Genomic DNA, 60,948 nt, shown 5'->3' on the forward strand with positions numbered 1-60,948 from the left:
CCCTATGCCTTTGCAGCTGCGCAGTTACAGGGGCACAGAGGGGCATCTTCATCTATGTAATCACACCTTCGCACATTTTTGCAGCTTCATATCTTTGCAAAGGTTGGGGACTCAGTACCCAAGGGCTGGGGGGGGGGTCTTGGGGAAGGACCAACAGCGCTCCAGCCACCATTTTGGAGCGATGGCTAGGCACACAGCGCTCACACTTGTGAGCGCGAACCATCGCGATAGTCTCGGGCTGGGGAACTGACAAAATGATGGTGCGGAAATGTAGGGGTGTACGAAACCCCACTTACCTTTCTCCGCTGGGGTCCATGGGGGGGGGAGGTGATTCAGTCCTCACCCTGGAATTTTCGACGGAGGGGAGGCGATCTGGTCCTCCCCGCCGGAATCCTGCCCGGCCAGCTCCGCTCTTTGGCCAGTCCGCGGAGCCACCGGCTGGGCCAATCCACAGCAGGGCCTCCATCCGTTGCTGGGCTGCTGTGGATGCAAATGGCGTCCTGCGCAGGGGACGCCATTTGCATCCCTACGCTAGGCCGTGATAGGCTACGTATATATTTACGCAGCCTATCACGGCTAAAGCAGGGACGCAAATGGTGTAGGGCCGCAGCATTTGCGGCCGCAGCAGCCCAGCAGCAGATGCACCGGACAGCTGACACAAGGTAGGTCCGTTCCGGGGGGATTTTGGGGGTGGTGGTAGGGTAGTCTGTTCCGCCACGGACTCCAGGGGGCTGGATTCTTTAGAGACTGGCCTCACTGAGTCCGTGGCAGATTTCTCCGCCATCCCTACGGAAATGAAGGAGCACAGAACACCCACTTTTTACCTAAAAAGGGACAGAAAGACACAGCAGAGCCCCTCGAATACAAAACAGCCACTGAAGCATCACACCCCCACACACACGGGACTGCACAGCTGCGCATTTCAGTACGATGGCAAAAAAAAGAGGGGATAGCGTGTCTGTAAGGGAAGCACGCGGTACGTCGTGAGTGTATCGCAGGGCATGCTGACTCGAAGCCACGTTGCTGCGCAGTTGTGACAGGGTGGCGGGTCAACGAGGTGCCATATAGATGCGGCCCTGGCAAGGCAAGCTGGAATTCTCTGAGGGAGACATTCTGCTCCCTTGCCCAGAATCGTCAGTACATTTTCTTTTTCCTTTTTTACAGCTCACTCATTTCTAGAAGAGCAGGGCAAGGCTCAAGCGCAGTGGGAAGGAGAGAAACGAAAAGTTCATTTTCATATAAATGGCCCTCATTTAAAAGGTTTCCAGGCAATTTTAGATAAGCATCTGCCGCTGCTTCCTCTTGGCCCATGAACTAACTGAAGTGTTTGCCATTTTTCATTCATGCCTGTTGAGTCAAGTGGGAACAAACTCAAACAGAGGGTCCATCCGAGTGTACCAAAGAAAAACAAACAGGTGCCAGAGATAAGGTGAGGTTTGCTACCAGCAAGATAAGGCAGACTGAAAAACACCTGTTTGCAGGACATCGGTTGTAGAAGTGATGCAAAAGGAAGAGGAACCCACATGCTACCCCACTGCTCAGGGGCTGTGCTTTTTCCTTTTTTTTTTCTTTTTTGCAAAAGCCCAGAACCAGACATACAGGAAAAAACTGGGCACCCCCCCCCCCCCGCAAATCTATTATCATTATTATTATTGATATTTTTATACTATCCCATAGCAGAAGCTCTCTGGGTGGTTTATAAAGATTAAAAACATTAAAAATTCAATATGCAAAATTTAAAACCATGCAAAACATACAACAGGCAGTATACACAGAGACAGCATATATCTAAAAACAACTTTGAGTGATCAGCTGAACCATAAAATGAATCCAGGATCAATTAAAACTCATCACATGCTGCCAAATGCCTGGGAATAAAGTTTTGGCTTGGCACTGAAAAGATAGCAACGTTGGCACCAGGCTGGCCCACAATTGGGGGGCCACAACTGAGAAGGCCCTCTCCCTTGTTGTCGTCTTCCAAGCCTCCCTCGGAGTAGGCACCTGGAGGAAGGCCTCAGATGTTGAGCATAGCGTGGCGGTAGGTTTGTGTATATACATTGAATAAATAATTTTAAAACAAACTTTTAAAACAATCCTCCTAGATTGGTCACTTTGTGTTCCTAGCCAATCAGAGTTCATATAGTGAAAAGGATGATGTCAGTGAGGGCAAACTAAGCCAGTTCGAGGCAATGGTTTTTAAATACGTGAACATTTTTATCCCACTTGGCAGCAATCTTGCAAAGTCACCCAAAAAGGAGGTGGGGTAGCTTTTGATCCCGACAATAAATGATCCCAGTATTCAGTGAGGAGTGCTAACAAACTTGGAAAACCATGCTCTTAAAATGTTAAAGATTCGCTACATTCATAAATGGCTCGGTTGGTACAAATGATCCCAATCAACCTAGCTGAACAATATACCCATAAATAGCCAAGGTAATGTATTGGATCCAATCCAGACAGTCGTAGGAAACAGATTTCCATCCTTGCCATGGCATTCCAACTCTTTCAAACGCCTTTCTTCCCATAATTGCCCTATAAAGAATGCAAAGAAGGTTTGGAAGAGAAAGGGAAATGCCGCTCAACGTGGGAGGTCTGGGCCCCATTCATCTGTAAATACCCACACAATCTTTTTCTTTCTTTCTTTAAAGTTCTCCTGTGTTAATTTTTAATATCATATTTTCTCTTCTGGAAATGAAAAAAGGAACACCCACAGAGATCACTGAATCTTAGAATTAGTGTGAAGCAGAGTCTCTCTCTCTCTCTCTCTCTCTCTGTATGTGTGTGTATATACACATGTGAGATCATTTCCATGTTGTATCATTATAACATCAGTTTGATCATAATGGAGGAACCCATGAAGCTGCATTATACTAGGCGTTTTGGTTCAGCTAGACCAGGAGTGCCTACTCAGGGTGGTAACAGCTATCTAAGGTCTTAGGCAACAACTCTTTCTCAATCCTACTACCCAAGAATTGTTCATCACACCAGGGATTGAAGCTGTCACCTTATGCACGAAAAGACCACGTTCTGCCAGTGAACTATAGACCCTTGTGTGCAAACTCTATTGCAGTAAGTCTTCACATCAATTGTACGGAGGACAAGTAGTTTAACTGGCTTTCTTGTTGTGATCCACTGCATTTTTCATTTTATGATTACCATGTAGAAGGGTGTACGAAAAGCTTATGCTTAAAAACTCAAGTCCATCCGCACTCAAATGAATGGATGAAGATAAAACATTGCTACACTGCAATAAACCCAACTAAACAAAACATTTGGTTAGGGAACAACCTTCCTTCCAGTGCATAACTCTTTCAAATTTGCATATAGGCCAGTGTTCTTGGCTACATTTAGTGATGCTGAGGAAGTTTGCAAAGCACGGGCTTTTAATTCAAATTTTCTGCGCAGAAATTTTGATTAAGCATTGGGCACCCTTACCCTGAAACTCTTATGCTCATTATAATTAATTGTGAGACTATTTCAAGCTGAAGTCCCACTTTTGTGCCTGTGCTGTCACCATTAAATCCGACCAGAGCAGCGATGGCTGTAACTGCCATTGATGCATGCTCAGAGACCTCATCCAGAAAATTAGAAACATTGGAGGTAACTTCCAGGCAAAAATGGGTATGATCAAAAACAAAGATGGCAAGGACCTAACAGAAGCAGAAGAGAGCAAGAAAAGGTGGGAAGAATATACGGAAGATCTGTATAGGAAGGATAATAATATCGGAGATAGATTATCTCAGATAGATTATCTGAGCTAGAGCCAGACATCCTGAACAGTGAGGTTGAATGGGACTTAAGAAGCATTGCTAATAACAAGGCAGCAGGAGATGATGGTATCCCAGCTGAACTGTTTAAAATCTTGCAAGATGATGCTGTCAAGGTGATGCATGCCATATGCCAGCAAATTTGGAAAACACAAGAATGGCCAACAGATTGGAAAAAATCAACTTATATCCCCATACCAAAAAAGGGAAGCACCAATGAATCTTCAAACTATCGAACAGTGGCACTTATTTCACATGCCAGTAAGGTGATGCTCAAGATCTTGCAAGGTAGACTCCAGTAATTCATGGAACGAGAAATGCCAGATGTACAAGCTGGGTTTTGAAAAGGCAGAGGAACTAGAGACCAAATTGCCAATATCCGCTGGATAATGGAGAAAGCCAGGGAACTTCAGAAAAACATCTATTTCTGTTTTATTGACTATTCTAAAGCCTTTGACTGTGTGGATCATCACAAATTGTGGCAAGTTCTTGGTGGGATGGGGATACCAAGTCATCTTGTCTGCGTCCTGAGGAATCTGTATAACGACCAAGTAGCAACAGTAAGAACAGACCACGGAACAACGGACTGGTTTAAGATTGGGAAAGGAGTACGGCAGAGTTGTATACTCTCACCCTACCTATTCAACCTGTACTCAGAACACATCATGCGACGTCCTGGGCTTGATGAAGCCAAGGCTGGAGTTAAAATCACTGGGAGAAACATTAACAATCTCCGATATGCAGATGATACCACTTTGATGGCTGAAAGCGAGGAGGAGCTGAGGAACCTCATGACGAAGGTGAAAGAAGAAAGTGCAAAAGCTGGGTTGCAGTTAAACCTCAGAAAAACCAAGATTATGGCAACCAGCTTGATTGATAACTGGCAAACAGAGGGAGAAAACGTGGAGGCAGTGACAGACTTTGTCTTTCTAGGCACAAAGATTACTGCAGACGCTGACTGCAGCCAGGAAATCAGAAGACGTTTACTTCTTGGGAGGACAGCAATGACAAATCTTGATAAAATAGTTAAGAGCAGAGACATCACACTGAAAACAAAGGTCCGCATAGTTAAAGCAATGGTCTTCCCCGTAGTAACCTATGGCTGCGAGAGCTGGACCATAAGGAAGGCTGAGCGAAGGAAGATAGATGCTTTTGAACTGTGGTGCTGGAGGAAAATTCTGAGAGTGCCTTGGACTGCAAGAAGATCAAACCAGTCCATACTCCAGGAAATAAAGCCAGACTGCTACTTGAGGGAATGATATTAAAGGCAAAACTGAAGTACTTTGGCCACATAATGAGCAGACAGGTACGGGTGCACGAAAGTCACTTACCTGGTCTCGCAGCTTGCTTCACGGTGGGGGGGAGGCGCTTCGCTGCTCCCTCCGAAGTTCAGGCCGGGGGGGGGGGAGGCTTCCCGCCTCGCCCGGCCGAAATTCAGGCCGGGGAGAAGCGCCCCGTCTCCCCGGCCGCGAACTTCAAAAGAAAAAAAAAACGCCCCTGTGATAGGCTATGTAACGATTAACGTAGCCTATCATGGCTAGATCTGCAAAGTCAGCCGTGATAGGCTACGTTAATCGTCACGTAGCCTATCACGGGTGACTTTGAAAAAAAAAAAAGTACGTACGCAAATGGCAGCCCCCATAGGGAGCCGCCATTCGCGTTCCTTATTTGGTCCCTGTAGTCTACGTAAAGATTTACGAAGACTACGGAGAAAAAAAGGGAATACTATTTGCGTTGCCCTTATTTTCGCCGTAGTCTATGTAAATCTTTACGTAGACTACAGGGACCAAATAAGGAACGTGAATGGCGGCTCCCTATGGGGGCCGCCATTAGCCGTACGCGTTTTTTTTTTTAAGTCACCCGTGATAGGCTACGTGACAATTAACGTAGCCTATCACAGCTGACTTTGCAAATCTAGCCATGATAGGCTACGTTAATCGTTACGTAGCCTATCATAGGGGCGGTTTTTTTTTTTTACTTTGCTTGTAATGGCAGCGGCGGCAGCCGGTCGAAAGACTGGCTGCCGCCCCCGCCCCTGACGAAGACCTGCCAAACCGCTGCCGGGACCCGCCGCCGGGAGGGACATTCGTGAAAGGTAAGTCCCATCCTGGGGGGAGGGGGGCGGGGGGCGGAGAATTTCTCCCCGAACAACCTTCGGAGGACCGAATGCGTTGGCGCTCAGCCCCCCGAAGTTTCAGGGAGAAATTCTCCCCCATCCCTACAGACAGGACACCCTGGAGAAGATGCTGATGCTAGGGAAAGCGGAAGGCAAAAGGAAGAGGGGCCGACCAAGGGCAAGATGGACGGATGATATTCTGGAGGTGACGGACTCGACCTTGGGGGAGCTGGGGGTGGCGACGGCCGACAGGAAGCTCTGGCGTGGGCTGGTCCATGAAGTCACAAAGAGTCAGAAGCGACTGAACAAATAAACAAGAACAACAACAAAAAGGTGTGTTTATTTCCCTAATATACACATTTTGGGATGCATTTCTGGTTTAGAGAACTTCATTGCAAAATCCAAAGAAGTGCAACTACCAAAGGAAAACAGTGTTCCGGTTTGCATACTGATTCAAGAAGTGCAAATTTGGTAGGGATGTACGAATCCCATTCACCCGTCCATTCCGGGGCACTGGCAGTGGGGGGGAGGTGCTCCATCCCTCCCCCCAGAATCCTCCCTGGCTGGCTCCGCTCCATGGCAACTCCGCGGAGCCACCAGCTGAGGCTGGCCACAGCCAGAATTCCGACCGTGGCCGGGCTGCTGCGGCCGGGCTGCTGCGGCCGCTACACCGGCCGCCATTTGGATGGCTGCCAAGCCATCCAAGGCTACGTAAGTATTTACATAGCCTATCATGGCAAAAGGCAGCCATGCAAATGGAGCCCGCTACGCCATTTGCGTGGCTTTCTTTTGCCATGATAGGCTACGTAAATACTTATGTAGCCTATCATGGCAAAGAGCAGGGGTGCAAACGGCGTAGCGGCCGCCATTTGAACCATGGACTCTTCATGACCTCGTGGACCATAGCATGCCAGGCCTTCCTGTCCTCCGCTCTCTCCCGGAGCGTGCTCAAGCTCATGTTCATTGCATTGGTGATGCTATCTAGCCATTTCATCCTCTGCCGTCCCCTTCTCCTTTTGCCTTCAATCTTTCCCAGCATCAGGGTCTTTTCCAGGGAGTTTTCTCCTATGGGGGTTATAGTGTAGCATTAATATACACGTGGAAAGAAAGTGGTAATCCCACTTTTAAGAAACAGTGGGAAAGCAATACCTCAGCTGTGCAGAAACCCATGTGTGGATCATACCCTGGGAACTGGCAATTCCATGGCCAAGATGATCTATTGGGCTACAGAGGCGCAAGAAGCAAACAAAGAAATCGGCACTCTAGAAGCCTAGGAGGAAAGGGGTTACTGTCTCTGAAGTCTGTGCTCTGAAACCTGAGCAAGGGCACCAACTCTTCCCTTGCCATCTTTTATGATCTTTCCTCAGCTGCAGTGAGGCAGACATTAAACAGTCCTCCAGAGCTGGTTTGGAAATTATTTTCAAATGGATCTGGAGAATAATATAAAATTGCACATGAAACACTCAAATTAAAATCCTATTATAATGAAACCAAACGGGAAAGCCCGGGGGGGAACGTAACAACACGCTTGTGGGAAACACACTCTTTTGAGTTAAGACGATGATCCCCGGGGAGAAAGGCATCTGGTACGAACATCTGAGCTCAAAGTCTTCCCACCTGTCCTTGGCAGAGAATCAAAAAGCTCTTTTACTTTTTGCCAGGCTCTCAAGGAACCTCTCAGGCAGAGGACCCTGTAAAACAGCCACTAAGTGACTTTCCACCCGTAACCCAGAGGCGTGGATTCTCGCAAATCGCCCGCTGGCTGGTGTGAAGACAGTGACTCGGACAATGGGTTCAGCCATCAAGGTTCCGTGTTCCAGCCAGAAGAACCACCCTGTGGAACAATTTCATTTCCTGTTCAATAAACAGGAAAGGGATCTAAGTAGAGCAAAGGCAGTTGGGAGGCAGAATTCAGGCTGTTGGGCAAATTTGCAATGGAGTCAAATGAGTTCGTATTTCTAGGAATCCAACCTGCAGCGGGCCGGCTTTTTCTGAGTCACACGGACTTGCGGACCAGTTTTTCACTTCGGGGGGCGGGGAGGAGAATTGCATTAATTCACAGTGGCACTAATGCAGGTAGAACGAAATTCTGGTTGTTTTAAAAAAAGTCCAATTCTGTCAGTGAACAGATGACAGAAAGAAAGATGCCTGACAATCGGCGAAATAGAGATGGATCAGATGTAACAAAATCTGTACATCCCAAGGCAGAATTGCCATGCAGGAAGAGTGGGCTGAAGTAGAGTTACTGAGCAGAAGTGGGCATGTTTACTTATTTCACACATACCTTTCCCTTCCTTCAGGAAGTCTACACAGGTTGCTCAGCCGCCTTCCATCAGGGCACCAATCAGGTCCAGACTGCCATAGCTTCACCAACTCATCACTGAATCCTTATTCCAGAAGAGGCCTGTTGTCATAGAAGCATAGAATCATAGGATAGTAGGGTTGGAAGTGGCCTGTAAGACCATGGAGTCCAACCCCTTGCTCAGTGCAGGAATCAAAGTCAGAGCATCCCTGACGGATGGCTGTCCAGCTTCATCTTGAATGCCTCCAGGGTGGGAGAGCCCACCACCTCCCTAGGGAATTGGTTCCATTGTCGTATTGCTCTAACAGTCAGGAAGTTTTTCCTGATGTTCAGCCGGAATCTGGCTTCCTGTGACTTGAGCCCAAGATTCTGTGTCCTGCACTCTGGGATGATTGAGAAGAGATCCTGGCATTCCTCTCTAGGACAACCTTTCCAGTACTCGAAGAGAGCTATCACCTCTCGCCTCAGTCTTCTCTTCTCAAGGCTAAACATGCCCAGTTCTTTCAGTCTCTCTTCATAGGGCTTTGTTTCCAGTCCCCTGATCATCTTTGTTGCCCTCCTCTGAACCCTCTCCAGTTTGTCTGCATCCTGTGCCCAGAACTGGACACAGTACTCAAGATGAGACCTAACCAGTACTGAGTAGAGAGGAACTAGTACTTCACGTGCTTTGGAAGCCGTACTTCAACTAATGCAGCCCCAAATAGCATTTGCCTGTTTTGCAGCCACATCACATTGTCGGCTCATATTCAGCTTGTGATCGACAACAACTCCAAGATCCTTCTTCGCTTGTAGTCTTGTTGAGCCACGTATCCCCCATCTTGTAACTGTGCATTTGGTTTCTTTTTCCTAGGTGCAGAATTTGGTATTTATCCCTATTAAATTTCATTCTGTTGTTTTCTGCCCTGCGCTCCAGCCTATCAAGATCACTTTAAATTCTGTTTCTGTCTGCCAGGGTATTAGCTAGGGATGGGGGAGAAATCATCCATGGACCCCAGTGAGGCCAGATTCAAAAGAATCCAGCCTCTGGAGTCCGTATAGGATCAGAAGACTTACCTCCGCCTCTTGGAGGAATCCTTGCCGGCCGGATCCTCCCTGCCGGCTGGCTCCAGAGCTCCAGGCGATACGGCCATCATTGCCATATCACTGGCTGTGCTGATTGACTGTGGACACAAATGGCATCCACTATGCCATTTAAATGGCTGCATTTAGCTTAAACTAAGACCTTTACAGCCACAAATGAATTGCTGCGGAGTGGAGCCAGCCAACCAGGATTCCGGGGGGGGGGGCAGATTGCCTCCCCCCCTGCGGACCCCCCCCCCGTACCCAGAGGTAAGCGTTCCGCCCATCCCTAGTATTAGCTATCACGCCCAATTTTGTGTCATCTTGTGTTACATAAATTGAGCCTCCGTATTCTGTAATAGAAGCTCCAAAAACCAGATGCTGGTGAGAAACAACAAGGGAGGGAGCGGGTGTTGCCTTCATTCATTATTCATTACATTTCTTCATTGAACTGTCAATGTCCTCCACCAGAAACATGGACATAAGTCTTGTTTTGCTGGATTAGACCAAAGCACATGTGGATCGACATTCTGCTTTCAATAGCAGCCAGCCACTGGAAGCTAACAACTGAACGCCGTCTCTTCTTGTCCCACCACCACTACCGCAGTGGCTGGTATTCAGAGGTATACTGTGTAAGTGAGAGTCTCACTAACTGATAACATAAATACCAACATGAATTTGGTCTGGGGACCAAATCCTATGAGGAAAGGATGCTTCTAGTTGGGTACGTTTAGCCTGGAGAACAGACATGTAAGAGACAACATGACTTCCATCTTCAAATGCTGAAAGGCTGTCACATGGATGGAGCAAGTTTGCTTGCTGTCGCTCCGAAGGGCAGGACCCGAACCCATAGGTTCAAATGACAAGGGACTTTGGCTGAACATTTGGGAGAACTCCTGATGATACGAGCTCTTTGACGGTGGAACAGACTGCCTCAGCAGGCAGCGGACTCTCCCTCATCGGACTGTTCAAGCAGAGGCTGGATGGCCACTTATCAAGAATGCTGATAAGCAGGTTTCCTGCATCAGCAGGGACTGGACTAGTTGACCTTTGAGGTCCTCTCCAACCTTTAGATTCCATTATTATCTTGCATTTATCCCCTCTTCCAAGGCAACCCCACCCCCCATTCAAATAAGGTTACAATAAATTTTGATAAAATATATCCAAAATAACATAACAGAAAAATAAAACAAGAACAGAAGACAAAACGAAGGACGCAAAACCAAGGATTTATAAATAATAATTAAAAAAAAAGAATAAGAACAGTTATATCCTGTGGAAAAGTGAGGTGCTAAAAGCTTTCCTGAACAGGAAGGTTTGGTCACATATAGGCCCAGTTCAGATGTATACCACAGTTTAGTAAGAACAAGCCACCACAAGCCTTGTGGTCCTGCACACTCCCCTCTCTTCCTTGAGAAACGGAAGGAGATTGAAGGCTTCCACTTTGGGTTTGGAATAAACCGCAGTTTCCCAGTACATCTGAACTCTTCCGTGCTCTCAGAGTAACCCCTTTCAGTTTTAAGGGAGTGTTTCTAACTTTATTTGAAAAAAAATTGTATACCTAAGCTAGGAGATATTTAAGCAATGGAGCTGGGTCATTTGGGATGGTACATCTCCACTTGGGGACTGTTTTGTTTGCTTGGTAAAATAACCTATTCTGAAAGTGGAACTTGGTCCTCTATTTCCAGGACTAACTCGTTTTGTTAACCACAAGGTCAGATGGCTCCTTTAATTCCAGTGGAGTTTTGTAGGAATACTAGGGCAGGGCGGGGGGCTCACTAATTCACTACCACTTATGCTTTTGGGGGTGTGAGAGAAAGAGAGAAAGGAGCTTTAAGACTAGCTGATAATGTTCTGTTTTGTTCCAGGCCTTGAATGTGTTTTTAATTTAGCCATTTATACGGTGGTGAAGGTTGTTTACAGCCATGAAGTCACAGATACAGACAGAGAAGGTAATTGCGGGCACAGATGTCTCATGCTTGCCAAACACTCCCTTCCATTACGGCACATTCGTTTGGTGCTCGTGCCGCTGCCAAGCCACCCGATGCCAGAGGCTGGCGGGTGGGGGGGGGGGGCGAAGGAGCAATGTGAAGCAAAATAATGCTTCAGCTTGAAGGTTGCTCAGAAAATGGGCCTAAATAAGGCTCCAGCAGGGATGTGAACACTGGCGTTCATTTTAGGCAGAAATGAACAAACAAGCTGTAAAAGTACATCGAATCATAGAATCATCGAACAGTAGGGTTGGAAGGGGCCTACAAGACCATCGAGTCTAACCCCCTGCTCAGTGCAGGAGTCCAAGTCAAAGCATCCCTGACAAGTGGCTGTCCAGCTTCATCCTGAATGCCACCAGTGTGGGTGAGCCCACCACCTCCCCAGGTAATTGGTTTCATTGTCGTATACTTCATATTCTACCAAGATGATCTTGTTGTAACAGCACTGTATGGAACTGAGCATTATCATACCCTGTAATGGTAGTAAGTGCTGATGTAAATGGAGTCAAAATGGGCCTACTAAGAAGCAAGAGAAGAGTATCAGAATGCTTGGGGAAAACCCAAAACCAAAACCCTTGTTTTCCCTAAGGGGTACAAGCAGCCCAGTAGGGAGTGAGTAATCTCAGCAGCCACAGAACATGGGGTGTCATGTGGAACAGAAAAAAAAATGAAAAACTGAAGACATTGGTTTGCATTAAATACACATACACAATGTATACATATAGGTGCAAAAGTGGACATAATTGCTATAATTTAAATAGAAACACAATACATCTCACCATACTGGGGGAAAATGTGACCACCTGAGCTGCATGCCTGTTCAATCTGTTTAAGACTGTAGAATCATATCCTCACTCTACGATGCCGGAATTGCACAAGGGAAAGGTAGGGTTCCCAACACCATTGCAGGGGGCAAGGTGCAGGGGAGGAGCAGCAAGCAGGAAGCGGGGGGTGTTAACCCTTCATCTGTCAGATGCTTCTCCCCTGCAATACCATCTTGGGTGTTTTTGTTTTTTCTCCAGCTGGCCTCCAAAATGAGAAGCTCAGCCAAATTGGGTGGGTGGGTGAGGTGGCTGGATGGATTTTGCAGAAATCAGAAATCACTCAGTGGCCATAGGAGTTGTTGAGTAAGCACCCACCGACCCTCCTCTGGAAATGCCCCCAGCCACACATCCCCGGTCTTTCGGCAAATGTGGGTTTGGGAACATGGGAACATTTCCCAGTAGAACATCAAAATCAACCTTGGGTTAATTACTGGTTTGTGTCGAGCGTGAGCTTACGCCTGGAACATATTCCATATTGTTTTTGAAAATGTTGGCACTGGAGAGGTTGGTTTCTGGGACACACCAGAGGGGATTCTTCCTTGGTTGGAGCATATTTGTATCCCAGTAAAAAAAAAGTTCATTTGGAAGATACTGATTCACACTTAAATTCTGATCATCATTGCTTAAGGTGTGACATCCTTCTCCCAAGCCAGATTGGATTTTGTGAGCTGTGCAGCACAGTGCATACTCCTGTCCTCTGGAGAGCAAGCACACAACCAAAATGTCAATATGTGCAAGGGACTGGACTCCCGAGTTGGATGCAAACAGTGATTCTTCTGCCATAGGACAAGCAACGGGGGGAAAAGTCAACCCTATGGTGTCAGGGTCACCTTCAGTAGAGACTAAGTTACAGAAGAAGGCATTTTCCTACTCCCAGACACACACATTTATGTTATTTTTATTTCACATATTTATAAATCACCCCTCCCACCCACTGGGCACTCAAGGCAATATACAACACCCAGAGAAAAGCAGCAATAGAACATTATAAAACTAATACAACTGCAACAATAAAATAAAAACGGAAGCTGCAGCATTCATCACAATAAAATCAGAAAACAGCATTTCAACCACTAAAGGCTCAACAGAACAATATAGTCTTCAGTTGCCTCCCCCTGGTGAAGCCCCCAAAGTCCACAAACAGTCTTTGCACCCCACTAGTTGTGATAATCTTATTGGGAAATATTTGATGGGATCCAGAACCTAAGTATGGCATTGAATTAAAGACTTGATACTTGAAAGCAATGTCCTCAAGAAAGTTAAGAGCAAATGACACCCGGAGCATTAGAAAAAGAAAACAATACAAGGAATGCTACCCACCCTACAGTAATGGCTGATGTTGGAGCACAGAACCAAACAAATTCATGAATAAGAATGGATGGAGGGACAGAAAAATAAGACATGGGAAACTGCTTTATACCTGATGGAGTGCTTCTCCCAGCATGAACCCATCTGCACACCATGTTCAGCATCTAAGGCCCTCCTCCAGGTGCCTCTTTTGAAGGAGGCTCAGAAGGTGGCAACAAGGGAGAGCACCTTCTCGGTGGTGGCCACTCAATTATGGAATTATCTCCCCGACGAGGCCCACCTGGTGCCAACATGGTTATCTTTTTGGTGCCAGATTAAAACTGTCCTCTTCTCTCGGGCTTTTGGCAGCATGTAATGAGTTTTTAATCAGGTTCTGGATTGTCTTTGGCTGATGGTTTAAACATTGTTTTTAGATATATGTTGTCTCTGTGTGTGCTATCTGTGTTTACGTTTATATGTAAATAGTTTTGTACTTCGTATAATGTATTTTTTAATAGTTTTTAATTTTTGTGAACCGCCCAGATAGCTTCAGCTATGGGGCAGTAGTTATAGGAAAATAATAAATGAATGAAATTAAAGCAGACCATTGGTTCATCTAGCAGAATACTGCCTGCTCTTCTTCAAGTTTGTTAGGTGGATGTCTACCTGTAATCTTTTTAATGGGAGGTTCTGGGGAACTTCAGCATGAAAAGCATGTGCTTCACCACTGAGCTATGGCCCCTCCCAAAGTACTCAATGGTTTCCCAGAACAAGAGAGGAAATGGAGAAAAGGGAGATATAAATATTGGCGGCTTTGCTGATGGGAGAGAGAAATGTTTAGGAATTGAGTGTGGTGAAGAGGCAACATGGAGGAGCAAAAATCTGTTATGGGTTGGGAAGCCCACAGAGGAAGGGAAGAGGTTTTGAGGACAGCAGGAGATTACGCATTTGAGGTGCACAGTGCCAGGCAGTAAAGCCTCCCCAACACCCAAGTCATGTTTTGAATTGTCCGGTCCAGACTATCTCCACACCTTCAGTTTTACCAAGAACGACTCTACCATTTTGACCACAATGTCTGCCAGTGCAGCCAAGCCCAACAATGGAGAGGAAGGGGAAACCCTTACCAAAAAAACAAAACAAAACCAGGAATAGTCTTCACAGCCCCAAGACAGGTGGGGGAATACCACAAATGAGAGGGGAGCGGATCCAAGTGCGGGCCTGTTCTTCAGCTGGCCATAGTAGAGAAGAAACCTCATTGACAGACAAAGGGGGAGATTATCTTATCAAAGAAAGATTCCTGGCCCACCACATGCTGTTAGCTGTCTGAAGCATCCCTACTATTTTCTAATGTATCGCACATTATCATGCCCAGTCTGCGTTCCTGGGACATCTCAGAGCCACGGAGATCCAGATGGTTCTTATTGAGGGCTCTGTCTCGGCACGTTAATGGAAGCCAGCTTGAGACCTTGTTCCTCGCGTTGGGTGTCTCCCCTCACTCAGCGCCATCATCTTCCACCCATCTGAAACAAGGACCTTTGCGTTTTCTCCAGAGAGACCCACATGACAGCTTCCCAAGCTCGTAGTAGAGCACTAAACTGGAAGGGTGGGAAGCCCTTCTTGTGAAAGACAGCACATTCCTGCTCTGCAAGTTTGACTGTGCATCTTCAGTGCTGTGTGTGCTTTAAAAAACTGGGCCAGGTTCTGCACCAAGAAAAATGGAATTCTGCAATGTGTAGCAACTCTGCAAAGTTGTGTAATTTTTGCAGAGTTTATTGTGATTTTGCTAATCATGGGAAGAAACAATGATCTATGCAGGGAATCTGTGCCCTGCCCTCAACTGGGACTGGAATTCCCAACTGGAATTCTTATTCTGCCCACAACTCTGGCTTCTGAAATCTCACTAGGTGTTGCTCACGCATTTTACAGCATTTTTGCAGATGTAAGGACTAGAAACTTGCAGAAAGAAAGAAAGAAAGAAAGAAAGAAAGAAAGAAAGAAAGAAAGAAAGACATTCTTAGGAATGTGGCGTCTCCACTCAGTGGTAGACTTGGCAGCTTTTCTGCTCTTGTAGGGTCACAGCATACGTTGAGCCCTTTGGTGTACCATGTATGGTGCTGTGGGACTATGGAGAACAGGAAAGGTATTAGGCACAGACAACTCAGCATGCATGCATGATATGGGTCAAATGTGGATGCATTACTTATGTATTATCATCCATGTGCAAGGCGCTGAGAGGGTAGGCCCCTACTGCAAGGGGCTTAACAATTTAAAATTTGACACGGGAGGGAAGTGGGGGTAGAGAGGGAAACAGATACATGGAACAATAGTTATTTCAGTTACGTGTGCTTAGGCTTGGTTTCAGTAGAATATGGGTTGTGTCAAAGGTTTTATTGAAAAACATGGGTTATTTGAAGGAAGAGAGAGAGGAGGCATCTGAAAGAGAGATGGCATCCCCAAGAGAGACAGTTCTAGGCATCAGGGGCAGCCAGGGAGAGAGGGCAGGGTTCTTTGAGAGAGCAGGAGATCTTTGGATAGCTGAAGATGGTAGAATTGGAAGGCCAAAGGAGTATGGGCAGGGATGTATCAGGATGTAAGCAGGGATGTCAGAGAAACCTGCAGCGGAACCATATGAGTTTGGATTTTGATGAATCCGACTAGTGGATTCCGCAGCGGACTGGCTTTTCCCGTTGGGTGGATTCTGCCAACTTGCAGACCATTTTTCTAACTTTTTGGCACAAATTTTGTTGTAAAAAATATACAAAAAATGTAAAAACCAGCCATATATAGGCTAAAGTGTGAAAATGCACGTTTGGGGGGATTTTGTGTATTTCGGGGGAATGTGTGCATTTTTGCACATGCACATTTGTGCAAATGCACAATTGCACAAAATTGGGAACTAAAAAACCATCCAATTCTGTCGATGGGCGGACTGCGAAACGAACGGTACCTGACAATCCGTGAAACACAGACGGAACGCATTTTACAGAATCCAAACATCCCTAGATGTAAGCAGAGGCGGGTGGGGTGGGGGAAGGCCATCTAACCCTGCTTGAGAAATCTAGAGACGGATGGCAATGGCTTTATTTAAATTTGGGTTAGGAGAACAATTCATCTGAGATTTGCCTTGATCTTCTGGGCAGAACAAGAACTACCTACATGAACACAACTGAGAGGGAAAACCCTGCATGAACTGTGTTGAGGGAACGCCAAGTTTACATCCCTGTACGAGTTAGCATGACACTCAAGGCATATATTCTTCAATACGGCTGTGCGATACCAGAAGTGCTCCAATACCAGCAAGCATTTCTATGACAAAACACAGTCTACCATTCCAAGATATTCCACTATTTTAATAACAGGAAGGAGCACATTACAACGGGACAACTGAACATCTAAATTCAGACTTGGATACAGTCTAGCTCAGGATGTTTGACAAACAGCCACCCCCTCCAAAGTTAAGGAACTGAAATCAAATCATTAACATTTGCAAAAAATAAATGCAATTCCTGAAAATTAAAAAAAAAAAAATGGCTTTTTTTTGAAAGAGAAGAAGAAGGCAGAAGGTAAATGTAACCTAACAAAAGTGCAAGTGCTATGTACAGTCACTTTTCCTACATTCAGTGTGCTGGTACAATCCAACTGTATGCAATCTAGCAGACAGAGGCAAGCTGCCACTTCTGTTCATTTCTATGGGCTTGTATTTTGCATCATTACCTGGCAGCCTAGGTAATTTCAGCTTTGGAAAACGACACTGATTTGTGGTTCCAGTAACACCATTAGATACATTTGCTTAAATATAATTTATTCTAACCCATTTCAATTGCAACATGCAAGTATGGGGGGGGGGGATTTTGTTTTTGTTGTTTTAATAGGATGAAAATCATCTAAACTTTCCCTTTAAAAATAATAACCCCCACACAGGCATCAATTTGTTGATACTTTTCAGTTAATTTCCTGAAATATTGGGTACTTTTTTCCCACCCGATTTTAAATTCTGAAACAATGAAGCCCTTGCAAGAGAGGGGAGAGAAGCAAGCATATGGTCTATAGTTTGCTTCCATGCTGTCCACTAGAATTTCCAGACCTTTTCTTTCTTTTCTGAACAACAGCATCATGGTAACTGTAATTTGCAACAAATACCAAAGTCATGGGGAAACAAAAAAATAATGGGTATAGTACTCAGTTGACTCATGCCTTCAGAATTTTAGACATACATTCCGATTTTTTTCTCCCCAAACCACATGAGTATTTATGAAACCTAAAACTGTCAAGAAGGCAGTTTTATCTTGAGTAATATACTGGATTTTGCAGATATTACCAGTTTCTGCCCCAGTTCTAGAATCTTCAAAGCCTTTCCATCTAAGGCAACTGCATAGTTGTATAAGAAGCTCACCCAATATCCACTGAGTCCCACCACCATTTTAGCAATTCCAATCCATGCTGAGTAAGGAGAGAAACTTAAGCCAAAATGGCAGCAGATCAACCAAGTTCAACATCTTAACAACTTACCACATGGTAGAATTTACTTCCTGGTCTCAACCCCTACCACCCATTTCTTACAATGTTGCCAGATGTCTTGCCCATACTTTGTATGGGAAATTGGCACTCTCTTGCAAAATATGGCACATGCAGATAGGGATGTACAGACTGTAAAACCTGCTCTGTCTGTGATTTGTGGATTGTCATCCGCCCACAGATGGATGCGAATATTTTTTTCAACATGCAGAAAAATACGCAAATAATTATGTAAATATTTATGTAAGTATTTACATAATTTACCTCAGTACGTAACATTTAGCGTATTGTCCCCCATTCCATTCAATGTTTCCTCAGCAGAAATGTACATATTTTTCTACGGATTTATATGCGTAAATTTCGGGAAAGTAAAAAAATCATCCGAAAGCCCACGGACTCCGCACAGCCTGAGGGGGGCGCTCCGGAGTAGATTCCACAGACCGGATTCTTAGAAATTTGAGCTCATTTCAGTCCGTCTCGAATTTCTCCAGCATCCCTACATGCAAAGCTTAATCAGATATAGTACTGGTGACTGTCGTGCCACAATACAGCAGCAGTTCATTATATTGGTGGTAAATATGCCCAAACAAAAGAGTGATCATTCGTTTGATCACTCTTGTCAGAACTAGTAACATGTTAGACAAGTACTCGGGCCGGGGAGGAGGTGTGCCTAAGCAAGTAAATTTGATCTTGTGGAAGCTTGGCTCATGATCATAAATATAAGTGATCCTTATGAACAATATGTTAAATAGTCAAAATAAGAGTGTCTTGTAAACACAAATTCTTCTCACATTAGGACAAAGGTAACTTATAACACAAAGCACCAATGAAGTATTTGGACTGCATCATTTACTGCACTGCACATAAAACTTACCTGTATATTACAATGTACAGAAAGGTGTCCTGGGGTATCAAATGCATGCCAAGAGACTCAGATGTAGCATACAAAAGACCCGTAAACTAATAATTAAGAGTTTGGGAAACTGGAATGGGCATTAACACAATTTAAGAATTTACAAGATAGTGTTATGATCTGGCTTCATTATGAGGTCTGATTTAAGGGTGCTTGGCCCAAGGTTTGTTGCATTCCCAGCAGGCCATTCCAAATATGTTTAATGGCATTGCTACTTAATTAGTATAACTGAAACAAAAATCACATTAGCTGGAGTAAAGCAATTCATAATGAGTGCCTCATACAGCACCAAGAATTGAAGAAATTCCCCTTCCCTTGACTAAATACATTCCAGAAAGATCAGACCTTATACCTGAAGATCAAATCCACTTACATCATGTTCACTTGGCTACAAAAAACATCATTAGATCAAATGGCTTCAACAGCTCAGTCCTATATGCGTCTACTCACATGTAAGTTCCACTGAGCTCAATGGGGCTTACTCCCCCAGATACATATGCATAGGACTGCAGCCAAAGTAAATAAAATGGCATACTATATAACTGATTAATTGGGCTCTGGCCGAATGACAGCTCATGCCACAATGAACCAGTCACTAAGGTGCCAAAGCACTTTCTAGTGCAGAGGAAAAACCGGGTTCAGGAGAGGTGTGTCATTAACATTTTTGTCCTCCACAAAACAGCCCCCCCCTTAGCAATTTTCCACATCCCTTTGCAAAAGGGGGGCAAGGCAAGAGGAGATGTGTCCCCACTGCTGAAGCAACCAGGTCAATTTCTCTTGGCTTGATCCAGTCATGCACACAGCTGATTAGTTAGGATGGAAATGTAATGACAGATGCTTATCTGAATGAACATCCCATTGACAGTAAAATAGCACCAACGGATGGCACCAATAGCCAGATCTGAATATGGAAGCATCTGAATATGGAAGCTGTCCATATACACTGTATTAATTTCAACGGAATGTGCATACCCATCCACGTACTGTTCCAACAGTCATGTGCAGTGATGGTGGTTAGAACTGGTCCCAGTGAAAGTCATGCAGAGCAAAAACCAGTGGTACAGTGAGCATCAGCACAGTTGGATAGACAATGGGATATACTCCCTCTTGCCCACCCCCCATCCCCACATTTAGAGGGAGGGCCAAGGACTTTGCCAACAGGGATATTGTTACAGAAACAAAACCAATGAACCGGGTGATGCCACGACATTGTCACGCTCACTACCTGATCCATGGTTAGATGTGATCACAGTGGTTGCCTTGGCCTGAGGCAAATGACAACATGACGCCCTCCTCCTTTCCATGTACAAAAGCCAACCGGACTGTCAGTTAAATCTTAAACGGTGGTAATAGAACAACACTCTCCACCACTGAGGTCAGCAGGCTAGCGTAAAGTGTGCAGGGCAGGCTGGGTGGTATGCAGATCTGCCCATCAACACCTTGCCACTGCTCCCCACCCCCTATCTCAGTCTGCCTAGGAGTAGGGCCAGCCTCATGAAATCACACGGTAAAATAATCCCTTTGATTTAAGAAAATGAAACAGCAGCGGATTTAGATAACAACCACTGTGAACTAACAAGTGTGAAAAAATGTGGGAAAGAGTGCAAGGCAGGGTTTTTCAAGGGCCTCTCACGCTAAAATGGCCATTTCTTCACTGAAACACAAACTTCACAAAAATTTGGCACTGAACTATGTTTTCTTTAAACTATTCTTCTGCAGTTTGCTCTACAACTGCAATTAGCAAACAATATACATTAGATTAAGATTAAATTAGGACAAAAACAGATTACTGTCTGTAACAAACTTCAGTGAATCTATCAAATCTTCAAGCAGAAATGCAAAAACAGGAAGTATACTAATTTAACTTCCAATTTCACCCAAACTGAAATTCTGGTGCCAAATAAATAATTTAATCCAGCCCTGGGGCCCAAATGATACTTCTGGATTCCAACCTTGTCACTGAGTCCTGTTTCCAGAGCTAATAATTCTGTATCTGTACATTCAACTTTTAGAACTCAAAATAGTTTGACGCAATACACATAACCATGCCAAAATAAATACAGAACAATAGCAATAACCCACTGTGTTGAACACCATAGAGAACAACAAAAAATGTACTATGTTCCATCACCTCTAAAACTTAATCTATGAACCATTTTTTGTGTGATGAATGTGTCTGTTATATCATATTTAGCTAAATAGGTTTTAATAAAATAGGACCAATGAAGTTCCAATATTATCTACAGTCATTCCCTTTTCACTTATTTTCAATCTGTAAGGTGCTACACAGGTATAGAAAACTGGCTTTTCTGAGGGTGGCCTCACCCCTTGCCTCTGAAATACCTATCCGGAAAAGGCAGTAGAAACAGAAGAGAGATTTCACTTTGAGGTCACTGGAAGGAACCAACAGGTCAATCTAACAAAGTCAACAGGTGATTGCCACTAGCTTAGGTGGCCTGCAAAAGGGATTAAGCAAATCGAGGGTTGATGCTCTATCAATGACTATTAGTCACGACAGCTAAATTGGGCCTCCATGTTCAGAGGCAGTATAGTTCTAAATGTAAGATGCCAAAAATGAGCAACAGCAAAAAGCTTTTGCGTCCATTACCTATTCCTGGGCTTTCCAGAAGCATCCAGATGGCCCCTGTTGGAAGCAGAATGCTGGCTTACATTGGCCTTGGGTCCAATCCAGCAGGGCTCTTTCTATGTTCTCAGAACTACATTGGCTTATAGCAATTCATTGATCACATGCTGTTTAAGCCCAAAACAGGCCAGTCACTCCTTCTCTGAAATGAAGACACTGTGAACTAGAAGTCCTATGTAAATAGTTAATAATTAAGATCAGTCATACAACAGGTCAATTAAGGGAGAGATCTGCAAGGCACGCTTTGCCTTCATTTCCACAAGCGCACTTCAGAATGCTCTCCAACACACCAGTGCGTAATTCTATTAATTCCCTTGCACCACAGGAGTATACATCTGTCTTCCCCAAAGATGCCCATGAATATGCAACACAGTATTCTCAAGAGCATTGACCAATTCAACAGTGGAGATGAAGTTCTTTTTTACCCTACCATTGAACACAACACTCCCTTAATTCAGAAGAGACCTCCGCGAATCTCCTCCATTGTTCGATACTGTCTACTCACTATCACAAGCCCCTCTTTGAGAGTTACAGCAGTGAATACAAACAACAATGTCAGAGATCGTATGGCTTCCATGGCAAGCTGCATTCTCTGCACACTAGTGACCAGCTCCTTGTGCTGCTATGTTAGTTTCTTCATTCTGCGGTTCTGCTTGTCAATGTTCATTGTGGCTCGATCTGCAGCAGCAGTGATGACGTCGAGGGCTTCATCCTGCCTTTCCAGCTCCGTCTCCGTTTCCAAGGCCAGGCCCTTGAGCTTCCGGAGAATCTTTAAAGAGAAGACACAGATTCACTTGTCAGAACCACGTGCTGAAAAGTTTCATCAGCAGTTTTGCACCAACTCTTCACCCTCCTTGCATGCACCCCTGCCAACTCTTTCAGATTTTTTACTCAGAATAAAATACAAAAAAAGGCACTGTTCAAGAGACCGAAACTTATCGATATCAGCCTTCTTACTAAGCCCCTGGGTTTCTAGCCTGTCACTTTTTTTTTTTACTTGCCTGCTTTTTACTCATAAGTAAAAAGCAGGATAACAACAACAACAACTTAAAAAATGGCAGGCTAGAAGTGTAGTGCATTGGCAAAGGAGAAACAGAACTGTGTCCCTCCCTCACCAGCTTGCTGGGCTCCCATTATGGTTGTGGAAGAAGCGAAGCCCCTTCCTCTGTGGCCAGCACAGAAGACGAGAGTGCGGGTGAAAGTAGGGCAAAGTCCTCTGTCCCACATTCGCTAACTTGCTTAGTCAGCTGGAGGGGATTCCACACTCTAACCAATGGCAACCAGGTGAATAGATAAATTAAAGACTGATCTAAATAATGGAATTGCGCAATTCATTGATCACAGGAATGGGGGGACGGGAGATGAATGTGTAAATCTGCTGCTGCTGCTGCTGATTTGCTGGACCAGGCAGCACCAACTGGGCAATTCTATCATCTAAGAATCAATATTATAGGACTCGGGAGATGGTGAACCAGAAAGCCACCTAGTTCAATCCTCGTCTTACTTCAAGGTATGACACAAAGGAGTAAGGCATGGTCTACACCGGGGGTTGGACTCGATGGTCTTACAGGCCCCTTCCAACCCTGCTGTTCTAGGATTCTATGACTGATAGGAAACGCCAAACCTGCAGGCCTAATGTGGACTGCCAGCCTATTCAATCCAGCCCCTGCCTGTCTCCCCAAGCCATCCCCGCCGCCTCCCTGCTTCACCAGGCATTTGGCCAGACTGGTTATGCAATAGAGCTGCCTCCACTCTAATCTCCCTTGTTCCCAGTTCCAAGTGCGCTGCCTACCCCAGCTCTACTCATCAGCTCAACAAGCTTAAATGAAGGCAATAGGGAGACTGGGCACACTCCTCAGAGGGTGGACAAGACAGGAGCGGGAGGAGGTGGATGGCGCAAGAGTAAGGTCAGCGCCTGACCATCCACTCTTGGTTCATGAGTCTCCCATTTTCCACAGCCAGGCGGGCGATGTCTTCACTGCGCATCCTATTGCCCGCATCCTTCCTCCGCACACTTCCTCAGTTGTTTTTCTGTCCCATTAGTGCTAGGAAGCACTCAGGGGTCTTTGGGAAACATCAAAGGCATTCAATGGTTGCCAGTGCTTGGGGAACCATGGGACAAGCTCAGCAGTCATCACCAGCGCTCCACCCGCCTCCACCTTCCAAAGCTGTTTGAAGTTACTCAAAGAACTTGCCGGTTGTGACCTGGATTTGTGGGGAAGCTTTTCTCTGGAGTGTGTTGATGGATGGAGGAGTGTGGAGGGAGGAGGAGGCATGTGACTTTGGCTGCACCCACTTTGGGCTTTGGACCCTGGAAAGTTACCCATCAGAAAATGTAGCCCTTGGGATGAAAAATGTTTCCCACTCCTGGTCTACACTTTGGAGTATTTGTGGAGATGGAGCATCCTCTCAACCCTGGTTCCAGGAAAATCTGGCTGGTTTTGAAACATATTTATATGTGCATAAGCACATGCACTCTCACACACAAACATAAAGCTTTGTCGCTGCTTTTATCCCAAGCAAAATTAACACATTTCCATCTGAACAAACAGCGTTTACGATTCCTTACAGTGCAATCCTATGCAGTCCCTCAGAAGTAAGGCCCACTGTGTTCAGTGGACTTACTCCCAGGTATGCGTGCATAGTATTGAAGTCTCAGTCACTAAAACGCCAATTCCCTTTGTTCTGTCATACTACCTTGTCTCTCTGCAATGTAAAGGCAACTGCGGCACAGGCAGCAGTAAAGGGGGGGGGCTTTTAAATCCCTTTATTTTCCAGTAGAGTGTCTGACAACAGCAAAATTAACTCCTCCTCTTCCAACATGTTTATAAACTAGGGCTCCTTCGGGCATGCATGAGATTTGCCTTCTGAGGAGGGCTGAGCTGGTTCTGCATGCTTCATCTTAGATACGGCCATCTCAGAGCCACTTGGAAACATGACAGGGCTCTAAGGCTGGGCCAAACCTTTAGGAGGGAGGGAGGAGAGAGATGGCTATTTTGGAGGAGTAAAACGATGACAAGATGTCTAGTCACTGATGCCTGGGTTCTGCCAGCTTGCTAAAAGATTCAGTGTCCTTTTTGCCAAGCCCTAATTTGGGCAGAGTACTGAAGGATTTATAAGTCAGTTCAGAAATGAAATCCTCATTTTATTGAACAGCATGATAGCATACATCAGGTAGACAGCTACTCAAAATCTGATCATTTATCATTAATCAAAGCATCTGTTATCCAAACCAGCTAATTAAATGAATTCACCAAATGGCCCCATTTAGCCCCAAAGCAGCATGATCGTGCCAGTGCAATCTTATACGTGTTGACTCAGAAGTAAGTTCTGCTGTGTTCAATGGGGCTCACTCCCTTGTAAGTAAATGTGTGTAGGACTGCAATCTAAGTTATCCAGAGATTTTGCACCCCTTTCTCCTGGCTAGGTCTTTCAGGGTCTGCTCTATGACAGCAAATTCTGTGCCAAGTCCAAAATTTAAATCCACCTTCCCCAACCTGGTGCTCTCAATGTGCTGGACAACAACTCCCACTCTCTCCTCCTCCACAATCTTCCTCCAAAAAAAATGCTTTAAATATTGCTGAATATTACAGGAGACAATCCCCAGTAAAAACAGATGCCTTTTTTAGGAGACAAAACCGAATGGTAAGAATACTTTTGCCACATCTGTGTAACGAACACCCAAGAAATGCTGGGGTACCATGTAATGGCTAGCCATTAGGAAGACCTTACTAATCAGAAGGGAACTATTGGATCTATGAAACAGGTCACTTAGAAGTGTGGTTAAACAAAAACAGTTCACTTGGTTAATTTCAATCAACTCAACCCATAAGACAAGAGTGCTGCTTTAGACCACATTGGATGACTGTTTGAATGTGCCCCATACTTTCTGTGTTGACTGGGGTTGGCTCTGTAGAAACTTCAGCAGAGGTTTTCCCAGCCCTTATACCCAAGATCTTTTCACTGGAGATAAATATTGATCACCTTCTCATCATACACCAACATTTCCCCACACGCAGTCATTCCTCGAGTCATAAAAGGCAAAATGCTTTTCATCTTCCAATTATAAAAGAGCATATACACATGAGGAGCATGCCCCTAACTCCAACCATTCTCCACCACAATTTTCTTCTGGGAATGTTTCACTTGGCTAAAGCACAGGCAAACTGATAAAGCAGATACTGGGGGATGCTCCTGTTACCATCCCTATTTTCCTTACAAGTCGTGCCCCAATTGGTGGTCCATGAAAACAGAGCTGGGTGGGTCCATATTAACAGGGAAGTGGAAAGGTCCAGAAGACAGTGGGGGAAAGCACTGAGGATCTCCATCCCCAAGTCTTTATGGTCTGCAGATGTGACAACAGTAGTTCTTGGGCAGATTCTTTTTTAACAAAATGGAAATAAGAGCACACTGGATTTATTTTGCCAAATCAAGTCTGGCGAACAAGATCTCTCCCCCCTCTCGTCAACCACAGCCCTCAAGCTAATATTATCCCATCTCCTCCCACCTTCACTGACATTATGTCAACTCTGGGTAATTGGTAGACAGAGGCACAACCACAGAAACTCAACAGGGGCCCCTTCCCAAAATGTATAGACAAGCTAACAGAACGCTCCCAAGAGAATCCCTCATCCCTCAGAATGAGCTTTTAATAGAAACGTGGAGTCTACACTGACATCCTGGCAATGTCAGGTTCAAGCACCCAGATGACTTTCCAGATCTAATGAGAAGGATTCTCTCTTCTCAATCCACCGTTTTGAAAGCTGCATCCCCTGGGGTTCCTCCGTAATTTATCAGGACTCCTCTGTCAGGGTGGAAACTGAGCCCATAGAGCCCCAGAACAGTTCTGATTCTGAGGAGGATCAGCAATCCGTGGGAGAGGAGCCAGCTCATCACTCACAGGCACAGCAGCTGGAAGAGATTCTTCCTGCCGGCATTCCTGAGTTAGATAGTGATCCTAGCAGTGAGAAAGTGCAGGAACGAGGCTTGCTAGATGCTCAACGCAGACGCAGAGAGCGACAAGCGATAGAGGGTACGGAAAGGAGGCGTAACACCCGTTTGGCGCGCAAGCAACGGCCGCCTCCCATGGACCCAAGGGAAAGAGGGAGGATCTCTCCCTAGCCCATAAGTTCTGGGTCTTCAAGTGACTCTCTTTCAAATGGGGATCAACTGCCTATTCGAAGCTTAGGCCACTCTGCTGTTCCTTGCTTTAGTCGCTGGTGATTAGCATCTGAAAGAGTCATTAAGTTGTAAAAGGATTAAAGCTTTGAAGAGAATCCTTTTGTCTGTGTCTTGAGTTGGCTATTGGAGTCTACTGTAAGAGGCCGCCAGGGAGCTCCTGACATCCTCAATAAGGAAAATCAGTAATGGTGGACAAGCTTTCCTAAAAGACCACTTCTCCTCCACTACCAGTCTTCCCTTGCAGCCAAAGGTGGTGACTGTATTCTATATCAAGGATGGGCAGAAGGAAGATCTCCAAATGTTTTGGATTTCAATTCTCCGCGTTCCTGACCATTGGCTACGCTGGCAGGAGCTTCTGGGAGTTGAAGTCCAAAATATCTGGAAGTCTACCTTCTGCCAACCCCTGTTCTAAATCAAACACTCAAGATAGATGGGGAAATAGGGCAGCCCAACACACCTTGCCTGGCCGGAGTTCAACATGTACTGAGGGTGTGTCCCAGAACACTTGGTAGATGTGTAGTGGTTTCCTTGATGTGAAAAGGGTTATCTGAAAGTTTGAATGCCACGATTTTACCACCACCTAATTGATCAGTTGCAAAGATAATTGCAAAGAGAGCCAGTATGGTGTAGTGCTTACAGCATTGGAGTGGGACTCAGGAGATCCAGATTCTAATCCTCGCTCAGCCATGAAGCTCACTGGGTGACTTTGGGCCAGTCACCGACTCTCAGCCTAACCTACCTGATAGAGCTGTTGTGAGAAGGACCATGTAAGCCGCCTTTGGTTCCTTGCAAGAGGAAAAATGGCGGGATATGAATGTAATAATAAATAATCAGTCAAGAATGGTTGGACACTTCTTCGTACAGCTTTTGTGAAAAGCTTTGCCAAATTCCTTTCTTTAAACCAATTTCTCAGCACAGCTTCATGTGCAGTTACCCAAAGGCCGTTCACCTCCAACATCTTGCTATCTATACACACAGCCATCGAAGGAAAGCCAAGGTAAAGTTAGATTTGTAAAGTTAGGAATCCGCCCATTCCTGATTGATATATATAGATAGATATAGATATAGTGAGATTTGTTTCCAGTAGAATGATTCCTTTAAATGCTGAAAGTACATTGTATAGCCTAGTTTTGTAGAAACATGTCCAAAAGTGTTGGAATATTGTTGGAAGTAGGGCTCTTGCCTTAATTGCTCAATCGACAGCTGCACATGTGGACACTAGAACGAGGCTCTGCCTTCCAGCAAGAGGGGAGGGCACCCATCAACACTCACTGCAAACGTCCCTTGCACCTCGTCTCATCTCCTGGCATCTCATTGCCTCCAGTAAAGGAAAACTCTGGATCTGAGGACACCTAACAGGTGCTGCACTGCTAGCTTGTAGTCAGCCACCACAGCCTGGGTGTCAGTGAAGACACACCCTCTCTCTGCCAATCACGCCTGTTCTTCCGCCCTGCCTCCAACAGCACATCAAGGCAAGGCTCTCCCAAACAATGGCAGGACTTCTCTGTCGGGCGATTGGCAGCTTTGAGCTACTTAAGTGCAAAATGGGGGCCCGTGTGCCAAAGTGTGGCCACCAGACTCTTGAGAACCCTGCCTCCCGTACGAGGCAAAAGGTGTGTTTTCTGCCTTGGCAATTATGACGTTGTAAAAGGCAAAGGCACGACCGGCTTAAAAGCTCCATGATTAGAGCTGCCACTTCAAGCGGCCATGCGGAGTTTCTATCACAGGGTAGGCAGCTTGGCGCCCTCCAGATGTTTGGGACTTCAACTCCCATCATCCCGATCATCGGCCATGCAGGTTGGGGCGTAGGGGAGTTGTAGCCACGTCTAGAGGCCACCAGCTTGCCTATTCCTGCTCTACTGATTTTAGATATGACTGAGCCACCCATGGTGACTCACACTGGCTTTGGCTCAAACATCAGCTGACCAACCTCTCGCCAAACCCAACAGTAGCTTGGCCTGTTTTTGAGCCAAATTTGCATAGCCACCACTCACAAAGCCCCCAGGACCCTGCCTTCCATCCAGTCCTCCTGAATCCCCTTCCCTTTAAACCCCAATTACTGGCTAGGGTGGTGGTGGCAGTACTAGTGTTCCAGCCACGGGGAGAGGGAATTCTCTGCCTCCTTTTCCTCTCTGGCTACACAGAGCAATGGACCGAAGGACCCCAGGGGCCCTTGGGGGAAATGAACATTTCCAGAGAGCCACTGACACCTTCCAACCTGGCAGGGAGCTACGCAGTGCACCAACTGCCAGAGAGAGAAGAGACCTCCCTCCTTCGCTCTCCCTGCTGCCTGCCCAGCCATGGGGCTCAAGGAGAAGAGGCTGGGGAGGATCTAGGATCCGAGGAGGGGTTAAGCTGGGAATGCTTCTCTGGCTTGGATTTGAATCTGACCCACAGAAGAACTCCGAGGCTGTAATGTGAACCTCTCCTTTGACAAGAGCATTAATAGCCTGAAAAGTCATCACAAAGCCCTGGATGACCAAATCTCACTGGCACGTTTTTTTCCCCCGGGAATCTAAAGCCACCTCCAGTATCTCAGGAGCCCAAGTAACACTCCCTTGTTTTGTGGTTAGCACAGATTAGCCCACCCAAAACGAGGGACGCTCACTCAAAGGAAGTACCACCACTTCAGCTCCAGCTGAACAGAGTTTGAGTTCGAAAGATAACATGCTTTTACATTAGGTAGTGTTTCCCAACCTGGTGCCCTGCAGATGTGTTGGACTGTAATTCCCATCATTCCTAGCCAGCATGCCTACTGGGAATAATTAGCCATGTTGGCCGGGAATGGTGGGAATTACAGTCCAACACATCTGGAAGACACCAAGTCGGGGATGGCTGTTCTAGTAAGTGAAGGCTGCATTCTGCATGCATATGTCAGAGTGGAAACTGAGCGAATAGAGCCCCAGAGCAGTTCTGATTCTGAGGAGGAACAGCAATCCGTGGGAGAGGAGCTCGCTCATCTCTCACAAGCACAGCAGCTGGCAGAGATTCCTCCTGCCAGCATTCCTGGGAGAGATAGTGACCCTGGCAGTGAGAGAGCGCTGGAGGGGGGCTTGCTGGACACTCGGCGCAGACGCAGGGAGCAATGACAGATGGAGGGCGATTAAAGGAGGTGCTCTGCTCGTTTGGCGCTAAAACAACAGTCACGTCCCGAGGACCCAAGGGAAAGAGGGAGGATCTCTCCCTAGCCCATAAGCTCTAGGTCTTCAAGTGACTCTCTTTCAAACGGGGATCAACTGCCTTACCTGGAACTTAGGCTACTCTGCTATCTTTCCCCAGTGTTGTTCCTTGCTTTGACACTAGTGACTAGTATTTTGAAAGAGTCATAAAGTAATAAAGGAATAAAGTCTCGGAAAGAATTCCTCGTCGTCTGTGTCCTGACTTGGCTATTGGTGGGGACTGCAAGAGGCAGCTAGGGCGCTCCTGACAGCATAGTTCCAACATGGGAAGGGGCAACGAAACGCCTAGAGCCCAGCCTGAGGGTGCTTTTGTTTGCTTTGAGCCTAGGGTGGGCAACTTGTGGCCATCTAGATATTTTGGCCTACAACCCCCATCAGTCCTAGCCAGCAAAGCCATTGGTGATGGATGATTGCAGTTGTAGGCCAAAACATCAGTTGCCCACCCCTACTTTGTGCTGTGGCCCTTGCCTCTATTACAGGAAGTAAGCGTCATATCCTCAAGCTGAGGAAAGGGAGGCTGTGGAAAAATGTCACACGGCTTTAAGGGACAGGAGAGGCAGTGAGCTGTTGGCTGGAAGGGAGCGAACCTGTCAGAGAGTACTGGAGGCTGGGCAATTATGAGCCAGGGGCCAAGAGGCAGGAATGCCAGAGAAGAATGCCGAAAGCGCAGGGCAGGTGTACAGGTGGCAGTAGTGAGATGGATTTCACATTAGTTTACCTAAGCTAAACATTTGGTTGCAGCCTGCAGTTTTCATTCGCTTTTAAATACATTCTGATGCTTTTGGTGAACCTGTGTTAATTATGATTTGCGAGAAGCAAGTATTTCTACTTCCAATTTCTCCTGCGTAGAGATGGCAAGGGCGGGTGTAAAAAAAAAAAAAAATGAGAAAACTGAAAACCTCTTTTTTCCCCTAGGGACTATTTTTGTCCTGGGGAAAAACAATGCTTTTTCCCCATTTTTTTTCTGGTTTTCCCAGGCCTTCATATCTCCTTCTGCTCAGAACAGAACTGGCCAGATGCTACCTGGTTAATACAGGTAGGGATAGAAACCCATATCCCACCCAGCTGTGTCCCCTCAGTGCTTTACATAGCAAGAAAGGGTGAAGCCACTAAATGGAAAACAGAAACATGGTCAGTCAAGGTTTCTGTGTGAAGGACCATGGTGCAGACTGAGCACTTAGCTTGCCCACTCTGGCTTCGGCTTGAGCTGCCCTCGACGCACCTGTTTCAGTTCCTGAGTTTCAGTCTCTGAGACAACCTGCTCCTGCATCTGAGCCTGCTGGCTGCCTCCTGCTTCTTGAGAGGAGGATGGTGTCGATCCAGCTTGCACCACGCCTCCTATCAGTCCTGTTGCTGCAAGAAGAAAAAGAAAACAGGTTGGAATCCAAAATGAACCCCATACATTTTATTGTGGAAAAATTCAATTCTGAACTATTGTATTTGGGGGGTGGGGAACTCCACGTTAACAGAACTGTGGGCTTTCTGCCAAAGCTCACAGCCCTGGGTAGAGTCAGCCCCCATCCCCCCACCCCCCACAGACCAATATTGTGCATGCCAATTTACCTTGTATCCTGGAGTTATGATGCTGCATGATTCCCTGGCCCAACTCCACACAACTGGCTGAGTACGTTGTACTAAACCACCCTTGCCCAACAGATGTGTTGGACCACAAGTCTGCAACTTCCATCACTCCATGGCCAAGCTGGCTGGAAATGATGCGAGCTGCAGTCCAACCACCTGGAGGGCACCTGGCTGGGAAAGGCTGTATGTTATGGAGAAGGAAGAGAGAGATCCTGAGGAGAGGCTGCTGTTTTCAATGACAGACCTGTACCACTTAGAACAGGTAGTTCAGCCCCGTGAAGGATGGTGTGCCTTTCAGCAGTGTCTTCACTCATCCAAGTGAAAATAAAAGATAGCCACACAGTGACACCTGCTGGAGCCTCGACAGCATCTACTTTAAGAGGTCATGCAGCAGAACGATTACAGGGTGGAAAGGCAGAAGACTTAAAAACAAAACTAAACCTGGGCTACGATTATCTGCTTAGATGGGGCAAGACTTGCTAAGCCAGACGGCTGCTCCCTCCTACACTCAGGAGGGGAGCTTACCAAAAGTTGACCACTGTTGGAAAGAGAACACTGGATGAGACAGATCTCTGATCTGGACAAGACAGGTCTTTGCAGCAACGCCCAGCTGCTTCCTCACATTACTTAGTCTCCCAGCTACGCTGAAATGCATGCGGCTGCCTTCAAAAGAGGGAGGGCTTTAACACCCACGACATGTGCTAGGCCCTGTACAGAAATGGTACACTCTCTGCCAAGAAGCTAATCTATTAGGATGAGGGTTGAGATGGGGTTTGGGTGAGGAGGTCAAGAACTAACAAGTGAGGATGACAGAAAACAGGGGGGTCTGAAAAATCCAAAGCAGAACACGAGAGGCGGCTCTGTGGTGCGAAGGATAAATGGGCGACATGCACAGAAAAGGCAAGCTGGTTACACCATGGTTCTTGCTGATAATTTCCCAGCTATTGTTCACATGCTCCGAGCCTTCCCATGCTTGGATAGTGTTTGGAGCAAACAAACAAGATCAGAGGGCTTGATCCTGATGGGGAGATCAACACTGGCTGCAGGGAAGCAGGGAGGAGAGACAGTCTTAGCTGCCACCCTGGCGGAAATCCTCCAGAATAGCCCTCTCCCCCTCTCCTCCTGTTGGGGTTTGGGGAAAGAGGCCACATTTTTGGCAACCTCTTGCCGCTCTGAATTTCCCCTGTTAATTTGGAAGGCTGCTTTACTTTTCCATAGGCAGCCATGCCGATGCCCTTTTCCTCCTCTCCCTCAGTGCCGATTAATCAAATCCAAACAACAGGCGGCAGATCCCCTGGAAACCACCTGCAAATGCACTTAGCCAGCCAGCCAGCCTCCAAACGCAAACCGGATGATACCGGGGCACCCAGCGCAAATCGACATGGTGGCACGCAGGTGGTGACTCCCGAAGCAGCAGGCCACCTGTGGCTTATTTAAAGCGCCGTCTCCAATTGCGGTATCCGATACCAGCTAAGTGTGGCAATTAAAGGCCATTATTTGCGACGAAGATAGTTGTGGGTGCTTAGCACCAGGCGTAGCTCGTTTTTCAAATGCTCTGAGCACGCAACACACACACACCAGTGGTCCACGCTAGAAGGGCGGAGGACAGCACATTTTAGAGGAAGCTGCTGCTTCTGACCGATAGCGTACACCACCAGCACTGCAACAGCTGCGGGGCACCGGGCCAGAAAGTACGTCGGAAGCTGAAGCTCGCTCGGGGTTTCGGAGGACCCATGCCAAAACGTCTGGCCCTGTGACAGAGCCTGCTCCACTGCTCTGGATTGTGTTACTTAATGTAAAAGGCAGACACAAAAGCTAAAGCTAAAAATACAAGCCCCTAAATCCCCACAGGAGTAATTACTGCAAACTCTTAATCCCCTGGAATTATTTGGTTATCGCAGCGTTAGCTCCTGAGCTGGGACCTGGGTAGCTTTGCTACAAGAGAACCATTCAATGCCAGTATACATTTAACTTTGTCTGAAATCATCAGCTTGTACCCAGTGAATCAAACCACTGGTACAGGTCTAACGCTGTGGACTTCCCCAGTAACACACCGGCAGCAATGTATTTGTGCACGCACTACGGAATTTCTGCCAACTTCTATTTTAAAAACACACACACAAGACCCTGAGCTGTTTGGCGCACGATCCTGTTTAAAAAGCGGCCCACAGTGAGAAGCAGGCATGAAGTCGATGAGAGTGTGGGGAAGATGGCTTACTGGGGGGCAGCACTTTCTCAGACCACTGGAGGCCCTCCTGGAACACTGCTTGGGGTACACAAGAAGAGCCGTGCTGGATCAGACTGAAGGCCTATCTGTTCTAGCCTTCTGTTCACACAGATGCCTCTGGGAAGCCCACAACCACGACATGAGTGCAATAGCAGATGATGATTTCACATTTCTGAGTTGCCGAATTGACTTATAAGGGTGATTCATCAAACATCCAGGTCTCGACATAAAAGTCATCCTTTTCTCGACAGAAAGTTGTTATGCCTCCCTAGTAAATGGGGTCAGGCCTTTTCTAAGGCAGAAAGGAGCTCGAGGCCGAGTGAAGACATGCACTCAGAGGCAGTTTACAAAAAGCTTTGCTCTGTCTAGCTCTTATTGGGTTGAGCAGGATATTACATTCTGGAGTGGCATGAAAGATAACAAAAGATATGTTAAAGTGCATTTCACCCATTGCACTTTAAATTAAAAAAAAGATACAAAGCATCTATGTGAATCTTACAAGCAGGAAACTGGGAGGGTCTGTGGCTCTCTGCCATGGGTACACACAGTAGCGAAGATGTGTTTGCCATCTGCCTTGGCCAAAGATGCCCTGAGTTAAGGAGGATGCTCTGTTCGACAAATGTGTGGTAGCCTCAAGTGCTAAGAGTCCTGAAGAACCTCAGCACTTTGATATGTGATTACTTTATATCGGAGTTGGGGAAACACAGTGAATTTGGATTCCTTTCCCTTGCCTCCTTGTTTCATCACCTTCTGCAGGGAATCATAGATGACTAGGGTTGGAAGGGGCCTATAAGACCATTGAGTCCAACGCCCTGCTCAATGCAGGAATCCCAGAGCATCCCTGACAGGTGGCTGTCCAGCCTCATCCTGAATGCCTCCAGTGTGGGAGAGCTGACCACCTCCCCAGGTAATTGGTTCCATTGCCGTATTGCTTTTACAGTCAGAAAGTTTTTCCTGATGTTCAGCTGAAGGAAGACAATGAACCTTAGCATCCAAACATCCTTATCAGATTAAGTTTACATGATCTCAGTGTATTTCAACTCATGGGCTATTCCTTGGGAGTTTAGAAATGTGTGACCCTCCCTTTATTTCAGCTGAGAAGCCTGTGGCTCAAAACCTACTGGGATATTGACAAACACAGCGCTTCTATCAAGTAGATCCTTTGGGATGGCAAGACTTCCGTGATCATTTTGTTTGCTACTGTTTAAACCACTGGCTGTCAACTGGTATGTTGCAACAAATGGGTTGTATCCTAGCCCAAGGAAGAGCATACTTGCAAGCACAACCACCCATTCCTTTTCTGCACTGGACAGTTGAAAGATGGACTGATACGGTAGAAAAAAGTACACAAAGGTGTTATGTTGCAGATTGGGGCAAAAAGTTGTTTCCAGGCCTGCAAAGGTTTAACGCTACTGGTTTAAACTGATAGAGAAGATTAAATGACAGCACTTTGCACCTAAAAAGTGGGTCTCTGATTCTGACAACTTGAACACACCACTTTAGTAACACAAAGAGCTCTTTCGAGATGGGGGGGGTCTCTTAAGGGGCCTGTGCACGCAACTCATGCTATCCACTGTTTGATCTGAGTCATTCTGGAGCTGCAATTGGAAACAAACAGCTAGTCTCAAAGCAGCGATAATACGTTCATGCATTACTTAATGTAAGAACTCTGCTTGGTGCATGAATAAAAGAAACACATTTACTTGCTTCTTACCTGCCCTACCCTCTTTAGGAAAATGAAATATTTTGTTGATGGAAAGAACTGGGGGGGGGGGGGGATTCTGGCTGGTGAGGTGTGGTGGTTGACTGCCATCTAGCGGCCACACAACGTCAGTAGGAGAAGGACATAAGGAATGGAAGAACAAGATGACTGGAGCAGCTTTCAGTGGAACTGCAAAAGTCACAATTTCATGCTTCCTACTTAAGCCATAAAAATACTGAAGGGAGGGTGTGGGGTGTGGGCAGGACATCAAACTCTTCAACTCACTGACTCAAATGTTAAAACACAGCACAGCAAAAAGGGACAGAGTTTAAAACAGGGCCACAAAAGCAGTTCTTTCTTTATGTGAGTGGCAGTTGTCACATCAGGAGCGAAGCACGAATTTGCCAGGATGCAATTCAGTGCTTAAAAAACAGCAGGTTGTTTTTTCTCTGAGTTGTTAATGCCGACGTTTTACCACCAGGTGCCTGGGAGTTTTTTCCTTAAAAATTAACAAGCTTTTCCAAGCACTGTACCTCTGTGACAGGTCAACAAGAGAACATGTTAATCCTTGCTGAAATCTAATTTTATCATGGGGCACAACAGAACACAGCTTCTTAGTAGGCTGGCTTGTGACTGCATTGTAGGTTTTAATGTGCTAGAAAATTCTCTTTAAATGGTGTGCACAGAAGCACCTGTTTTAGAACGACACACATAAGCAAGGACTGGGTGGTCTCCAGACACCAAACCATCTTGAGGCTGAAGCAATAAAACCCAAATGTTGTGCTTAATTGCTCCAAATAAGTGACATAATATGCATGATTTGTGCTCACAGCAGCAGCATGGAGAATTTCCAAACATTATTTTTTGCAGGAAACCTTGGGAGGATAGAAGTCAAAGGAAAGAAAGGGACACATAGCAAGTAGACAGGAGGGAATGGATTACCAGCCATGGCAAGCATGTGAGGGAAGGTGTGTGAGGCACTGATCCCTGGAGGGCCAATAACTCCTGAACCAGGGGGAGGGATGACAAAAATAACATATAGGAAGTTCACAAACTTGTTGGAAAGTGTGCAAGCTGCAATACAGGAAAGGAAGGCTGGAGACAAAGACTCAGTTTTGCATGCACAATAGGATGGGCTCTCATTCCCCCAGTTAGGAGGTGGTAGGGGACTCAGTATCTATGGGGCAGCCTGGTAACCCCCAATTTAGGCAGAATTTGAAGGCAGAACATTCATCCAGTGGGACTCCTCCAAGACTATTTTAGGGACTCCCCAGTGGTCCCTCTCTTGCATCTACAACTCTGTTGTCACAGTAGAAGAGGATCTACAACAAGATTCTTCTTGAAGGATAAGGAAGAAGCATTTTACCAATATGGCTCAGTTTGCATGACACAGCAACCTTTTTTTTTTCGTCCCTGGGTTGTTGTGAATGAGAAAATGCAAGAAGCATGCTGGCTCTCACTGACCGATCACTCTTGCTGCGGGGGGGGGGGGGGGCACTAAACAACTGAGCCCTTCCCCCCCAGGCTGTTTAGCATTGCGTCCAAACCCAGATTTCGGGCTTGTCTGTCCCACGACAAGCCAGAGAAACAACCCCAAAACAACACATGGGTTCTTTCTCTGGCTTGTCAGGGAAGAGACAAGCCAGAGGTCTGGGTTCGAATGCAGCACTAAACATCATGGGGACATTCCTGGATTGTTTAGCTGCTCCCGCTTGTAAAAAATCAGGCAGCGGGAGGCTGCACGCTTGCTCACAGCAACTCAGGGTTTAAAAAAAAAAAAAAGGTTGCTGTGATGTGCAAACAGGTCCTATAAATCTGGAAATCCCCGGTTTAAATTTCACTGCAGTCCACAAACACATCTGCAATGGAAGGATAATTATTCAGACGTACCTTAACTGTCAAAAGGATTGCTGAGATAATGCAACTGAAGTGCTCTGAATATTCTAGTGTGCCGTCTGAATGCCTATTATCATTATCACTATTGATAAATAAGTGTTCTTCATAAATGTATTCAAATTATTTGAAGACGGTTAGCTCTGCTGATTAACGTGGAGGGTTACTGATAATTTTCCTTTTGCCCTTTACCTGTTTGCCAAATGGAAGTGCCAACACCTTCCTGATGAGTCTTCCTTGCCCTAACAAACCCCAAAGCATCCTCCATGAACTGTATTTTCTTGCTGAACTGCATCTCTAAGATGGGGATGGCTTCTGGCATCTTTGCTGACAGCAGCCGATAGCTGATGTCTGGTTTCCCGATGAACCTCTGGCGGATGCTGATTTCATACGGAGTATGAACTTTGACATCGTCAACGTCCTTCTTGTCAAACCAGTGAAGGAGCTGAGAATCGGAGTTGCTGATCTCCAGCCCAGAAGCCAGGAGGACAAGTTTGCCTGGTCTGACATTGGAGTCTGTCCTTTCGGTGATAATGACTGGGATTTGTATTATTACTCCATCCTTGTTTCCGGAATCAGGAACTGTGGCGGTTTCTTTTGGCTTTGCCCCTTCTAATGGCCCCTTCAACAGCTTGCCAGCAAAAGGCCACCACGCTGGAGATTCGAGTTCTGACAACAACCTAACAGGAAGAAAAATGCCACAGGTTCAAAACCTGGAATGAGTGTGTGTGTGTGTCTATATATCTCTCTATATATGCATCCAGTACAGTTTTGACTATTCCCTGGAAAAGCCTACCCGTTTCCACATCATAAGGATATTCAAATTGCCTAGATGAATCTGACCAGAGTCTAACTAGTTTACGTCCAACTGCAGCCTTCCAGATTCCTCTGGAATGCCACAGGCAGGGCATGAAAGCAATGGCCATCTCCTTGTCTCCAGTACCTGGTTGTCAGAGATATAAAACCTACCACAGACCTAACAGCAACAGAGAGACCATTCTTTATAAAGCCATCTAGGGTGCAATCCTATGCATGTTTGGACAGAAAAAAGTCCTACAGCTCCCAGCATTCCCCAGCCTGAGAATTCACACTATTTTGGAGAGACCATTCTAAAATAACTATATTGAATCTTAAAGGAAACTTGGGGCTTTGTTTAATTTGGCAGTGTGTAGAGGTGAAATTCAGAAGGAACTTGTAAGCAAATATACATGGGTTCAATAGGTCCACTGACAGAAATTCACCCATTTTTCTAAAATATGAAGCCAGAAATATGTCTTAAAATTGGATGGGAGCTGGCATCTTGAATTTGTATATAAAACGTTAGCCGAACAGTTATTTCAGAAGCCAGTTCACAGGTGCACTGCTAGTTTTGTGATGAGTACAGTCATCAAATTTGAAGCTTATTCAGCAGCCAACAAGTGCCCTATTGTCACCCTGCTTGTATTCACAAACTTGTATGTCATAAAGTTTCCCCCAAGACCCTCCATGAGCTAATTCCTATGACCATACTTTTAAAAACTGAAACTGTGTTCAGGGCTTACTCCCAAATTAAACCTCTGGAACCACTTGTTCCTAGATCTCTGGAATATTCAAGACCAATAGGATCCCTTGTCTTCTACATAACATCAATTATGTGCACTGGAGAACTGAACTGAAAAATTGTGATTGTTAGTTCATATCAATATGTGAAATTCAGCTGCCGACCTCCCCTGCCAACCACCACCACTGCCTCTTTGCCAGGACTAGTAAAGAAATCAAAGAGCACCACAAATTCTAATGCTTTTTTGCTTGTCTGCTCCCTTCTTATTAGTATAGATCTCCAAGGTCCTTTGTGAAGTTCATTCTTGCTCCTTAGCTCTTGTTTTCCTCAGCAACATGTCTCTTTAACCTATCTCCCCCAACAAGCTTCTCTGTTTATACCCATCTTTCTCTACAGTCCCTCCTCACATCTACTCTGTCACCCATTTAGCCTTCCCCCAACTCTTTCTGGGCCTTCTCCTATCTAGCTTTGCGGCACTGTCTCCCAACGTCTGTCTCAATCTCTCTCCCTGCCAATTGGAAACAGACACCTTCACCACGAGAAGTTAGAATGTTCACAAATGTTCCGATTACAACTAGGGATGGGTACAACAATCCTTATATGTCCCTGTCATTCTCATTTTACAAAAGGTGAACCAAGGATAAGAATTCTCTGAAGCCCAGAATACATCATATTCCAGCAAAAGTATTTGGAAATCAGCGAGTCAGACAAAAGTTCTACAGAAGGAAGCTAGCCAAAAAAAGGATGAGATTATTTCTTTAATCTTGGAGAAGCTAAATTAATTTGAAGGCCATCGTTAGTCTCAAATCATAATAAATTAAATGATTCCAAGCTTCGAGATTGTTCAAGAACACAAAGAAATAAAGGTGTGCTCCCTGTAAAACATATCAGTCTTCTGCTTGACAGAGAGTTCCAGTTGTTTCCTATTTCAAAAGCCAATTTTAAAAGCTCATTAGAAGAACTTCTTCTTCTAATCCAGGGAGGAAGGCAGTCAAATTATTGAATAGTTGCTTTATAGGATGTTCTATGCTGCAACAAAGTAGCTCTCAAACTTCTGCCAAAGAATTGGAACAATGGAATTCTGACTTTATATGAAGATGCCTATTAGTATCGCCTGAACTGCCCCAGGAACCATTTCCATGTATTCCCCTCCCCGCCTCCAAACTCTGGCAACACACTACCACCTCACTGGAGTAACACACCAGCTATTCTGGGATTGGCACACCTGCACGACGTCACCCACACATCATCCAGGTGAGTCTCTGGCCTGTCATGAATGCCCAGACCTCCTTTAGGAACTAATAAAATGCACTGGAAAGTGTCTGGGATTTGGACAGTCCTGGGCTCCCAGCTGAGCCATGGACTCTAGGATGGACTTCAGGAAGTAACTTCTCTCCTCCGCTGCTAAGATTAAGTTGTTCCTCAGTTTAGTTAAGACAGGAGCCAAAGTACTGTGTACATAGTTTCATGGACCCAAGGGAGCTCAGGACTCACGTTTCTCCAACAACAGCCTCCCATGCCACACGGCAAACCGCTTTTAAAATCGAGAGGACTTGAAAGGGGGAAAAATGGCAAAAAGTCTCATATGGCTTATGCATGTTCTAAAAGAGTAAGCCTAATGTAGCTCTTTGGATCCCGGCCCGAGTCTCTTATGTTGGTTTCTAATGCTTTCTCAAGCATTACTAGGTTAAGTACATGTTGAACTATGGTGAACATATTTTCAAGAGCTTTTCTCTGTGATCATGCAAACTAGGAATTCATCTTTTTAAAAAAGAGCATGAGAAAAATCCTGCTGAATCAGACAAAGCCTCCATCTAGTCTTGCATCACATTTGAAACAATGGCTGGCCAGATGCCCTGAGAAAACTCATGAGCACTATCTCCTATAATTCGCAAGGAAGAAGTATTCAGAGGCATGCTGCTAATGAACCTGGAATTTCTATTGCGCTGTCATAGTTCGAGCCAATGATCAACCTATCCTCCCTGAATCTGCCTAATCCCATCCTAAATCACCTCTAAGCTATGGCCACCCCACATCATGTGACAGCAAAATCCATGTTAATTAGTGTCCTGTGACAACACAGACTGCCAGCTCCCATGCTATGCCTCCCCAATCACCTCCCTGGAGATTTCCACATCCCACTCCAGCTGCCATCAGTGTGGAGTCAGTCACACGTTCCCATACCTGTCTGCCACATCCATCTCCGATTCAATCTTGTTCAGCCCCTTCATGATGTTATCGAACTGTTCTCCCTGGTGCTCAAGTACCTTTGCCGTGTCTTCGAGGCGTTTCTGAGACCCTATCAGCAAGCCGGTTAGCTCCTTCCCCTTGGACGTCTGGGGACAGATGGCATGAGCCCCTGCCCCCTCAGAGGACAACAGCAGCTCCCTCCAGAAGTGCTCAAGGACGTTGAAGACCACATTCCGGCTGGGCTGAAGAGAACTGAACCAGTGCTTGGTGTTATTCTCCAAAAGAGTGAGGGAACTGAAGATGAAGTTGGAGGACTCTTTCTTGATCTCACTGATGCCAGAAAGATGGAAGCTGGCCAGGGGCTCTCCAGATTTGTCATCTGTAAATCTGACTGAAATGGGTGTCAGAGAGAGCTTGCCAGTAACCCATCGTTTCTCAGAGTTGAGGTAATAGGAACAGGGCCACGTATGGATACGAATGTCCTCATTCATCACCTTCTTGCTTGTTTCCTCTTGCTCAATGCCAATGGAACAATCACCGTCTAAACAAGGAACAAACAAAATGATGCGGTCAATTATTAACAACAGTTAAAGAACTTTTGAAAACCTACCACCTGCTTTACAATCCTCACGTGCCTTCAAGACACTGCTGCAAAGTTAGTCTCTATCACCCCTAGTTTACAAGTAGGGCTTTGGACTGAGAGTTATGATCTCTGACTGGAGTGAAATTTGAATCCACTGATCCCAATTTCAAACCCAGGACTCTATCCATTGGAATACAAACACTCTCAGATGATTCCACAAACTAGCATATCTCAGTCATGGACTGGCAACAGACTGGTGTTTTGGTAGATAAGCTTGGGGTTATGAATATATGAAGCTGTCTTATTCCAAGCGCCTTCCAGACGTTCTGGACTACATTTCATTGTACACCCTGCATTTCTGACAGGAGTTGAAGACTGGCAGAGGCAATGTACAAGGGGCGGTTGAAAAGTTCTCACCTTAAATAAAGTGGATCACATCAAAGTCTATCTAGTCCAGCATTCTGTTGCCAATGGTTCCCAGCCAAATGCCTCTGGGAAGCATACGAGCATGACACAGTGGAAACAGCCCTCTCCTGTTTTCTAACAGGGAGGCGTTTCATGATCAGCATGGCCCTGTCTAGCAGTGCAAGCAGGAGGGGCAATGCACACAAGAATACCTTCCTCCACTGTAGGACAATTGTCTCATCTCCTTTGAAAACCACCTAAGCTAGGGCCCATCACCACATCTTATGACAGAAAATTCTGTGAAGTATGTCTTGTGGGAGGGGATATTTTCTTTTGCCTGTCCCAAATCTCCTACCAATCAATTTCTGTAGCTAATCAGATGTTCTAGTAATATGAGGGAGACAAATTTATATCCATTCAGTATGGATAGCAAAAAGTCAAAGTAAGCCATGTTTTAACCAGAGCTGCAATTTCAGTCTTAAATTTGCAAATCGATAACAATTTCCTATGCTAATAAACCACCTCAAGGTTATAGCCTTTGCCTGTAAAGCTTCCTTGTTGCCAGACACTGAATAATTATGCTGTGAATATTAGTCTATTATAGGCCCTGTGATGAATCATTATGAAAGCCTACATGTTGCTGTAATTTACATGCTGTACCCAATGAAGACCTAAAATGACATTTATATGGTTTTAAATTAAATTAACTTCTGCAACAATTTCCATGATACGGACTATTATGGGCAACCTGAGATGCTAACATGAGAAAAATTATCATCTTCCTGCATGACACTTTTATTGCTATCCGATGCCACTGATCCCTCCATGGCTTGCAATGTTAAAATTGCATGCCCTTGGTTTATTGCCATATTAGAACAAAAACAAAACATCAAATTGTGGATTCACACACAATTGGATTTAAAATAGTACAGCTCTAGCCTGTTCTTGTCACAGCCTAGACCTAGAGAGTCCCTGTCTCAAATTATTTTTTTGAATATAAACCATTAATAAAGGATATGCCATGTGAATTTGAAGAGCTACTGTAGGGGCCAAGACTTGCCCTGAAAAGTTGCAAAGCAGCTAAGCACAGAACTTGCAGTTCTTTGCACTGAACTTCAAATGCAAAGTTTTTCCAGTGGAGTCAGTTCACACATTCAGCTTACAGTCATCCAGAGCACAGAAATCAAGAGCTCCAGTGATATGCAAGCATGTATCTATTAGGAGCACAATACACATGAACAAAATTAAACGTTGCCATTTTGCCCCCTATAAATTCACAGCAGCTTCATATACTGTTACATTCCACCACCCCGAACACACACACACACACACCACATTTTTGCAAGATAGATTTGATTTGCCTACACAGTTAAGTAGGTATTTCCCCATTTACCTTGTCTGTCTGTGGATTCAGAACCTTCAGACAACCTCCTTAGAGCTGCCATCTCTGAAATGTTCACAGGTCACTGATTGAGGCAGCTCTTGATTTCAGAGTCAAACAAATATCGCTCAAATAATCTCTGTTAAAACCATAGATAAAAAAACGGAAAGGGGATCTACCATGCAGCACAAAATCTCCCACAAATCTGAGACTTAAAAGCTACAGGAAAGACACCTTAACACTGCTAAAACAAAGCAGATACTTGCCAGCCTGCTCCTAAAACAAGGACATTAACAGTCACTGGAGAATGCTGGAGATGTTATGTACTCCTGAATCCCATGATTCACCATACACCTGTGAGCCACAAGTTACCATTTCACTAGTCATGTTCTCATCATAACACAGAACCAAGTTTATTATTACCAGCAGGCATCACATGCTGAGCACACTACTATATTAAATATCATATCATGACATGTGATGAGGTTATAGGTTTCTGGCCGCCCATGCCAGATGAGAAACCCCAAACATCCTAACCCTACATATCAAAGAACAAGACTGAGACTTCAATAAACAGACAGCTTAATCAGGAAGGATGTATAGGAAGGGAGAAGCAAGAGTTTTGCCGTCCTGCCACCATGTTGGCATGTTCCCCAGGGCACAGGAGGGGTGGGTATTTGTGTCTGGCATTCTTTAAAGGAAATGTTTGCCTAAGGATTTCCTAATTTTCATCTAACTACCTCCAAGTGGAACCTAGAAAGGAAGTTGCCACAGAATATTCATCAACAATGCTTCAGTAGTCATGCATTTGAAGTTTAACAACATAAGAAGAGGTGGGGGATACTTGGCTCAGCAATACTACAAGAGAGAAGGATCTTGGAATTGTTGTAGATCACAAGCTGAACATGAGCCAACAATGTGATGTGGCTGCAAAACAGGCAAATGCTATTTTGGGCTGCATTAATAGAAGTATAGCTTCCAAAGCACGAGAAGTACTAGTTCCCCTCTACTCAGCACTGGTTAGGCCTCATCTGGAGTACTGTGTCCAGTTCTGGGCACCACGCTTTAAGAAGGATGCAGACAAACTGGAGAGGGTTCAGAGGAGGGCAACAAAGATGATCAGGGGACTGGAAACAAAGCCCAGTGAGGAGAGACTGAAAGAACTGGGCATGTTTAGCCTTGAGAAGAGAAGACTGAGGGGAGACAGGATAGCAGTGTTCAAGTACTTGAAAAGCTGTCTCAGAGAGGAAGGCCAGGATCTTTTCTCGATCATCCCAGACTGCAGGACATGGAAGAATGGGCTCAAGTTACAGGAAGCCAGATTCCAGCTGAACATCAGAAAAAACCTTCTGTTAGAGCAATACGGCAATGGAACCCATTACCTAGGGAGGTGGTGGGCTCTCCCATGCTGGAGGCATTCAAGGTGAAGCTGGACAGCCATCTGTCAGGGATGCTCTGACTTGGATTCCTGCATTGAGCAGGGGGTTGGACACGACGGTCTTATAGGCCCCTTCCAACCCTACTATTCTATGATTCTAAGAGCCCTGCTGGATCAGACTGAAGGCTTACATAGTCTAGCACTCTGTTCACACAGCGGCCAACCACCAGGACATTGAGAGGCATACTTCCTCTAATACTGGTGTAATATATAGTTATCATAACTAGTATCCAGTAATAGATGTATGCTCCATGATTTTTTCTAATCCCCTTTTAAAGTTGGTGGCCATCACTACAACTTGTAGAAGAGAATCCACATAGTTTAACTATGTACTGTGTGATGAAGTACGTCCTTTTATGGCCCTGTTTGCATGTCACCTCACTCCTCATGTCCCCATCCGATCCCCTCAGTCCTCAGGAGGATTATACTTCTGACAGTACAGCATGCTCCTGAGTTTCGCCTCAGGAGTACTTGCAATAAAGTGCCATTGACACTAGGCAGGGCTTCTTCAGTCTTGATCTTCAGATGTCTGCTCAAGACCCACCTCTTCATGCAGGCTTTCCCTGAAGGGCGACCCAGTCAGTATGGTTGTAGATGACTAGTGATTATTTTACTGTGTGTTTCTAGTGTTATATTGTATGTTTTTATCATTTCTGTAAACCATTCTGATAGCTCATAGAAAGTGGTTTATAAATCTATGTAATTAATAATAGAATTGTTGTGAATGAACACGGTATTGTGGGTTGCTGCAAGAGGAACAACCTGCACTTGTAATCCAAGAATAAACCATGGGTCACATGGTGGGTTTTCTTTAAAATTGTGAACCACTTAGGCATTTTAATATATTAAGCAATATAAAAGTATTATAATAAAAATAAGTAATATAAATTTGGGCTGCTCCTCCTGAAACAGCTCACAATTCCAGGTCGGACATCACAGACAACTCTGTGACAGAGCATCCCTGCGTTGTTTAGCTCAGGGGTGCGGATGGGTGGATGGGAGCTGGCATGCTTGCTCACAGCTACCCAGATTTGTTTAAACCTTGGGTAGCCATGATGTGCTGTGACTGGAATATGCATTTATCCAGTCCATTTGAGGATAATCCATGTCACCCATTGCTACAACCCTTTCTCCTTTGCATGTCTTCATGATTTCATTCATCATGTCAAGATAATGCTAAGTATTTTGATCAGGGGAACAGTAGCATGTCCCCAATGTTAAATTTGGGTAAATTATGTTACCCAATGATTCTTTGGAAAAGTCTGATCCTTTTGAGGTTTCTGGTTTGTTTGACACTATGCCCTCTTCGATATACAGTGACACCACTCTCAGTACACCTTTATCTTTCCTTCTTATAGAGTTTGTATTCAGAGATGACTGTATCTCACTGGTTGTCTGCGCTTCACCAGATTTTCATGATGTCCGTTCTATATATGTTCTCCGTTGAAATCAAGCACTCCAACTCCCCTATCTTGGCTCAGAAGCTTCTAGCATTAGCATTTAAACTCCCATACACGGTATCTCTCGCGTGCGTCTTTTCCCCTTTGGATTCTTTGAGTGGCTATCATGCCCTACTGCAAGCTCATAGCCTACCCCATCTCCATGTGGGCAATCAAAAACAGTTTTACCTTCAGCTCTGAGGGATGACTCTTCCCATACTGGATGCTCCCCAGCACTTGTTGGCTTTCCCCCAGGGCCCAGTTTGAAAGCTGCTGTGCCAGCTTTCCAACGTTAAGTGCCAGCAGTCTGGTTCAAGCAGAGCCTGTACATTTTGTACAGTCAGATTTGGCCCAAAATACTTCCCTGTATCTAACAGAGCTAAAATTTTCCTCTCACAATCTCATCTAGGCATTGAGAATCCTCAGCTTCACCTGTCTAGCTGCCCCCCACACACACACACCTGGGTTTGCTAAATATCAATTGCATGGGCCTGACCATACCCTTTGAGGGCATCTCTACTTGGATGCCTGAGGAATAGCTGCATGAGCCTGCAAAAACAAGAAGAGCTTTTGGGGACACCTTGAAGCTTAACAAATTTATTGCAACATGAGCTTCTACATCACTATAGGTGTCACAGAGCTTGCCTAATGAAAACTCTTTTTGCAATACATTTGCCAGCCTTTGAAATGACATGGGACTCTGTCATGTCAACTTGAAAGGATAGTTCACAAACATTTTCTTCCATAACAGTGACATTTCTTCACAACTGGTTTAGCTCCAGATGACGGTGCCCCTGCTACTCCAGATTTCCCACATCCTATGTTACGTTGTCATTGTTGTTTAGCTCCCACTGAAAAATACTGTTTAGACCTAAGAATCCCAGGAGAACTTCTTTTTTTAAGGAGCAAGGGGAGGCAGTTCTACATTTAGAATAAACAGGGCAGGAGGTGTGCGATATTTTTCTGCAGAAGTCAAATGCGTGGAGGAAACACAATGCATACAAAAAATACAAGAGAGACAGCCTGCAATCATTCTGTGTAAATTTCAGATGTATACAAGCACAGTGGCCATTCACAACCATAGTAATTTGTGCATTACTGTCCTAGCTTTTGTTATGTCAATGCTGCAAATGTTGTCTGGCCTCATTTAGCACAGAAAGGTGGCAGACTCTTGTATTTCATGGCTATCTGGGCACAGCACTTATTATTATTATTTTGTCCTTCCTATGCTTATGCACAGACATATAGAAAAAAAGATTTGCCAGCTGATAATAACTTCATGTATCTCATGAAAAGCAGCTGTCGCCCAAACAAGCGAATGCCACAACGGCTAGACCTTTAAGAGCCTCAGGAGCCAACCTTCTGTTTGCCCCAACAGACCAAGGGAGCAATCCTATGCACGTTTAAACAGAGATAAAAGGCCTACAACTCCTAGCATGCCCCAGCCAGCATGCTGGGAGTTGTAGGCCTTTTCTCTGTCTAAACGTGCATAGGACTGCGTCCTAACAGCACCTTCCCTCGACACATGGATCTACAGCAGGGGTGGGGAACATGCGGCCCCAGGAGACGTTGATGGATGTCAGCTCCCATAATCCTTCACTGTTGGCTATGCCGGCTAGGACTGACGGGAGCTGCAGTCCAACAACATCTGGAGGGGCCACACGTTCCCCATCACTGACCTAGGGGGAACATCGGAAGCTGCCTTACACCGAGTCAGACCCTTGGTTCATCTAGCCCGGTAGTGCTGACACCGACTGGCTGGCAGGATCCTTCCCTCGCCTTACCTGGAGAAGCCGGGGATCCAACGTGGGCCTTTCTGCATGCACAGCTGTGCTCTGCCCCACTGAGCTATGCCCCCCCCAAGCATGGCTTCGAACGGGGGAGGAGGGGGCCCTGGCCCATCCCAAATGGCACCTGTCGGTCAGCGAGCCCCTTTGCAAAACTCGCCAGCCCCTTCGGCCGGGCTGGAAACGAACTGGAGGGAATGGCGGCGGTGCTCCTGAACGGGCCGGCCCGGCCCGGGCCTTGGGGCTACTGGTTGCTGACCCCCCCCCGAGCCAAAAGGGGGAAGGGAGGTCTTCAGCTTGCTGCTGCCCCCCCCGAGAGAAGGGGGGTCTTGGCCCCCTCGCAACCAGCCTCCCCCCCTCATTCCCAGGGCCCCCTCGCAACCAGCCTCCCCCCCTCATTCCCAGGGCCCCCAACTGGAGCCCTGAGGAGGGGCCCGCCCCGCCCCTCATGGGCGCTAGGGGAGGGGCCTACAACGCTCCTCCCCTCCGAGGGCGGGGCAAGCGCGCGCTCACCGGCTGCTCGTGGGGGGGGGGTCGCGGGCGCCGAAGAAATCCGATCAGCTGGCGGGCGGACCTGCCCCCGGGAGCCGCTCGCCCGCTTCCTCGCGCCGGCTTGACCGCGCCTGCGCGGAGCCGGCGCGCTCTCCTATTGGCTCTCCGGCCCTAGCTCTATTATCGCCTCCTCCTCCCTCTGCCTCGCCCGCCAGCCGCCCGCGCCAACCGCGCGCATGCGCGCTCTTCCCCGGACGCTTGCTTTTTTCTGGGCGAGAGCGCGCCTCCGGGAGCTGACGGCGCATGCGCTGCGATTTGGGCGCGCCCTCTGAGGGGGCCGCGGCGGTGGTGGATCCTCGAGACAGTCCTGGATGGGTCAGTAATGGGGGGGGGGGGGCGATGTGTTCGCCTCTGTTTGCGCGTGCGCGCGCCGAAGGAAGAGGGGGAAGGGGGGCTGAGGCGTTGCGGGTGGGGAAGGAAGGGGGCGCGGGGAGGCCTGGGCTTCAGACGGGGGGAGGGGCGGAGCCCCAGGAATAGGGGGGGCAGAAACGTCAGAGGGGGGGGGCTGTTTCCATTCCACGTAGTAAGGCGGGCGGTGGGCAACTTGTGGCCCTCCAGCTGTTCTTGGGCAGCGGCCCCCATCAGCCCCAGCTAGTGAGGGAGGGTGGGAGTTGCAATCGCACCACTCGTGGAGGGCCACCCCTGAGTTAAGGGGCATGCAGAATTGTGAGGTAGAGCCGCTCATGTAGGCGAGGCCTGATGTTTCCAGGGGGTGGAGGCAGAGGCTGGGTTCCTGAGGGGCCTCCTGCCTCGGGGTGGGGGGGCCTGGGGGGCCTCCTGCCTTTGGGGCCCAGCTGGAGGAGATTCTGAGGATGGATGCGGGTTGCCTCCCTTGGGGTTTAAGGGACGGGATGTGTGGCCAAAACCTGGGTTTCTGGATGCGTTTTGGTGGGTTATGCATTGTACAGATTTGGTGGGTTATGCATTCTACAGGCTGCGATCCTGTACTCGCTTACCTGGGAATAAGTCCTCTTGAAGTCACAGAGGGCTTCCGAATAGATGTGTAGAGAGCGGAGGACAGGAAGGCCTGGCGTGCTGTGGTCCATGGGGTCACAAAGAGTCGAACACGACTGAACGACTGAACAACAACGAGGATTGCACTGGCAACAGATTTGTTCTACTGTGCAAGGCTGTTAGCCTGTTTGTAAAAAGGAAAAGAAAATAAGAAGCCTATTTGTACACAGATGGTAGTATATACAGGAATAAAATGTCTAATGTTTTATTCCTCTGAGGTTTTGCCTTTGAGCAAGAGTTAGAAATAAGAAAAGTTAAAAGTTGGAGGAAGGGATTGTAATTATAGTGTGTTCAGATGAAGTGTGTTTACTGGGAAGTAAGTCCCACTGAGCTTGGTGGAACTTGCCCCCAAGTAAGTGTATTGGGTTTGTAACAGGCTGTGAGTATTGGTGTCTTATATAATACAGTATACTGCCTTTTCTGACAGCCCTATTCTGTATATGTCTCCTCTGAAGTATGCTTCTGAGGAAACATGCACAGGGTCAGGTTGATGGTGTTCAGTGCATTTCGTGCGTATTGTCTTGCCAATGGATTGCTGTTACTGTCCCTGTAGTATAAACAGGGTGGGGTGGGACTGAGGGAGAGATTGGGAGAGAGAGCTTGCCTAAGGCCACCCATTGGATGTGTGGCTTCACAGAGATTGAGACTTCCAGCTCCCTAACTTATTATCTTAGCTGCTATGCTGCAGTTGTTGGAATTGCATGGAAATAGGCCTAGTCAAGACTGTAGTAGCAGATCAAGATTTGCACAGTAAGCATAGCGCCAATTTGCAATCTCGGTTATCCTGCTCTTTTTCATGTTGCTACATTTGGTCCTCATTTCAAAACAAGTACTCTGCCTATAAAGTTTGGTCTCACATGATTGATAGTTTGAGGCCACAGTTAACAAAGTGTGAGACACTGGCTGTTGCTGGGGGAAGAGTGAATTCCTGGGCTGGATTTGGGGCCAAACTAGACATGATCTGGATCTGTGATGAGATTTTTTATTTTTTTTTAAGGTAAAAGTATGGCGGGGCAGTGTGCTCAGATTAGCATTACAGTACTTGGAGGAGGAAGTTTAATCCTTTGCTTCCCACCAAAGTGGCTATTTGCTTCATGTGGTACTCTGTATATGCGTATGTTTCCCCTATGAGGGAAAAAGCAACTTTGGGGGACACTTCAGATCAGGAAAAATGTGAGCACTCCCTCGTCTGGGCACCACGGTTCCAATTCGACACATAGAAAGCTGCCTTGAACCAGGTCAGTCTATTGGTCCCATCTAATCCAGTTTTGTTTATTTTGATTGGCTGAAGTGCTCGAGTACCTCAGGAAGAGATCTTTCACATCACCTGCTGTTGTTGTGGAGATTTGGGGATTGAACCTGGGACCTTCTATGTTCAGAAAATATAATTCTAATTCATGGGAGTCCTGTGGCTGCTTTTAACCAAACAAGCAGATGTTGGGGGAGAGATCTCCCATGTCACATCTGTTTTGGTCCAAAGTGTGTGTATTTGCATTGGCATCTGTCTCATCTGAGCAAGAAAATGGGGGACTGACCTAGCCTTTGCTGTCCCTCATCCAATACAGTTTGAGCAGCACTATGTCCCAAAGCTGTTATGTTTGTAAGATTTTTCTCTCACACAGAGTTGTCATGGGTGGCTAACTTGTGCTATCTGACCTAATCCCATTGGTAACATTAATGACTTATGTGGGATGTTTTGTAAAGTAGGGTGCCACTTCAAAGAATTGGGAGGTGCTTTTGACAAATTGGGGAGGCATTTTTTAAAGTGAATTTGTTGCTGTTCTGTTTCTAGAAGTCAAGAGGAGGCTGTCCTTGAATGCTGCTCTCCATGAAATGCCAAAGAGGAGTGTGGAAGCAAATTAGCACACTTGTGTGTTCAGATGGACTAGTGTGGAAGGAGAAACACTTCTGTGGAGATAAACAGGCTTTAGTTGCTGCTACTTAATATAGCCTCTCAAGCATTCTTGTCCTCCAGAACAAATAGCCACAAAGAACATAATTAGCCATACGTAGTACAAGCCAAATGGGAAGATTTTCCAGCAAGATTTGGAACTGGACTTTTTTATTCTATGCCCTTCATCTTTCCTGATTTGTCCTTCCTCGCTGACTCCTATTTTTTAATCGACTGGTCTTATAGGCCAGCTATTTATTTTAGAATATTTTTATTTTGTCTGTCACCTGCTAGATTAGGTGTCAGACACTTGCTATCGCCTGAATGGACAGGGACACTTTTGCTTACTCCACTAAGTTTTTTCGCGATTATAGTGGCCCATCTCGGGGCGCAAGCTGCCAACCCCATGAACATGTTGACTACATTGAAAAGCCAGAAACGTTCACTTATGCAGACTTTTTCAAAGATTACTTGATCCCCAATGACCCCTGTGTTTTCTCAGCAAAGTTCACAGAGGGCTGGGGCAGCAGGAGGAAGTGGGTCACTCCAGATGGGAAGCCTAACTTTGAGTATCTGCTGCAGTCATTTGGTAAGTCAGTTTTAAACTGAAAGTGCTAGCTATTAAGAGGGTTAAGTATGTTTTGACTTTTACCATGGCCCCACCTATTCTGCCTTGCCAAACATCTGTGCTTCCCAGGACCCTGCCCTCTCCCCTTCAGCACAATCCTAGGTATGTTTACTTAGAAATAAGCCCCGTTGTGTTCAGTGGGCCTTAACACCAGGTAAATGTACAAGTTGGCTGCCTCAGTCTCTGACCCTTCTCTGTGCCTCTGCAGAGGATCTGGGACAATCCCTGCTCCCCTATCAAGCTCTAACCTTTGGAGCTGGAGAAAGGGCTTGTGTTGATGCCTGACATCCAAGGTGCTCACTCCATCCTTCAGCTCCAGACTAGAGAGGAAGATGGGGACAGGGATATTCCCTGTCATTGTGCTGCCCTTTATATCTGCCTCCCCATCTCCAAGCTAGAGAAAAGGGCTGAAATTCCTCTCATCAGTTTTTGCCACAGACCATTGAAACATCTGCCATGGCAAAGGTGGCAAGTGGAAATATGGACCCCTGGCATTCTATACAAAGTATGGTTTATGTCTGGCCACCAAAAGTAGCAATCAGTTGCTTTCTTTTAAGTCTGCATGAAAAGAAGCTGTGTTGTATCCTCTGTTGATATCCCAGGATGCATTATTTCCAAGATTAAAATCATTGAGCAGGAAGCTGGTAGTTTGTTAGTAATTGGACACTGGTAGATTCAGCCTTGATGATCTGGAAGTTTTCCCTTTCTGTTTAAGTGATTTATGCTCACGTTCCTCTTTGGAGGCTTTCAAGAAGAGGTTGAACAAGCATCTGCTGAGCATGCTTTAGATCAGGGGTAGGGAGCCTCAGCCTGAGGGCCAAATTCAGTTTTGAAGAAGCTCTCAAGAGCTGCTTTCCAGTAGTGGGTGGAGCCAAAGGCAAAAGGGGCAGAGCCAAAATGCCACCATGTTTTAGCTTAAAGCTCTTACTGCTGTTAACTAAACCTTAGGTGAGGCCTTTCAACCTTTTAGAATGGGGAAAAACTGCACACAAGCCACAAAACCACCAAACGATTGGTGGTCAGGGGAAAGGGGCTGGAGACAGGGGAAGGGGGCATGGCCATTCGTGGAACCCCAGAGGGCCTGATCTGACCCCTGGGCCTGATATTCCTCAGCCCTGCTTTGCATATCGGAAAACTTGATCAGTGCACGCGATAAATTATACACATCTGCTCCATTGACAATTGACATGATGTGTTATATTTGTTCTCAAGCACTGAGTACAAAGGAAAGTGTCCCCCAAGAAGCACCTTTGATCTCAGTGGAATCAGAGTTGCACCTTGTATCATGGGTGGAGGGATAAAATACATGGCATTTATGTAGCCTTTGTGAATGTTCAAAGTGCTTCAGGAATATTGTCTTGTAATTCTTACAATCCTGCAAGATGGGTTAGTATTATCCATATATCGCAGTTGTGGGCACTTTGCTGGTTAATGTCTCCAGGATTCAATAGCCTAACATCACAGGAATTGGGAAGCAATTGATAGTACCTTCCGTTTCCATTATCACGCTGCACAGCACTTAACAGTGTCTCATAGATGAATTATCAACCTGGCAGGCTTGAGGCCCTTACACTCTTTTATTGGTAACTTCAACAGGGCATCAGTTATTTTCTCAAGTGGGCTCAAATAGTTTATATTGCAGGGGAGGCTGTAGTACCTGTTGCCAACTGTGATGTCAAGGAATACAATTCTAACCCAAAGGAACAGCTTAAACTCAAGGAGTACATAAGTTATTGGAAAGAACACATTAAAAAAAGCTATCGATCGCCCCGGGGGTGCCTTTACCTCAAGGACTGGCACCTGCACAGGTAAGCAAAGTGGAACTCCTTAGCATGCTCTTTTGAAGCCCCGGCATGCTACTGAATTGCTCCTGTGATGTTCCCTTGCCAGATGATTCAGCTTTTCGAAGCACCCTTAGATAATAGTCGCCTGATTCAAAACTTTGCACCCTAAGAACCTACACCTGTGACTGCATGATAGGAGATCCTAATGATGCATAGTGCTAGTTTGGTTTGCATTTCTTACAGTGTATTTGCCTGCCATTGTCTGCTACTGATTGTGTTGAATGCCCCTTTTTCCTGTGTTTGCACACATTTGACTTATGCCACAGTTGTGCCTTATGGGAACGGTTTCCTTTTCTGTGTCACCTTCTTATATTGGTGCTTTTTATGTTTACATAATTGCACTGGAATAAGTTTTTTTTTTAAAAAAAGGGGGTGGGGGACCTGTTGAGGCCTGGGTAATGGAGAACACAAGGGCGCTGTAGGCTTCATCTGTGTTTGACAGTTGTAGAAATGGGGATTTATACTTTTCCTGCAAGTTGAAGTGGGGAAATTGGTCAATATTTAAACCTTCTTAGCTTGATTATATGCTATCTGCACAAATTCTCAGTTTAAGAGGACTTCAGAGATTATTAGAAATTAACATTGATGTGCAGTAAGTACCTAATATGGGCAGGACCCAAGTGCGCCCTACAGAAGGGATGTCAAGGCAACGTCTTCAATTACTCTTTCCACTCTTCTTTGTCTTGCTTTCCTGCTGATGAACTTGCCATTGATCCTGGGTGCATACTGACTTTTGTTAATGGTTGTAGGCTTCCTAAAATATTACTTGCCCAGAACAATATATAGCAGACCTGTACCCCTTCCCATTGATTTCTTCTCTTTGGGATAATTGACATACTACCAATTCCCTGATAAATGTGGTTCCTCGAAATAGGATCAGGTAATTGCAACAACTTTCCTTCCACCTAACATCATGCTGCTTGTGGCTATGTCTTGAACTCCTTCAAACCGTCAGCACCAGGCCTTTGTTGGTCTAGGCTCTTGTTACTAGTCTGACACTCCAGAGTCTTGAACAGAGATACTTCTAGTCCTGGGGATGCCAGGGACTGAATCCCTTACACAGGCAGAGCATGTACTCTACCAGAGAGTTATGGCCTCTCCTCTGCATAAGTTTGAAGGTCAAGCACAGAAAAGCTCCTTTTTGGTATTACAACATCCTAGCACAAAGCTCTTACCACAGGTTAAAAGGGAAGAGTGGAAAGGCAGTTGGATCACAGTGGTGTCCCTTCCACATCCAGTATTTCAGGCATAGACTCTGGGTCTTAGGGCCGATTCAACTGTTATTCGGTGTGGCTTCTTCCACCCCTAGTTGGTCACTTCTCATCTCCATTTGTGGGAGCAGTGTAACGTGTAAGCCAGGAGAGCATAAATGACAAATGTGACATTTTCTGTGAACTCTGAAATTCAAAAGCATAATCTTTTAAGCTGAAAGAAGCTGTCATGGCTGAGATTCTTGAGCTCCCAAAGCATCAGGTGGACTCCCAAGAGGCTAATATCTAAACCAGCCCAAGATCTGGAACAAAGCATTTCATTAAAGGCAGCTGGTAGGGTATGCAGTAAGTCAACCAATGATACATTTGGGACTAGAGCCTTTGTTGTCAGGCCATGATCTAACCTCTTGCATGCTTTTGTGGACTATTTCAATGAATCTTGAGTGTATTTTTCTTTCTAAGCAGCATTTTTCAATATTTTCTCCTTAAGGGCTTTCTCAGATCAAGATGTTTACACCACCCCTATCTATTTCTCATCTGACTGGCTGAATGAATACTGGGATGCCATAGCGGTGGATGACTATCGTTTTGTCTACATGGGACCTAAAGGCTCATGGTACAGCCAATTGGATACTTCCATCTGTCCTCTTTGGAAAGATTATTTGTTTTAAAGTAAGAGGTAGAGCATGAAGCTCAGTTCAGTGGGACTTACTTCCAAGAAAATGTATAGGAGCAAGCTGAGAGATGTGCGTTTTGGAGAAAGGTGAAGGCTGCACACCTTCTCAGGAAATTATGTTCTCCAACCTTAAGCTCTGTGCACCTTTTTCACAGCAAGATAAAGCAATGGGATTCCCCCACTCCAACATTACAGGACCAGGCAGCATTCACTTCTCTGTATTTTATGAACTGTATGGCCCCTGCCTATCAATCCATGGGGTACAGTTAGGAAAATGTTTGCAGTTTTCTGCCCTTGAGACTTTGTGTCTTCCCAGGCTATCAAGATAACTAGGGAGTAAGTAAGTAATGCATTTATTGCTCAATCCAAAGATCACTGCAAAGAAGATAACTAGGGGAGTTGTAGGCTTCCCACAACAAGTCACTTTGAGTTTGTAGTATGTTTGCAGAATGGTTTATGTGTATACACCTGTTGGCCTAAGAGTGTAGTGCGCATCTGTGTATTTGCAGATCAATGCCTTGTAAATTGCTGTATTCGTCAAAGAGTTCTTGGAGAAGGAAAAATAGACATCCACACATGGATGTCTAAATGTGAGTGCCTGATTGATCAGGTTGGCCCAAGTGAATTCTAGCTTGGGGTATGTATGTCTCTGTCTTTTGAGTAAAATAACCATCTTCTGAGAGGCTGTGATTCTAAATGTTTGGGGTGCCCTGAGATATTAGAGGGTGGATGAGCCTACTCCCTTTACAAATAATATACAGCCATGTCAGTAACATTCCTGCAGCTCTTCAGCTGCCTGTCCCTAAGCCTCTGATTTTCCCCACAGGACTCCATTTCATGCAGATGTCTTCCGGTCCTACAGCTGGTCAGCCAATATCTGTGGGAAAAAGAAATGGCTGGTCTTCCCCCCAGGTCAAGAGGAGTACTTACGAGATCGCCATGGTCACTTGCCATTTGATATCACGGCACCTGACCTGAAGAAGAGCAAGCTTTACCCTCGCTATGCCCAGAGCAGTCCTCCTGTCGAAATCATACAGGAAGCTGGAGAGATTGTTTTTATCCCAAGTGGGTGGCACCATCAGGTTTACAATCTGGTAAGAAGCTTCAGAGCACCACTATCTTTGGGTATTTTTGGATGTTACCAAAAATTGATTTTTGGTGTAGCTTTAGACTTGTGAACAAATAAATACATGGGGAGGACCCATACTTCAGAGGGAGAGCACATGCTTTGCATGGAGAATATCCCAGATTCAGTCCCCAGGATCCATCCAAAATAAAAGGGCCTCTTCCCAAAGCCTCGATAAGCTCCTGCTATTCAGGGTAGACAGTCCAGGCTAAGTGGACTATTGATTTGACTTGATATAAGGCAGCTTCATATGATCCAATAAGGAAGGCCAGAGCCTTTTGCTAACTGGGTGGTTGGCAAGTTCTCAACCTTAGTTGAGAACTTAGTTTGTTTTGTCAGAAACAAACTTAGCCACCCATCTGATCACCAGATTTCCTGACTTGTGTTATATCTCTTTCCTGAGTTTCCCCTTGAGAAGCTGGAATGTTTGCTAACGTTCTCTGACACTACAGCTGCTGAGCTAATGGTTAAGGAGAGTGACTGGTTACAGTCAGGGTTTGTCTCTCTTTGCGGGGCTTATGATAATTGCTAGATTTGGGGGCTTTGAATGGCTGGATAAGCAGAGTTTGTATCCTGGATTGCAACCATGTTCATTGTAGGAATCCAGTTGGGGACCAGCCCCCTGCTTAAGAAAGTGGGAGAACCATTTTGACTGTTCTTGCTTCTTTCAGGAAGATACCATCTCCATCAACCACAACTGGGTGAACGGGTGCAATGTGGCCATCATGTGGAGCTTCCTCCAGGACGAACTAGCTGCTGTCCAACGGGAGATCAGGGAATGGAGAGACAGCATGGAAGATTGGCACTTGCAATGCCAGGTAGAGAAACTGGTCATCTGAGAATGTTGAACGTGGACGTAGACACCCATTAGCAGTCTAATGTCCAAAGTGATAAAACACAGTGCGATAGCAGGGTTAAAGGCAGACGCTTTGTACAATTGTGATAACAGCTCAAGCTACTTTAAGCCGGGCTGCAGTTTGCGTGATCTCCTTGTTTAGACAGAACCTTCCCAGCACATCAGCTGGCTAACTATAGTGACTGTGGTGGGGGAAGAGGTGGAATGGACATGTACGCAAGGGAGAGCGTTGTAAACAGCCCACAGGGACAGCTTTTCTCTACAGTGCCTGGGAAGTGTCAAGAAGGAGCATGCATCTTCTGTGGTCATCTTTGAGAAGTGTAAGCCAACACAACCTGTGTCCTTCTCCCTCTTGGGGCCGTTCCCATGCCAAAGAAATGGTGACAAGGGAAGAACTTAGATCCCTAGATTAGACATGGCTATGCTTCAAATATGAGGTCAGCTCAGCATCTCAGTGCATAGGTAGATGGGTGTACAGTTAAATCATTTCAATTCAACACTAACATGGAAACTGGTGTTCAGTTTTAGGTAATCAAATGTCATAGCTATTCCGGTTCAATTGTGTTTCTCATCGTTGCAGGTACTGATGAAGTCTTACACAGGCATTGACTACAAGGAGTTCTACAATTTCCTCAAGATCATTGCAGAAAACCGGATTTTTGTCCTTGAAAACCACCATTCTGAAGAAGATGCCTCCAAGCATTCATACAGAGCTGCTATTTCCGGCTTGGGAATGCTGCATGCAGTCTTTGATTTGAAAAGGACTGCAAAGGTCTTGAGCTCTCTGAACGCCAATGAAGAATTCAAGAAACTGAACCCTGAGAGCCTTTCCCCTCCTCCTCAGGCACTACTACATCGTCTGAAAGCAGCAATAGATACAGCCCTCCTCTAGTTCCCCATTTTATTTTGACCACTTGCAAAAATGCTTCTTTTGCAAGCTGGCTGCATGCTGATAAGTTATTCCAGATCACCCCATTTAGAAGTCTTAAGCACAGTGAATTTCAGTAGTGAATGGGGAATTTAAGTGTGTAGGAAACTGTCAGTAGATGAAAAAGGAAAGCATACCCCTAGTAAGACTCAGGGGTGATGATCCATTTGCTCATTGAGATCTAGCCACATGATGAATGTGACTATTTGCATTGGCATTCTAAGCTAAGTTCTTTGGGCTGAAATCTCTATACTTACCTAGAAATAAGTCCCATTGAACACAGTGGAACCTACTTCTGAGTAACCATGCATAGGATTGTGCCATTTATTTGGGATTGGGACTCTTTTTTGGCCCACTGAAATGCATTTCAAGTTATAGTGTACAGATGAAGAAAGAAAAGAGTGTGTATCATTTCAGTCAGTAGGTACCACTCACCTGCTTATAGCCGCTGGGTAGCCTCACTCCTACAAGCAGTGTGTAAGAGAGAGAAGTCAGGAGTATTCACCTCAAGCTTGGCATCCCACTTTCAGGGACTCTGAGCGATGGGAGCTCAGTGGGCCTATACAGCCCAAGAATGGCAGCTGAAATATATAGGTATCCTCCATACTGATCAGCTGTGCCAATTACGAACTGCAAGCGCTACCTAAGTTCGCTCTCGTTCTTTTAACTGCCTTCACATTTTCCATTATTGCCAGAATAAGGTGGTCTAAGAATAGAATGACTATGGAAGTATAGAGTTACTCTTGAATTATTTTTACTTTCTGAAATGGTGACATATTTTTCAGTGCCTCGGTATTTGTAACACATGTATCCCCACAGAGTTCAAGGGAAAAGGAATTACCCTTCAGGGCTTGTTGCATGGCAGCCTACACACAATCCAGTGTTGACTGTACAGGACTCTTTCCAAGCAACGGTCCTCACTTTTTTTTTTTTATCCAGTTCCCTTTCTCCTCCCACATATTTCTGAGTTGTTTTTGTGCCTATGCAGAGTATCCCAATGAAACGTGGTGGCTGGAACTGGAGCCCCCTAAGCCATGGGGGGAGGGGGGAGCAGAGGAAGAGGTGTGAGGCTGGCTGAAGATGCTTGGCATAGTCTGGTGGTTGTGAGGCAGAAGCTCTTAAAGCAACAGACCACATTGAACAAGCCAAAACAGCCATCTGTGTATCCCTCAAGGAATCTCATTTGCCTGCGTCCCTCTCCGAAAAGGTACAGTATGGCGCAAAGTTAAGTGGATACATATTTTAGCTTTGATCCCCTTAGGTGCATAAGGGGTAAAGTGGGGGCCGACTTGCATATATCTTGGATGACTACAGCTTTTTTTAGAATCAGGAGCACCACCCTTCAAGTGCAGTGGTTCCAATATACCAGCACTGATGTTCTTGTTACTGAGCACAATTAGTCATAGCACTGTATGTGAGTAAGGGCTGGAAACTACAAGAAGTACTTCCATTCTGTTATCTGAAGCAGCACTAAAATTGCAGGGGCTTCCTTCTAAATGGGGTCTGGCTGAATAGGTTTTGTTCCCTTTGCTATAGCCTGTTAGACTTCCACTTGAACCCTGCTTAGGGGAAACATGTAAGCACTGAGCCGAAGTTTACTCAATCCTCGACTGTTCTGCCAAGTTGCCCTGAGACCTTTCTGAAACTGCACATTAAAAATATTTAAGTGTCATTGGTTTCTCTCTTTCTTTCAAGTAACCAGTTTGGAGTTGATGCTGAAAATGCTTCCGTGCAAAGCGAAAGTTGCCTGTCAGTGTATCTGGCTGAATCCCCCACCACCAGGAACTCGTTCTACCAGGTTGTGAAGCAGCCAGGGAATGCTGCCCCCATCACTTCAGAAAGAGCGGCTAAGGGTTTAATCATGTCCTCTGTACTTTGTGTGATGCCAAAATAGTGCTAGATGCACAAATATAGCTCAACATCTTGTTTTTTGCAAAGGGAACATACGTTTTCAGTTCACTCTGGCCGGTAAACTAGAGTATCTAGTGCTGTATAACAGAGACTTGTTTCTTTGCCACGGGCAGGCAGATGCGAAGGTTCAGATTGGCTTCTATACTATAGTGTCAAGTGGCTGCTTATTACATTTGCTTGGTTCCTTTGCTTCATTTCCCTTGAGCATCACGCATTTGGGGCTGTGAAAGCCATCATACGTAGCTTGGATCCCTGTCTTTTCTCGCTTGTGAAAGTCAGGGGGAGAAAGCTGGAGCTTGTGCCTGGGAAGGTCATAGATGTTTCTTTGAGAGAGTCAATGGTAAAATCCCTCTAACTACCACTTTGT

At 45.8% G+C, this 60,948-nt stretch overlaps 2 protein-coding genes across 3 annotated transcripts; one reads left to right on the plus strand and one right to left on the minus strand.

The window, feature by feature from the left end:
* Positions 1 to 16,680: 16,680 nt before the first annotated feature.
* SNAP47 (synaptosome associated protein 47) lies at positions 16,681 to 48,586 on the minus strand. Of its 2 annotated transcripts, none has more exons than XM_084859488.1 (5): positions 48,458 to 48,586; positions 40,906 to 41,452; positions 37,374 to 37,861; positions 31,001 to 31,131; positions 16,681 to 22,187 (listed from the first exon to the last, which is right to left on the minus strand). In XM_084859488.1, the coding sequence occupies exons 2-5, from the start codon at positions 41,400 to 41,402 to the stop codon at positions 22,041 to 22,043; spliced, it is 1,263 nt and encodes a 420-aa protein (XP_084715614.1). In that variant the 5' UTR covers positions 41,403 to 41,452; positions 48,458 to 48,586; the 3' UTR covers positions 16,681 to 22,040. The 2 variants fall into 2 exon arrangements, with proteins under 2 accessions (XP_084715614.1, XP_084715615.1); XM_084859489.1 differs by lacking the exon at positions 48,458 to 48,586 and adding an exon at positions 47,942 to 47,996 and having other exon boundaries at positions 16,682 to 22,187.
* Positions 48,587 to 48,731: 145 nt separating this feature from the next.
* JMJD4 (jumonji domain containing 4) lies at positions 48,732 to 60,603 on the plus strand. The gene is made up of 7 exons (XM_084859487.1): positions 48,732 to 48,811; positions 51,303 to 51,990; positions 53,672 to 53,837; positions 55,575 to 55,700; positions 56,587 to 56,854; positions 57,558 to 57,704; positions 58,323 to 60,603. The coding sequence occupies exons 2-7, from the start codon at positions 51,726 to 51,728 to the stop codon at positions 58,632 to 58,634; spliced, it is 1,284 nt and encodes a 427-aa protein (XP_084715613.1). The 5' UTR covers positions 48,732 to 48,811; positions 51,303 to 51,725; the 3' UTR covers positions 58,635 to 60,603.
* Positions 60,604 to 60,948: the final 345 nt, after the last annotated feature.

This window comes from Heloderma suspectum, chromosome 5 (genome assembly GCF_057233095.1).
Source record: "Heloderma suspectum isolate Gila_16-S chromosome 5, 16-S_ref, whole genome shotgun sequence".
NCBI classification, from domain to species: Eukaryota; Metazoa; Chordata; class Lepidosauria; order Squamata; family Helodermatidae; genus Heloderma; species Heloderma suspectum.

Coding starts and splice junctions, on each gene's coding strand:
- SNAP47 (XM_084859488.1), bottom strand. CDS start 41,402: ATGAATGAGGACATTCGTATCCATACGTGGCCCTGTTCCTATTACCTC. Junction 31,132..37,373: donor CACTTCCATTTGGCAAACAG/GTAAAGGGCAAA, acceptor TTCTTCTTGCAG/CAACAGGACTGATAGGAGGC. Junction 22,188..31,000: donor AAACTCAGGAACTGAAACAG/GTGCGTCGAGGG, acceptor TTCTCTTTAAAG/ATTCTCCGGAAGCTCAAGGG.
- JMJD4 (XM_084859487.1), top strand. CDS start 51,726: ATGGACAGGGACACTTTTGCTTACTCCACTAAGTTTTTTCGCGATTAT. Junction 53,838..55,574: donor AAGGACTGGCACCTGCACAG/GTAAGCAAAGTG, acceptor TTTCTCCTTAAG/GGCTTTCTCAGATCAAGATG. Junction 55,701..56,586: donor ATGGGACCTAAAGGCTCATG/GTACAGCCAATT, acceptor TTTTCCCCACAG/GACTCCATTTCATGCAGATG.